Here is a 72,089-nt window from a genome sequence, read left to right as displayed (position 1 = left end):
CTTCTTTTTTCCTCACTCTATCCTTTTTTTTTTTTTTTTTTTTCCCTTAACATTAACTTTTCTTTTATATCCTAACCTTGTGTGTTCTCTTCATGCCGTGACATTTAGCATGACTTGGATAGAGTTGAGTACTATAGTCATATATGTTTAGCTGGTACTTCATTAAGCTTATTATCATATTCAGGGGTGTTAACTTTAATATTTTTTTTTACAAATAATGAAGCTAAAGGTTTCACTCCATGCACTGTGGCCTTCAGGATTCTGTTCTGCTGCCAAAACAGGGCTGTTGTGCCACCTTAAGACTCCCTCCATCATCATAACAAGCTTGCAGACCTTGTATAAGAGATAAGCATGAGCAAGTTTCTCAGCCCCCCTTTGTCCAAGGCTGGTGCTTGTCAGTGATGCTAACAAGTCTGACTGTTCTCCACAATTCTGAAGACAAGATGTTTCATGCATCTTTGACCCATTGCTGAGATTTCCGGTTTTCAAACATTAAATAAAAGAAAAATGTACAAAACTTCAGAAGCTTCCTTACTCATTTCATAACAATAACTCAGAGGAGAAAGTGTAAACAGGTAAAATATAATTGATACATCTTATCTCTGACAGCCCAGGAGCAGTGCAAAACTGAAAATAACTGAAGAATACACCAAGATAATCCAACTGAAAGTTGTATGCAAAAGTTGTATTTTTCTATATTTAATCCTTGTTTTGCCTTCTCTATGTGAAGGTATTGAGCTGGATTGAATTGAATTTTGAATTAACTTGACATTTCCTGAAAGAGGAGGAATACTTCCATCTCTTTGAATGGTGTTATAGTGTGGGAATAAAATTAATAGCTGGTAGAAGAATCTAAACTTACTGATTATAAGTGCAACAGAAAAGTGTTTTTCTTTAATCAGTTCCTTTAGTGACATTTCCAGTCCAACTGGTAGATAATACCGAGGCACTTACAAGAAGCAATCTAAATAAACTACTAGTTCTTGGTTTTCTAATAGGTCTTCGATTATTAGCTGAAACATTACTATAGTGACAATGGACATTAGATATGTTCTGGTTTTGCACCATTTTTAATAGCAATAGCTCCATTAACTCAACCGACATTTTAAGGGAGAGTAGATCAGAACTGTATATTGTAGAGAAAGAGATACTACATATGATCCCTTTTTGCTTCAGGAATATTTAATTTATGACACTAAATATGGTGCACATTTGCCTTTTTCTAAGTTCTGAACTAATGGCATTTTTTAAACAATAAACTATGATTGTAAATGAACACAGGCTGTCAATAAGTGTCCTGTTCTGGATATAGCTTCTTACTGCAGGAGTTGCATATCACTGAAAATACTTCTTATTCCATTTGCTTGGGAAATTGCACATGATAGCAGTAGTTCACCTTAGTCAACATGAGCCAAAGCAATGATGTATAACACACTGATTATTTGAGTTAATCAGGTTTATTTTGGCAAACATAAGCTAAGGAGCACTTATATGGGAGCTCCTGTAGTGGCTAGGGAATCTACACCGAAGTACCACTTACAAGCAGCTGCATGGAAATTACTGGAAGTAACCTCATCTACCAGTACTGTCATAGCATCTTGTATAGGTGGCCACAGTCTTAACTGAGACCTCCCAAAAGGAGGGTCTAAATGAGCTGTCTACCCACTACCCCATACAGTCCCTTGGCTCTTCTGCAGCAATAACCACTCACCATGCTCAGCTTCACAGTGTGGCTGACAAATCATCCCTTTCAAGCTAATGTGAGTAACATCTCTTCATGAAATCATACTCATAAGGGGTGAGCAAAACAGAAATGTTTAACAACAGGCATGTTCTAAAGAAAGTTTAATTATAGCAGTAAATCTAAGGTATGACATTTGTTTTCACTTTTATGTGCTGTAGTTTTAATAATCCATTCATTTTGCCATGATTGTTTAAAGCAGGAAAAATCCATGTAACCATTACAAGCATTATCTGTAGACAAGCCAGTAAAGCAGCTGTTACATAATATGACTGCACAATAACTACACTCTAAACAACAGCATGCTCCCTCATAAGCATGTATGTGTGAATGTGCATGTGTACTGGAGCAGTATTTGAAAACGTTAGCCTAAGTTTAGGTATCAGAGGAAGAAGACACATTTTCAAAGGTGTCCAGCTCCCATTACTTGATGATTACAAAAATCAGACTTTGAGATAATGTAATGAGCTGAGTTTGGAGTTCAGGCTCAGAGTTTTTAATGTATTTAGGGATGTAAAAAATGCAAATAAGTGGCTTGTGAATTTTTCCAGTGCACCTCAGCAATTTTGGATTAAGTTATTTCCAGCTTTCAGTAGAAAACAGTTTTGTCTGAACACAAAGATTTGAAAAAAAATTAACTATGGATCATATTCACATGTCAGACTTACATTTAAATCCCACACTTAATCAGTGGATGGAACAAGATTCCTCTGGAGCAGAATGAAGACACATTACAGGTGAAATAGGAAGTCCTGCATACCAGTTTAGTAACAGTTTTCTAATGAGAGTGTTCAGGATGCAATATCATTTTATATTTTCATCCAAGATGTAGGATTTCCTGTTCCTTTTCAAATCTATAACTCTCTGATCATGTGTGTGCCAGATTATAAGAGCCAATGCAAGAGATACATTGCCTTTGCTTCTCAAAAAAAAAAAAAAAAAAAAAAAAAAAAAGATGCTTAAGATGCTTACCCTTTTTGAGGGCTTTCAATGATCAATACATAGTCAAAGCCCGAAACTGAGAGCTAGCAAATAAGACAAATTGGGCACTAGTATTTTAATGGAATTTAAATTAATTAATGCATTTAGATTTATATATCTTTCCTTGGCACCTACCATTTATCTACACAAGTTAGAACATTTTAGCACAATTGCATTTTCAGTTGACAAGTATAAGTCATTTTTAGATATGGGTCCACCAGCTGAGATAATTTGGATGAGCTGGTCTAGAAATTTACATTAACAATCAACAGTTTTCTTCCTAACTGCTTTATTTGGAACACCAAATAGGAAAATGGGGAGGATTGGCCTTTTTTCCTATGATTTTTGGGGGCATAAATTCTGCACAATATCCTTAAGGTTTTGACCATTTTTATTAGCAAAACTGAAGAACTTGGCAAGCAAAAGCAATAAGATTTCTGTCAGCTTGGAATTTGTGTTCTCTAAAACTCTCTTCCTCCAGATGTAGCAACAACACTACAATTGTCATATCTGTTAAAAGATGGTAGTCATTTTTTAGATAGTCCTAAATTACTCACGTTGATCACTCGTGTTGGCTAGACAGGCCACATTGTTCACATATGCTTATTAATAGCTGCTGTCAAATACTGTGTCATACTGAATTTCACCTTTTTTCACTACAGACACCAAAGTGTGTAACTTAGGTTTTTTTTGGTGTTGTTTGTTTGTTTTTAGTAAAAAGCCTTTACAAATGAGTAGGCCAATTCACAAAAATTAAAGAATGGATCTGGTGATACTGACTCTCCTGGTCCTCAGTGACAGTGTAGCCAAAAGTGGGTTGAGATGCTGTCTCTATGTGAGTAAAGATAATTCATGGTGATATACATTTACATTAATTTGTTAGTGGTACATTTTGTATAAGATTTTCTCCAAACAGATACTTAGCATGCAGTATAAATATTTGAATGGAAAATGTAAGTGTTTTAACAGAAGAAAGGTCTGTTATTCATAGACCAATATTTAGCTGATACCAGGTTGCTCAGTCTGGATCAGTTCTACTGTACACAAACAAATAGAATACCCAATTTTTTGATTTTACTCAATTAAAAGAAAACTCATTTCAGTTCTCTGTGGAAAGGTACACATTATGCCAAATGTCAAGAGTTCTAGAAACTTCATTTGGATAATGTTACAATTGTCTCACAAAATGCAGAACCTAGTTCAGGAGCCAGGTCTTTGCCATTTTAAAAGTTAACCTGAGACAAGTGTCATTTATGCTGAAATGATATTTATTATGCATTTATATGAGTATAAACAATTTGTGAAAGAGAGTTGAATTTCCTTTAGTGAAGAAAATAAAAAGCTTTGCCTACACTGAGGTGGATCCATTTAAATTGACGCTCTTTACCTTTCCTTTATGAGGCATTGCCTTTAAAGGGAAACACGCACATCAGAGCCAACCCACAGAAGTAGTAACTGAAATCACAGATGGGTAAAATACCTTCAGGGTTTATAAACTCAAAACCAGCTCCTCTTCCCTCCTCTTGGCCCCATTCCCTTTTAAATGTGCAGCTTTCCTGACCAGGTAGAATGGGAATGGGTGCCAAGGTGAGTTGTATTTAGTCCTCTGCTTGTTACACTACAGGGCAATAAGAGCAACTGATCTGCTTTTGCTTTCTGCATTCAATGTTCAGTCTGAAAATGTCAGAATTATCAAATTGATGGCACCAATTTTGCATTTTGATCCAAAATCTCACAAGTACTTGATGCAGTATTTGAAAGTGTCTACTTCTCTAGTGTCTTCTTGATTAAACAATAAAAAGAGAAAAAAGTCTCTCTCTTTCTCTCTCTCTTTTTTTTAAATTTTATTTTTAATATTTATTATTATTAAAAGGAGGGGAAAAGCAGAAATAGATCTCTATCTTTCGTGGTTTGATGTTATGTCCTGTAGGAATTCTAGAGGCTCTGAAACTAACGGCAAACAACTCCAAAACTTCTCTTATTTTCTTATCTTTTCTTAATCCCATAATGTATTTGAAGGGCTTGACTCACAAGTTTTCAACATTTAAAATAAGCAATTGGGATAAATTGCTTTATAATAAATAATAATTTGGTTAAGCATTTACACTGGATGTGGAGAACAGAGAGCAAAAAGGTAAATCAAAAGACAGACGAGATGTAATACTTATCAAGAGACTGTGACAGAAATGTCTTCGGGGACTTTTTCCACTGCAGCAGCTGCAGAAAGGCTCCCTGCAATGTGACTCAAACACAAAAGCAGGATCAAGGGCAAAAAAGACATGCCCATTTTTCCCTCTGCTGAAAGATGGGGCTGGAGGAGATCTAAGACCTTTTGCTCTGCCCTGTCAAAAAGCAGACAGAGAGAACACAACTGAGACAAAGGGAGAAGAAAGTTGCACATCTTTCAGATGTTCACAGAAATGTCCCTGGAGGCCCAAGGAAGAATTGCCATATCCAGGATGCAAAGATACTCAGGAAAGTAAGACAAATTAACAAAGGGTATGAAGTTGATATGCTTAAGGAGCAATGAAATCTAGTGGAGAATTAAATTACCTCAGATTTAGAGCATTTGCCTTCTGAATTAAGAGCATCTATGTTCTGGTTGAAGAAAGATTCAGTGATATACATTAACATAACAGTTCAAGCTGATAGTTTTTAGCTTTCCTGCATGGCCCACTGAGGGAGTGTACCCTCCAGGAACTGTATGGATTCACCCAAGCTCACTCTGCTTGTCTCCCCAGACATGGAAGGTGGAAAGTATGTTGCAAAGATACTGACACTGACTGAATATGAGCCATTGTAGATCTAGATGCAGTTTAACTGTATTACCTTGGCACAATGCCTAAGTTCCCCACAGTGCCATGGCTTTTAATAATTTAGTGGTACCATTGCAAAAGGACAGTATGTGTTTCCTATTCAAAGATAAAGCGATTTTACTTCTGTCTGTCATGAACTTATCAGGAAAGGATTAGTCTGACTGACGCAATTTCTGTCTCTAAATTCATCTTTTACTGTCATACAGAGCCCTTCAACAAGTTACTATAGTCTGTCCTAGATCATGTATGATTTCTTCTTTTTCACTCCTGATGCCTCAAAAAGGACTTCCCGTCACTGGTGATTAGAAACTTAAATGTATTTTAGCTTTTCGTTTCCTATTTATTTACGTGTTTATACTTGAAAATGTTATTTATTTATTTACTTATTTGAAATAGCCCTATGCCAGGCTCAGCACGCTAAACTTGTTTCAGTTTCTCCCTTAAGATGGACTCCTCATTATCCATAGCATTCTCTTTTCTGTCTCCATTGCAGTTTAAATATATTTCTGTGGATATGAATGACTAGAACTTTGTAAAATATTCTACCCTAGCTCTTACTAATGCCTTGCATACTATAGATGGTGGCAGAACTTCACTGTATACAGTGAAAATGATGTCTTTGTTTTTTATCTTTCTATAGACATGTCACACTGGAAAACTTTCTGTCATCCTTCATTTGACCATTTTATCCTGCTTCCTATGCTCTTCTTTCACTTTCACCTGATAAAGATCATTTTTTTTTAACAAATTGTTCTGTCATCAGTTACTAAGTGGTTTCTTTTGTGCTTTGTACTCTTCAACCCCATTGACATTGCTCCAGTTTTAGAGGTTCTCATAATTTCTGTGTGATAAATTAGTCCTCAGCAATATCTTAATTTGTCAGTTAGCCAGAATCTCATGAGGACACACCTTATTCTCTCCTTAATGACAACAGTGAGTATGATCCTTTCTCAGACTGTTATGTATATACAATGCCACTGATGACAACTTCATCCTGGTAATGTAACTTGCTTTTCAATACATACTTGCTGTAACCTTCTGCTCAGTTTTTGCCTCATCTATGTTCCAGTTCCTATACTAACACCCTTCCTGAACTTGTTAAACAATAGTTTCCTATGCGGTAAAGTATAAAATGTTATACCAAAATCAACACTCATAGAAACACATTTACTCATATCTTACAAGAAAGTTATCTTGTTATTTGTAAATTATGGAAGACTAACCTACTATGTGCCTCTGATGAAGAAAACCACATTACAGTGTAGATCACTTTCCATTTGCTTCCACAGATCATCATTCTTACCATAGAAAATCTGTTCTAAGGGCTTTTGTAGAGTTAGGCTAAACTGATGAGAATGCAGCCACCTAGATCACTTAGCTTGTTCCTTTTCCCCAAACTTTTGTAATTAGACATGTTATCTCTAGTCAAAAAAAAGTTCTCTCATCATAATACCACTCACTCTCAAACTGATAGTAATTAAAAATTTCTGCTACTGAACTTGCAATTTCATATGTCCTTCTTTTGGTATTCTGAGAGAAATCTCATCTGGTCCCTTTTTCCTATCCTTTCCTTCTTCCTTGATTTCACTGCTCCTGTTTTATTTATTTATCTATTTATTTATTTATTTTCTAAACTTCAAGACACCTCTGTTAGTTTATCATGCTCTTTTTCTGCTATAATTATGTCCGTACTTTTAACACTGTATCTGATGTAATTATTTACTTAGTTAGGTCTACAGCCCATTATTAGTAGTCTTTTTCTCCTTGCTTGGAACTCTGGATTTGGGTGGCATTGACACTTAGACTTGATTAGATTCTGCTTATAGTCAAATCTATAAGATGCTTTTCCTAGTCAATCCCAGCAATTCATACCTAGTTTCTCAAAATTTCTTCCTGTAAAAAAATAATATCTATTTTTTTATGTTATATAATTCAGTGACCTGATTCAACCTGTTCAGTCTAGTATTGTCTCCTATGACCTTGTCTTCTATAAGACACTTGGTGCTTTTAAAAATTAAATTCAATATGAAGTTGTGTTAAATTATTGTGGTGGGTTGATCCTAGCCAGAAGCTAAGAACTCACCCAGTGGCTCACTTTATTCCTCAGTAGCAGGACAAGAGAGAGAATTAAAAGAGAAAAACAAAACAAAACAAAACAAAACAAAACAAAAAAAAACCCTGAAAACTTACGAGTCATACAACGACAGTTCAATAAGTGAAGTAAAACTGTAAAAGTAAAAGCAAAGTAAGAAATTCATGCACTATTCCTATCAGCAGGCAGATGTCCAGTGAATTCCTGGGATGCAGGCTCTCAACACATGCAATGGTTATTTGGGAAGACAAATGTCATAGCCATCAATTTCTACTCTTCTCTTCTCTTCTCCCTTAGCATTTATTGCTGACATAACATTACATAGCATGTAATATCTCTTATGTCTATTTGGGTCAGCTATCCTGGCTGTGCCCTCTCCCAGCCGCTTGCCCACACCAGTCTATTTGCTGGGAGGTGCAGAGTGGAAACAATAAAACGTCGATGCTCTTCAAGTACTTCTTGAAGTACAGCCAAAACACTGTTTTGTTATCAAAAATGTTTTAGACACAAACCTAAAACACAACGCTATGCAGGCTGCTATGAAAAAAAAATTTAGAACCATCCAGAACCATCACATTCATTAACAGAGAAATCAATGGTCTGTCACATTCAACATTTGTGATCCAGATTATTTTTTTTTTAGAGTTTCTGTATAACAAATCTGTCTGTTACATGATACCAGTGGCTTCTGTTTATTAATTTATTTATTTATTCATTTATTTATTAATTATGTATTCTTTAGGGATGAAGAAGAATACTGATAAGTGAAACCATAAATGCCCCAAACACCAAGGCAAATGTGAAGAATGAATATACTGAGACTTTTCAAAGCCCTCTCATTGTGTCTTGTGTACTTTTTGAATTTTATACATGTGGCATTGCCATAGTGACCTTTGCATAAGGGTTAATTTCACTCCACATCATTTTATTTACTCTTGTGGAAATTTCTGGGAGAACACTGCAACCTGTACAAGACTATTTTGTTGTACAGCAGCTTCCATCTTTGTTTCCTTAAGTAGTGTAGGTATGGTAGCATTGGACATAACTATGATCATGGTGGCTACTGGTTTTCCACTAGTATGTGCTATGGAGAATGTACTTTACAACACTGAGCAAAGAGTGGAAAGGATCTTTAAAATCTTCCATTTCCTCATCTAAATATTTAAGGTTTCAGACCAATAAGTTGTTGGCTGTATTACTTCAGTAGTAAAAAGAATAAAGATATTTATAATGGTAAACTTGCTGGTGACAGCTGTGGTAAGAAACAACTCTTCTTCATAGCTCAGAAGGACAGCGCATGCCACATCTTTTGCACCATAATTTATAACTTAATTGTTCTTTTGATTTATATTTCTATAAAGCAACATTGTTTATACTGATCCATAGAAGTTTCATCTGTGCTAGAATATTTTATCTTATTCCTCTTTGTTATATACTATGTTGCAATTATTTTATAAAGGGCATTACTCGCATCTTAAAGGTCAAGGTTATCTGTGTTGCTCTAGGTGCTCAGAATTATCAGTAAATTTCAATTTTTTTCTGTCCTGTTCAAAGCTCTGCTCATGCTCCTGAATTACAGAATCACAGAATTGAAGGGGTTGGAAGAGACCTTGAAAGATCATCAAGTCCAACCCTTCTGCCAGAATTGTGCAGGACCAGTGAAATGTGCTACAGCTTTTCAGTCTGAATCATTATTGCTATAGGTAGGGAAATGTCTTTGTGACACTATGTTAATTAATCAGGAACCTTTATGAACAGTGATTAAATTCTTTCTTTATTTTTAAATTTAAAATCCTTAAACATTTTTTTAAGATATTACAGAAAATAATGTGGATTTTTTCCATATCTTCATGGCATTTCTCGTTCTGTGTCACATGCCCTCACACATTTGTACAGACTTAGTCACGTTTCAAATATCCTTAGCAGCAATGAAACCGAATAGCAGTGATGTTTACATTGTTTTGTTTAGCTGTTCCCGTGGAAGAAATAATACTGTATAGACAGATATCAAAACAGGAAATGCAAATGGTGTAAAGGCAAATGGTACGGTGTTCTCATACATTTGTGGGAAATCAAAAAATACCAGTCTTAAGACATCTGATAGTGGGAGTTCTATGTTCTGTTGTCCTTAATTGCACTGAGTCTTAATAATGCTTATGTTCTTAATCAGATTTCTCCCACTTTAAATGACCCCACTGATTTCAACAAGACTACTTAGGGATTCGTTGCTGTTCAGTATAAAGTGGAGTACTAAAATCTGGCCCTAATTTAGTAACAATTTAATTAGATGTATGCATTTTTAATGATGGGTTATTAAATGGATCTCCTCTTCTAAGTGATAATATTCATTTCATTTCAGTCATAATATTCAGCCAGGTAATATTGGATAATACCATTCATGCTGTGGAAGTAGTGGAAAAATAAAGATCATTTGAGTAAGTTATAAATTCTCGATATATAGCATTGACCCTGCTTACCTGTAATATTTCATTTACTCACTTTGGCAATGTCTTGGCAACCAGTCAGAATCAAAATCTGAGTCTAGATAAGAAGACACTGATATTCTTACCTGCTGCCACAGAGATGGCAGGTTCTGTCCTCCTGCCTTGGTGTTTAATTAGAAATCTCCATGAAATATATTATATGAAATTCTGTTCCATATCTAAGAAAAGGAGATATTCTACATGACTTCATTACTGTGACCAGTTATTTTTTTTATCTCTGTAAGTCCTTTTAAAATTGAGAAAAACAGTTGCTAGGTAACTCTAAGTTACCATCATGGTAGTGCTGTGAATCTTTTGAGTCATTTTAGTCTTTTTTTGTTTGTTTGTTTGTTTGTTTGTTTTTTGTGGATTTTTTTTCTTTTAATTTTTAAGGAATGGATTCCAGTCTTGTAAATGTAACTTGCCACTTGAAGGTTGTCTTTGAACTTCATGCCAGCACTGTTTGGCTTACACAGGAACAATGAAAAGAAAGTATAATCCATCACAGATGACAGCCATTTGTTTTAAATCAACGGTCTTATTCTAACAATAAACCTGAATGTTGAAATAAGCAAACCCAATGATATTTGTGCTTAAAAGTGTTGAATATACCACAAAGCTACCAATTTCACCAAAATTCCAGTCTCTGGAATATAGAGTTTAAAGAGGGATGAGTATGGATGACTCAGAGAGAGAATATATTAAGGTTAAGACAAGTCTAAATATCACACTTGATCCACAGACTGTTCAGATGTTGAATTATGATGAGTATACTGTTTTGTCTCCCACCAATTATGTTATCATTTTAGACCACATAGAAATGCAATAAAGGAATAATAGACAATGTGTGTGATAAATAGCTCAACATGTTGCTTTGCATTTTGAAAAGAAATTAAAACTCCTTTAGAGCTTCCTACCTATGATTTTGTGCAGTATTTTTTTTTTTTTTTTATACTTTGCTTCTAGGGTAAACCACATGCAAATGGAACAATAAATAAAGCATCTTCTATACCACAGGAACATGTTTCAGTAAGTATTGTTGTACTGCTATAGAAAACAGCCTTGAGTGAACACTCCCTTCTTTCCTTTCCCTCCACCCTTCCACCCTTCCTTCTGACTTACCATATACCAGCTTACTCACAGCGTCACCATACATTTCCTAAACTATTCAAAATTATCACCTGTCTTTCCTTCTTTCAATCTGAGAAGTTACAAAGTGTTATGCTTAAAAAAAAAAAGGGGGGGGGGGGGGGGGGAGGGGACAGGACAGGGGGGAGAAAGAGGGGGAGGGTGTTACATTTTCCAGAAAAGCAAATTTTTCTGTTTTGGTTCTCTGAGAATTACCCACTAGTAACTTACTAGTTACTTAGTAGTACTTACTAGTTAGTTTATGTACTCCTTTATTTTGCTTTTATGTCAAAGTTTTTCCATATCCCAGAAGGCAGGAGAGTAAAGCAGATAGCATCTACTTTTGACTCAATAGCCAAACTGAAAGGCAGTGTATAAGTGGATGATCTGTATCAGCAAGTGGATGCAAGGCTTAGGGATTCTTACCAAGCCCAAGCAAGTTTAAGCTAGTTTAATTTAAATGTTGAGGGTGACAGAAGAAGGTGTTATACCAGGTTAGATTCCCTGGGACTATCTGAGTTGTGATCCGAAATTCAAAGGAAGACTTAACGGCCTTTGAAGCAGATCTTGGGTTCTCCCCTGAATCTAATCATGTAGTTAATGGCTGTCAACTCATATGCTGTTATTATTGGCTGGTAAGATGTAGCAAATTTGATTTCCAGAAGTGTTCAGTACTCATTGTCCCTGAAGAAGTCATTATCTGAGTCTCTGTATAATATATATATTATCTCTTCCAGCAGTTGTTTAACAGGGCAGGCAGCTGAGTACCACACAGCTGCTTGTTGACTCTTCCCAGGTGCAAGGGCGACAGCACTGGAAAAAAGTAAAAAACATGGGTTGAGATAAAGACAATTTAATAGGATAAAAAAGGAAGGGGAAAAAAGAAGGAGAAAGTAGAAGAACAAGAAGAAGAAGAAGGAAGAAGAAAAATAATATGAATAACAGAATTATTATAATAATAGAATATTCAAAAACAAGTGATGCATAATGAAATTGCTCACTACTTGCCATATGAAGCCCATCCAGTCTTTGATCAGGGGGTGTCCTGGCCTACTCCCCTCAGTTTTATTGCTAAGTTTTATTTTATTGCTCAGTTTTATTGCATATGGTATGGGATATGTATGGGACCCAGCTTTGTCCAGTTTGAGTCAGCTGTCCTGGTTCTGTTCTCTCACAGCTTCTTGTGCACCCCCAGCCTCCTCATGGGTACGGCAGTAGGGCAAGGACTTTTGGCAGAAGCCAAAAGTCCTTGACTCTGCGCAAGCACTGCTCTGCAAAAGCTAAAACATCAGTGTGCTATCAACATTATTTTTCTTCTAAATCCAAAACACAGCACCATACCAGCCACTATGAAGAAAATTAACCCTATCTCAGCCAAAACCAGGACTGAAGCTTAAAAATGTCATTCATTCTGTATGCTTTGTTCTACTAACACCAATAATGATCATTTACACAAATGATTTTTACTCTACATATAAGATTTATGCTCATAGTAACTAATTGAAACCTTTTCCTCTTCTCTTTTCACCTTCTCCTCTCATTGATTCTAGAACTAGGAATTTATAAGGTTGAAGATTTTTTGAACACAGGTTAAGACTAGCATGGATGAAACAGCACTGGCAACTTTCCACATTTCTATGCCGTGATATCACATCCTTGTGATAAGAAAATGGTCAAATTTCTGTTTCCATGTTACCTGTACCCTTTGCTGAGATTGTCAGCAAGGTTGCAAATTATAAACAACTCTGAAATTTTGTGACCTGCTGGCCAGGAGCTGCTGAAGCCACCAGCTCATTTCACAACATTTAAACAGTACATTACCATACCTAGCATTTTTGTCAACAAGCTGAGGGATTGATTGAATGGGTGTGTACATCCTGTATATTGGTTATTGTTAGACATAGCTCTTCATCCAGTAACAGTGTAAACACCTCTTTTGATTTGTAAGAATGTCAAGACACTTGCAGACAAATTGTTCAGTTAAGACTGTGTGTGCTTATTTCAAGTGATCCACATGTATTCTTTCAGACCTGTGTTCAATGAATAGTGACAGTCTGTGGAAAAAGGCATGACAGGAAAGGAACAGTGATAAAAAGAAGAAACGTGCTGGCCAGCTCAAAAGTGAGAAAGAAGCACTCTGAAAGCTGACATGCACTCTGCATGAAAAACATACCTACCCTTTATTGTGCCTGTGAAAATGTGAGAAGACAGAACAATTCTTGTCTACATGGAGAATATTTAGTGCTCAAGTCTTCTCACTGTACAGATAAGAGTATCAGAGTATAAGTCAGAGTAGAGCTTTCTCATATCCCTGGGTACTGAGTTTTCTTGCTACTAGTGGTATACGCACATAAAAGCCAGTCAATATGCATCAGATATATCAAAGATGAAGCAAAATAGAGTCTACCATATGGAGAGTTCTTTCTCAAACTTTATTTGCTTTGTGGCACAGTGTCAGAGGCCTGATCACTGAACAAAACTAATCATCCCTAAGGATATTTGCAATATTGACAGTTATGTCTCCTCAGTACACCCTGGGATGACTGGCAAGCACATACATTCATTCTTTTTTTTTTCTTTTTTTGGTAAGTCATCAACTCTTTCTGATTAAAGAGCCTATGTCTCACCCTAGTATTCTCTCTCTTTTCCTTTGTATTGCTGCATAAGAAGACACAAAATATTATAAAAAATATATAATTTTAAGGATATAATTTATTTAATTAATATTTAATTTATATTTCTATTTATTGTATGTATAATTTATAATAAATTATGAAAATGTGAAAATTATTATTAAATAAAAATATAAATATAATTAATGCATAAAAAGAACTTTCAAGATCTATTTTAAATGCATTTACTCTGAAAATATGCTGATCTTTCATCACTCATTTGTAAAATTTCTTGATTTTGCAATTCATATTTGAAAACATAATGCCATCTCTAGTTTCTTCCATTTTGTACTTTATTTCAATATACGCTACTCTGTGCTCTTGCAACCTTACCTTAAGTACTGTGTGTAGCTTTGGGCACCTCAGTCTAAGAAGGATACACAGTTATTAGAGTCTGAATGAGGGCCACGAAGATGGTGAAGGGTCTAGAGGGCAAGACATGAGGAACAGCTGAATTAGTTGGTTTGTTCAGCCTGAACAAAATGGGACGGGTCACTGCTTTGTGGTCTACAGCTTCCTTACAACAGGGAGTAGAGTGGGAGATGCTGGCCTCTTCTCTCAGGTGACCAGTGATAGAACCCAAGGGAAGAGCATGAAACTGCAACAGGGGAGGTTCAGATTGGATATTAGGAAAAGTTTCTTCACTGAGAAGTTGGTTAAGCACTGGAACAATCTCCCCAAGGAAGTGGTCATAGCAACAAGCCTGCTGAAGTTCAAGAAGCATTTAGATAATGCTTTTAGACATATGGTTTAATTTTTAAGTAGTCCTATGTGGAGCCACGAGTTGGACTTCATGATCTCTGTGGCTTCCTTCCAACTTGGGATATTCTATGCTTCTATAAATTGCACAGCTTCTTCTACAATGAAGGGCCATCTTCCCTGCAGTATTCATACTCTCTCACTGTTTTCTTGCTTGTTTGTTTGATTTTTGTTTGTTTGTTTGTTTTCATGTCCTGTATGTTTGCCTACAGGGATTCACCACAGACACAACATCCTTCCACAGCAAACTGAGACAACAGCATTACACTTGAAACACTAGAGGTTGCTAAAGCCTTTGTTCATTGAGTTTTCTCAACTGAAACAACATGATATATCTTACAGAATAAAAGAGTCATGGTGGGAAATTTCCTCCTACTATAGACATACCTAAACTAGCACTTGACAGTTCATTCTCTGGATTCTCTTGCATGACTATTAACAAAATGCACAAGGAAAGGTCATGTTCCAGTGAGTAAAATGCATCTATGATAAATGCAAGATTAATGCAGAATTAATGATTTAATGGTTAGGATCTATTTATTGATTGTCAAACATAAAAGGGACTAAGAGTAGTTGGCAGCCTTTTTTTAATTTTTTTTTTTTTTAAGAATACTGCTTAAAAAAAAAAGCATATGTACATTTGAAAAAATAATGAAATAATTATAGGTAAACTATCTGTGTAATGTAAGATGACATACACACGCTGTATACCTGAGATTGTGCCTCGTGTGAGACAATATACCTACAAGATACTTCTACAGGTGGCTTTTAGACTCTTATATCATAGATTTCTCATTGAGTTGAAGACTAACTCCTGTAAAAAGATAAGCTATTGAACAGTGGTTTATGTCTCCTACTCTTATATATGCAAGTCTAGCTAACAAAGGGTAACCAGTAGTTTTCTACCAGTTGTTATAAGCAAAACTCATACAATTTGTCGGGTAAGCCACTCCCTTCTTTTAGTAAGCTTTTTGCTTTAGTTGATTGCCTGACAAGGTGAGATTAATGAAGTGCTAGGTACAAGTTGTAGCTAGTAATCAATTGATGGTAATCAATTTCCACAGCTGTGTGATAATCCTAACTGGATTGATTTTTTTTATTTTTTATTTTTTATTTTCCTGGCATCCCAGCCCCTGGAGTAAAGTTATCATGCAAGGAATTCATACTATGTTTTATTGAAAAATAGATTGTCCAAAAAAGTTTGATAATGTGACACATATCTGCCTTGCCCCTCAAAATAAAAGAATAAATAGAAAGACACCCAGATGAGTTATTTGTAGTAACTGCATTGCTTCATAGGCTTAATTTATAAATAATGAACATTTGGGGCTGCCAATCTGTGAATACTTTTGGAGGACCTGCTTTGTCCAATCTCTCTTCCTGACAAGAATTTCTGTGAGGGAAGCAGGGATTGTATAATGAACTCGCTCTGACATCTGGTCTGGGGGAAGCTGGCAGGCCTTTTCTCTTCCCAGCAATTCTAGTGGTTTCCACTGCACTCCAAATTCTCCAAAAATATTTTTGTTTTGGGAAGGGAAAGCAAACCCAGAGAAGAGATCCTGAGGATGGTAGGAAAAACTGGCCCCTGACTTCCAGAAGGATACACATGCCAGGAATGGCAGGGCCAGCTGTTTTGACAAGGCTCCCACTGTGGCAAGCAGAATGTCCCTTGTGATGACATCAGATTGGAAAGTTGCCCAGCTTGCATGAGCCTGTAACATAGCTTTTGAGCTGAGTTATATTTAGAGAGGGAGAGTAGTAGATGAGACATATGGTGCCTAATTCTCTTTCAGCCTCAAGTCTAGTCATGTACATGAACAGATTTCCATTGATTTCAATGGCTAAGCCATTTCAGCACCAGTAACATGACTGACTCTACAATTGTAATGTAACTGAAATTCAGCCTAAGGAAAAAAGCAGTTTTGTTCTGTGTGCAGCTGATGCTTTAGAAATAACAAGGGAGAGCTGTCTTAGCTTTAGCCTTCCTACAAGGGCCTGTTAACACATTGTAAGCCTTTTCTGCTTGACTTACTAAGGCATCACTGAACTTCAACAAAATTTGTTTTATAAATAAACTCTGTTTGTTACTATGGCTGGAAAAACAGAGTTGAGTCTCTGATCAAAGATGAAAACAAAGTCTTTTTGTCATTATTTGCACTTTAAGCCTTCATTGTCAGAGAAAAAAATAGTTGAAAGTATCTTGGTGTGAGCCCAACTCACTGTCTTACAAGAGCTACGGTAAAGCGGTGCAAAATTATTTAAAGTGCAAATGAAAATCAGTTTGTGCCCATTCCTGGGCCATTATGAGAAACAGACTTGCTTTGCAATGCTAGTGATCTTTGTATAGTCATAAAAACAGAGATTTATTTGCTTCTTATCTTAATTAGTGACTACAGATGCCAGCTATACTGAATGAGCATTCTGCACCTTCATAAGTTTTCTTCTTTTATCTGAGTTGCTGAGTTTGAAAGCTGCCCAGCTATTGAAACTCCACTTGAAGTGCCTAAGATCAGAAAAGAGCCCAGAGCAGCAAAGTGATATAATACTGTTTTATGCTAAAATAAATACATTTCTGAAGTTTACTGATTACTCCATATAGAGCAGACTTGACATTTAGTGTAACATTTGCCTCAACAGTACAGAAGCAGGCAGAGAGATGCCCTGCAGGGGCAGCTGAGGAATTCCAGACAGGAGAATCCAGGCACAGCTATGCCTACTCCTACCACCTGCGCTCCCCACCTTCTCCACAGAAAACGTGTCAGCACAGAGCAGAGCAGAAGGAGCAGCCTCAGGCTTCTTTGAAATACACAGAGGGCTAAGCAGTCCCTGGCTGGCCCATGATCACAGAAATGGACTTAAGCTGCTTAAAGCCACCTTTCTCACTGATGCTTTTCAGCTGTGCAGAGGGCAAAATAGGTTCAATTGGAGAAGACACCCTTAAACACAGTTTGGGATTCATTCTGACTCTTTATGTCATAATGTATCTTCTGTGACCTGGCTAACAAGGAAAGCCAGTGGTCTGCAACATCTTAATAAGTCCCTTGCTTCAGATATTCAGAAGAAAACATTGGATTAGGGTCAGTTCATGCCTCCTTGATTTGGAATACACCTAGTATGGGCTACATACATTAGAAACAGTGACAATATGTTTTCATTAAGTGTACCTACAACAAAGTGGTCTGGTTTATCTTGCAGTTCCCCACACTCACGTTTTAAATACTGAAGCCTTGATGTGAACACTACAATTCAGTGATGGAGGACCAGTGCCTTTGAGACAAGATATTAGTTTTCTCAGCATTGATTCTGAGGCTATGGCATAGAATGACAAATTCACTTTAAGTCCTTTGGGAGAGTTCTAGCTGCAAAGCATTTCCAGCAGTAGCTGCAAGGAAAATGTAATAATGTTAGCAATTCAAGATAGTTTCATGAACTTTAATCACTTTAATACTGGTAAGTGGCTATGGTGAATTATTGGTGAGGAAATTTTGAGACATCTTTATATTGAATTCAGTCTACAAAACAGAAAATGCAATATGGAGTGACAGCCATGTTTTGAAGTTACTTAAAAATTGCTACCTGGAGTCGAGCAGAATTTATTTCTGGATGAGTATGTTATTTCAGTATTACCCTGTAGGTAATACTGTGGGTATCCATCTCAGTATTTTCAGGATGGTCTAGCCTTTTTACTCGTACTGCTCTGTAATGTACTGACATGGGACAATATACTTTCTGCTTCCTCTGGTAAGTTATTGACCTCGTATCTTTCTTTCCCTGTATGCAGATCTCCACAATATCTAACAAATTGTTTCATCTATGTTAAACTACAGTATAGCCTCACTGATCAGTCACAGGTGGCAATAATGTGATTTATTTGTCATTTTCTTCAGGAGCTCTTTGTCATGGTCTCAGGTGGTCTGCACAGAGGATCAGATTCTTAAGAAAGCATCCATGCAGCGGTCCTTGTGAAAGTGAAGACAAGAAATAATCCCATCAGACTCATTACTGAGCACAGAGAAAATAGTATCTGAGATTGAGATCAGCTCTATAGGAAATGCAGTCAGTGCCCCCTGTCTCCCTGGAAACCTGGCTGCGGCCTGAATTAGGAGACTTCAGGAACCAGGTTGATTCCTGGGTAGTATCTGGTGCTGTGTTTTGTGTAATGACATTACACCCCTCCTGAGAAAGTGGAAAGCATGAGGACAGTGGTTAGACCACTGCACGTGAGGTGGGCAAAATTAGATAGTGGGTGTAGGACAATTTTCTGGGAACAGATAGTTCTTGAACCACCAGAAAATGCTCCCAGTTTGTGGATCTGTGCGTCCCAAACTTACCTTGAAAGGTTGACATACGCAGCCTACCTCATCACCCCAGGAGACCTCTCTTCAGTTATCTCTGTACTCAGGTATCTGATGTATCTTTCAACTCATACTTAAGCCTGATGTTGGCAATTTTCAGAATGTAGATGCTAGAATAGATAATAAATCAGGCATTTCCTACTCCAAAGAAGTTTAAATGAAAATAACAATGGCCTTTATACATCTTCATGGCAGCTTCCAGACAATGGGTAAGTATAAATCATATTTCTAAACTCAGCTGTTGTATACATGATGAAAGAACTGAGCATGAGGTATGGAATTAGCACCCCATTTATATTGCATTACCCAAGCCCATGATTCCACTCCATCAGCAAATATCATGTGCAATAAAAATGTCAGAACATACTTGGTTGGGAGTTTCTTGTTTTGAAGGGGAAATGTCACTGGCTGGAAATACACTGGATTGGTTTCTCACTACCCAGTGGAATATTAGTCTTCAAAGAACAATCATCTGTAGTTGGTCAACTTGCTATCCAAAGGAGTGTGTATACTCATCTTGTCATCTCATCATGTGCCTCCTCCTCCTCCTGACACATTGTAAATTCTTATTCCTGTGGCACAGTGATGGCTTCCAGTAACCTTTCAAAAACAGAAAGCCATCTTCCTTTGGGATTATTTTGTGAAAGCAGCAAGTTTAATATTCTTGTGCATAACATATGTAATAAATGAACTAAAGTGGACACAATGCACTCTAGGGTATGGTGTATTAGTGCCTTGATGAATGCTAGTTTGCACAGGGATTTGGCAAAGGTATGACTGGAGGTTCATATGAAATGTGTGTCAAACCTGCACTACCACAGGAGGCAGAAACACTTTATTAAATATCCAATATTAAAGATCATGGATCAAAGTATCATTGTCAGTTCTTCTTTGGAATAATGCAAATCCTTGGGAAGTCAACTAAATATAATACAGATGTCTTCATGTTGCAAGCCATACAAAAGAAAAAAAAAAAAAGCTTTAAATGTCTTATGTTTTTTAAAAAGAATGAATGTGAGTTCATATATGCAGCAGAAATATAGATAAACCAGCATGCATAAGCATGTCTTCACATGTTTATTGTTGACAGCAGAGAGATCTTAAAGATACTGTGCTGAAGAATATGCAGTCTCTACAGTATATTTGATAGTCAGACTTGTGCCACTGGTGCTCACCTGGTGTATAAATGACATTGTTTTGAAGGCTTTCCCTCTCTTCTGACAAATAGGCATTTTAAACTTCTACATTTGTGGCAAAAGTATTTTTAGTGTTCTTGATATGTAATTAAATGAGCCAGATTGTTAAGCATGCTAGGACAGTATTGTGCTAGGGCAGTAAATCTAAACAGAGAGTATTTTGGCAAGGTAATTATATGCATAATAGGCAAGTATTATAAGTATTTGTTTTGAAGGAGTATTTTATTCAAAACCATGTAATAGCTGAATGGGTCAATTTTATTCAAAACTATGTAGTAGCTAACTGGTTAGATTTTAATCTAACATTCTAAATTCACTCTTCTCAGGAGGCAAAATTATGACATTTACCTATAGATAAAAGGGAGAACCATGAAAAGAAAAGCATTGGAAGTTGGAAACTTGCCAGATGTTCAGGTGGCAATGGACAATGCCTTCAAGGCTTACTTGGTACTACACCAAATAAAATACTCAAACACTACCAACCCTGCTTCCCAGCAGTCCTCCTTTTCATCAGTAGTCTCTCCTACTTGTTCCTATACTATCTTGCTCTCTCTGTTCTTCTACTTAAGGACTGGCAACAGCAGCACAGGAGTTAGGCAAGAAGTGACTGCTAGGATGTGACATGGATATGGTCAAAAGAATCTCCATAAGCCCCCTAAGTGGACCACAAGAGGCTTGTTTTGACAATTTTTTCCTGAACTTTCCAGGGATCCTACCAACACAGTTTAGGTACTCCCAAATGCTTTAAATAAAATTAACTTGCATGAATAAAAATAGCATATCTCTGTGCCAGGTAGTGAATCTATTTTCAATGAAGAACAGCTGCTCAGAAAAGCTCCTCACTGCTTTCATAGTTGGGCTCCTCAGGATGTAGGTATTCTTCATCTGGATAGGTGGAATGCTCTGATGGGTAAGGAGCTGCATCTGCAGGAGTGTGGACATCACACAGAGAGAGGTGATCCTCCCACTCTACTCAGCTCTGGTGAGACCACACCTGAAATACTGTGTCCAGTTCTGGGCTCCCCAGTATAAGAGGGTTGTAGAACTTCTAGAGAGACTCCAGTGTAGAACCACAAAGATGATTAAGGGATTGGAGCAACTGCCTTATGAGGAAAGACTAAGTAAGCTGGGCCTGTTTAGCCTAAAGAAGAGGAGAATGAGAGGGGATCTTATCAACCTCTATAAATATCTGAGGTGACAATGTAAAGAGGATGGGGCCAAAGTCTTCTCCGTGATAGCCAGTGACAAGACAAGGGGTAATGGGTATAAATTGAAGGACAGGACCATATGAGGAAGAACTCCTTTACAGTTCGGATGACAGAGTACTGGAACAAGCTGCCCAGAGAGGTTGTAGAGTCTCATTCTCTGGAGATATTCAAAATCTGCCTGGATGCAATCCCATGTAACGTGTTCTAGGTGACCCTGCTTGAGCAGGGGGGTTGGACTAGATGATCTCTGGAGGTCCCTTCCAACCTCAACCATTCTGAGATTCTGTGAGCTGCTCCTTTTGAATAAGTTAACAGAAGTTGAAATACAGAAAATTAGTGCGTGCATTGTAGTTAATTGACATTTTCTATGCAATTCAAAGCAATGCAGGCCTCCAAAAATGCTTTAAAGGGATCCTTAGAAAACCTTTGTGGTCTTCACACTACTGAACACATCAGAAAACACTACAATAACATTAGATCAATGTGGATACCTCGATTCAAGTTAGACTATGTGTTTATGTGGATACCTCGATTCAAGTTAGATGTATTTCAATGTTTCCTTTTTAATAGGCATTCCTCGTGTGTCAATGAAGTAACATGCCCAAATTCAGGACTATACTCTGAAGTAAAATTCTACACTTAGCAAAAAAAAATAAATAAAAATACACAATTTCCACTATATACCTTCATGCCAAGGCAAGTTTTGGAGGCTATAATAGGCTGTAATAAGCACTCCCACAAACTGCTATACCTGCAGCCAAGGAACATTCAAAAGGTGCGACATTCTTTTTCTCTTCTGGAAAACATCAGAGAACATCAAGGAAATTACTTTCAATCTGATCCTATTTATTTTAGTAGTCTACTGATTTAAAATCATCAGGAGAGAGAGCACAGATGATCTTCACCAAACAGATAACCATATCTCCATTATGAGGAGCAAAGTCCACAAATCAGCACAATGCGGGTGATGTGGAGCAGAGAGGATACACAGCTGAGGTGTGGATGCTGAAAGCTGGAATGCTGCACAAAGCAGGTGGGCCATTGGGAGCTTTCAGGTAAGTGGAAGGGAGGGACTAATGGAATATTTTTTGGGAGGATTTTTGTTATTTTCTTGTTTGTTGTGGCTGCCTTACCCCTTCCCCCCTCCCCCATCCAGGAACTAACTGGACACCACGGAGCAAGATACAAGTTTTTCAGAGTGTGAAGGGTGAAAAAAGAGCAGATAAAGAACAGGTTCCTGACTCAGGTAGAAATGTTTTGGCACCCTGGAGAAGACACGGAAGAAAAGTAAACAAAAGGCAGAGCCGTGCAAACCCTTGGAACTGAAACAAGCATGTAGATCATCTTAGATGCCCCAGGTAAGTGAAAACTAGTTCAAGTTCTTAATGCAATAGTACCTTGTTCACATTACGCATGCTGGCACTGTTTCAGTATCTTCCCCAAGTAGATGCTGTGCCCTTTTGCCTTTGGGAAGCCAATTAATGTCTAAAGAGTGAATATAAATGAAAATGACTGCTCAAAAATCCCTTAGAATTACAAGACTGTGATCATTATTAACTAAGCTAGTGTCATTGGGTGTGGCAGCTAGGGGACAAAGTTTTTCGTTTTGGTCTTTTTGATTTATATGACAAAAGGAGAATATTTCTACAAAATTATTTTCTGTAGTTCACGGCAACAGAATGATTTTGAAAAATACACAAGTGAAGCTACAAATTTGTTAAATATTGTCTTTAAGCAGTTTTAATGTCCTTCATGAGATGAACTTTTTTGGTCTTTGGCTATCTCAATGATGGGTTCTTCAAATTGCCCATGCCAGGATCCTTCAGTAAAATGTCATTTATATAAAGGGTCTATGGACCACATATTCAAAACTTGTGGTCCAAGCACTTTCCATCAGGGATTATAAAGGCTTTGACGTTTTGTATTTCAGAAAAAGGCATAATTTTATAATAATAATTATAAACAGTCTTTCAAGGACACAGGTGTGTAAATCACATCCCAGTATTAAATTTTGTTATATCATTTTTGCCAGAATGGAATGTAGTCATTGGTAAAATGTGTCAACCCTAAATAAAAGACTTGTTGTACAAAAGACTATTTTACTCTCTTCTTCTTATCTTCCTATACACCTTTCAAGGTTTCTGAATTACATAGTCAGAACTACAAATTTTCAAAATCTGCACAATGACAATTTTTATTTTTATTTTTTTGCCAAAGTTTTCAAAGACTTTTTTCCTGTTACTGCACAGAGCAGGTAGGTCACGAGCCCAATTACATGCATCAGCTGAGAAGTGGAAGGGACTTGTCAGAAAAAAAAGGGTAAGTAATTCTGATAGAGACTCGAGAGATGGAAACTGTAGACTGGAGGATATATACAAAAAGGATGGCAAGAGGCTTTTTGTTGTGTATTCTAATCCTCCAGGGAAATCAAAGTAATTATAGCCTATATAACAACACAAAACAATGCAATGCTATGAGAACAGATCAGTTCACAGATAAATACAGGAAATATGAAGGTGGAATTAATAGAGGCAATTTTTTCAGTATGCCACAGAGCGTAATGCATGGGGGAGACAGGCTTCTGTTTCTAGACATAAACCTGTGGATGTATAGGTAGGTTAGGAAAGATATTCCACAGAAGATCTAGATTATCTTTGTGACAGGCATTAAACAAATGTGATTTTTACTAAAATGAAAGTCTCTTGGTTTCCAAATTGTTGGACATTAAAAAGTAAATATAAGCTGAAAAAGATGGTGAAGGAATGCCATCTTTTGATAACTAAAATAACCTGAAGTTGAGCAGAGGATCAAAATATGGTAATGGAGCTTCCTCAGAGACCTAGGAAAGTCAAATTTATTAAATTTTCCCTGAAATTCAAAAACATAAAGAAGCATAGCAAGTAATAGCAGACCATCACACAGGAAGAATATTGTAATAAAATATCTGGGATTTTACACACCGAAGTTAAGTTGCTTGTGCATGTAAGTCAATGTTTAGTTTGTTTTACTTGCATAATCATGTCCAAAAATTAAATTTGTTAGTACTCAGGAAGCCTGTGTTTGTTGTTGTTGTGTGTTTTGCTTTACCATTAGAAATTGGTGGAATGATAACATCTTGAAGTCAGTGCAAATTAAAGAACTGAGCAAAAACTTAAAAACTTACTGCAATTATGGAAATCACCTTGGTGACCCAGAAAAGCAGAAGTCAGATCCACATTAGTTTTTAATATAACATTCAGTTATGCTGTCTAGCAATATCTCCTTTTGTAAGGAACAGCTTCAGTAAAGTAATGAGGTTGAACAAGCCAACAGTAAACTTCAGAACAAAGTCTGTTGGGAAAGATCCCCTTTTTCTGTAGTTGTCTTTGACCCTTTTTACTCCTCTCTGAAAGTATACTTTCTGCTAATCATTGCCAGTTATTAAACAGTGCTGAGTTCTGCAAGCACATCTGAATTAAAATTTCTTTGTTCGGCAGGCAGTTTCAAAGCTAACCATGCCATCATGTTTAACGAAATGCTTCTTTCCTTAGGGAGGGTTTAAAATTAACATCTACTCTCACTCACTAAAAAGTACACATACACAATTGGTATGTCCCTCTTTATAGAAGAAGTCAAACTTGGATTTTCCTTTAAGGAAACATGAGCATTTTCTGAGTTCCAGTTTGAATATTGTAAAATGGCAATTAGGAAAAAAAAAAAAAAAAAGGTTTCTTGCGGTCCAACTTTCCAGACCAAGCATAAAACCAAAAGACTTTCCTCTTTTTAAAAGGAGGACAAATTTCATGTGATAACATGGTAGTATTATTGATGTTATTACTTACTGTGAAAGAGATTTACATGTTCATGGGCTTGTGCATAGATCTTTATTAATCACACAAACACAAAGGGTTTTGTTGTTGTTGTTGTTTTAAATATCAATATTTGTTTTAACAGAGATAAATGCTTGAGTGCAATAGTAGTAGCCTCCTACCTCTCTGGGGGACAACTCTTCTGGGGACAGTATGTGGGTTAGTGACAACATCTGCAATGTAACACTTGTGTCCTGGTTTCAGTTAGAACAGAATTAATTTTATTTCTAGTAGCTGGTGGAATGCTGTGTTTTGGCTTAGGATGGGAAGAGTGCTGATAACACCCCGATGTTTTAATTGTTGCAGAGCAGTGCTTATACTAAACCAGGGACATCTCAGCTTCTTGCTCTGTCCTGCCAACCGGCAGGCTGGGGGTGCAGTAAGAGCTGGGAGGGGACAGACCCAGGACAGGTGACCCAAACTAGCCAAAGGGGTATTCCATACCATCTGACGTCGTGCTAAACAATATATAGGGGTGGCTAGCCGGGGGGAGGGGGCCAGACTGCTCGGGGTTAGGCTGGGCATCGGTCAGCGGGTGGTGAGCAATTGCATTGTGCATCACTTGTTTGTATATATTATTAGTAGTAGTACTATTATCATCATTGTATTATTATTATTGTTATTGTTATTATTATTTTCCTGTCTTATTAAACTGTCTTTATCTCAACTCACGGGCTTCACTTTCCATTTCTCTCCCCTGTCCCAGAGAGGGAGGGGGGAGGGTGAGCGAAAGGCTGCGTGGTGTTTAGCTGCCGGCCGGGTTAAACCACGACAACTTGTTTGAGAGATCCATAAGATAAAAATGTGAAATTGGAATCCCACTGAAATTAAAATCAGAGTTTCTGTGGCCTGAAATTTGGGTTTACAATTTCTCCTCATTCTCTGGGGAAGGTGAAGAAAAAGAATGGCAGAAAAGTCTAGGATGAGCTAAAATACTCTGTGTTTCAAGCAGGAGTGCTGCAGAAAGTTAAAAAGGTAAATACTGTAGATGGATCCAGATAACTTGTTTGCCACAGGTATTATTTCTAGATACATTAGCAAAGAGATCATTGCAAGCTCTAATTTATCAAATGACAGATTTATCATTTAAAATTGGGTTTTTATTTTAGTGCCAGACATCTGCCCTCATTGTTCTTGTGCTGCTCAGAGCAATGCAGAAGTGCAGAACAGAAGTGTTCTAAAGCGTTAATGGTCTAAGTAGCTGATATGGGTAGAAGGTAAGAGAAAAGATTATAATATATAAACCAAGTAAATAATGTCAAAACTTAAACAGAATTTAAAAGCAAAGTTATAAGCAACATTAAAGGCATGACAAAGCAATGGACCAGGAACTAAGGAGAATTATAAATCTGAAGCAAGGTAAAGCTGAGCAATTAATCACATCTGCCTTTGTAATCAGCCAGCCATCATAGGCTGAACATATCAGAGCTATAGAAAAATTATCTAAATACTTAGAAAGCTCTGTATGTTTTTTCATCTAAAGTCTGGCTGGCTCTTCACTGTAGGCCCTCAATGAGCTTTCATAGCATGGGAAGAAAGGCATTGAAAATTACTCAGTATGAACAAGGAAAAGTGAGAGAAGATTCACTGACCAAGTCACAAAGGAAAAGGGGGACTGGGAGAATGAAGAACTGCCAACTGTAGGAGAGGATCAGGTGTGAGACCATCTAAGGAACCTAAAGGTGGACAAGTCCATGGGAGCTGATGTAATGTATCTGAAAGTACTGAGGGAACTGGCAGATAAAATTGTTAAGCCACTATGTATCATATACATAGTGAATATACATGAAGTTCCTGGTGACTGGAAATAGGGAAACATAACCCCCCTTTTAAAAAAGGAAAAAAGGTAGACATGGAGGACTACAGGCCAGTCAGTCTCATCTCTGTACCAGGCAAGATCAGAGAGCAGATCCTCTTTGAAACTATGCAAAGGCACCTGAAGATCAGAGAGTTGATTTGTGACAGACAACATGATCTCAGTAAGGGCAAATTGTGCCTGACCAATGTGGTGGGCTACTGCAACAGGGTTACAGCATTGGTGGATAAAGGAAGAACACCTGATGTCATCTGCTGCCTTGGACTTGTGTCTTGTACAACTTCTTTTTCTCAAAATTAGAGAGATATGGATTGGATGGATGTACTACTCAGTGGTAAGGAATTGGCTGGATGGCAACTCAAAGAGCTGCGGTCAATGGCTCAATGTCTAGGTGATCAGTGATGAGTGGTGTTACTCAGGGGTCAATATTGAGACCGGCACTGTTTAATCTTTGTGGCTGACATCGACAGTAGGATTGAGAGCACCCTCAGTAAGTTTGCCAATGAAACCAAGCTGTGTGGTCATCCTGCTGGAGGGAAAGAATGCCATCTGGAAGGACCTTGACAGGCTTGAGAGACTGGCCTGTGCAAACCTCATGAAGTTCAACAAAGCCAAATGCAAGGTCCTGCATCTGGGCTGGGGCAATCCAAAACACAAATACAGAGAGCAGCCCTGAGGAGAAGGACTTGAGGATTTTGGTTGATGAGAAGCTCACAATGTGCTGGCAATGTGGGCTTGCAACCCAGAAAGCCAACTGTATCCTGGTCTGCATCAAAAGAAACATGGTCAGCAGGTCGAGGGAGGTGATTCTCCACCTCTACTCTGCTCTCATGATATCTCACCTGGAGCAATGTGTTCAGCTCTGGGGTCCCCAGCGCATGAAGGACATGGACATGTTTGAACAAGTCCAGAGGAGGGCCACAAAGATGAGGCTGGAGCACCTCACTTGAAGAGGAGCACCTTCTCCTATGAAGACAGGCTCAGAGAGCAGGAGTTGTTCAGCCTGGAGAAGAGAAGGCTACAGGAAGATCATACAGCAGCCTTCCAGTACCTAAACAGGGCCTACAAAAAAGCAGGAGAGGATTTTTTTTTTTTTTTTTGTCAGTGACTGTAGTGATAGAACAAGGAATAATGGTTTATACTAAACAAATGGTATGTTGGGATTGGATATTAGAAATAAATTCTTTACTCAGAGGGTGATGAGGCAATGGAACAAGTACCCCAGAGAATCTGTGGATGCATCATCCCTGAAAATGTTTAAGGCCAGGTTGGACGGGACTTTGAACATCCTTGTCAAGTGGAAGGCGTCATTGCCATTGGCAGTAGGGTTGGAACTGGATGGTCTTTAAGGTTTCTTCCAACCTGAACCATGATTCTATGATTCTATGATTCTATGATTTGTTGAATCAGCGTGCATATCAAGTTTTTCACAACTACCTATACTCACATAAGGTGACAAATTATAAAATTTTTATTCTTTTCTGCAAACTTTTAGAAAAAGAACAATTGCTGTTTAATAGGAAAAATAACTGAGTATGTTGTTACTTCCTTTTGAGTTTCTTTGCAATAATTGTAACATTAAGTTAGTACTCTGCAGTTTTAAATGGGAAGATGTAAACTATACCATAGAGCACAGAATAAAGATGGGGAGGAGGAAAAATGGATACTGAAATTCTGCAAGAAACAAAACAGTAATGACAACATTACAGCCATTGAAACATTCACTGTTTGTTTCTTTCAAGTGTAGGATTGATGCAGTATTTATTATAAAATAAATACAAATCCTTCATATGAAGATACACACATAAAAACCTATAAAGATAGAAGATGTAATCTGGTTAGAGTTAGGCTGCAAGTTTCATGAGAAAGGAACCGTTTCTCTCTAGATATTCCTGCAGAGCACTTCTGGTTTGCTATCAAGGCAATTATGTTCTGTGCTATAGAAAGAACAGGTGAGTCCTTCTGGAGTTACTGGAGTCCTTCAGTAACATCACATAAAGCCAGGAAAAGCCCAGTTCTTACAGAAGAATGTGGTTCTTCACACAGCAGAAAGGCCTGTGTAAGGCTGGAGACTGGAAGGTTCTCCAGATACCCAGATAACACCTGGTCTTGCTGCTAAAGACTGAGGCAAAGAAGGCATTAACTATCTTAAATAAACCTTTTCCTCGTCTGTTTTACTGAGTTTCCCCCCATACCTAATAAAGGATAGAAATTCTCCTTAGTCCTCCTTTACTTGTTTGCCTACTTATAAAAACTTTTTTTTTTTTTTTTGTATTGTCTTTGACAGCAATAGCCAGATTGAGCTCCAGTTGGGCTTTTGCCCTTCTAACTTTGTCCCTGCACAGCCTCATGACAGCTTTGTAGTCCTCCGGAGTGACCCACCTCTTCTTCCAAAAGTTGTAAACCCTCTTTTTCTTCCTGAACTCTAGCCACATCTCTCTGTTCAGCCAGGCCAGTCTTACATACTGGCTCATATTCTATCATGTGGGAATGGCCTGTTCCTGTGCCTTTAGAATTTCTTTCTTGAAGATTGTATGGCCTTCCTGGACTCCTTTGCCCTTCAGGACTGTCTCCCAGGGGACTCCACCAATAAATCTCTGTAACAGGATGGTGTCTGCCCTCCGGAAGTCCAGGGTAGAAGTTCTGCTAACCTTCCTCCTTATTTTCCAAGAATTAAAAACTCTATTAATTCATGATCTCTATGCCCAAGCCAACTGCCAACCTTTACATCACGCACAAGTCCTTTTCTGTTAACAAGCAAAAGATCCAGCCAGGCACAGTTCCTGGACTGCATACTCACCAGCTGTGTCAGGAATTTATCTTCCACACAGTCTAGAAACCGCCTAGACTCTTTTCTCTCCATTGTGTTGTATTTCCTTCAGACATCTAGTAAGTTCAAGTACCCCATGAGAATAAGGGCTAGTGGATGAGGGGATCAAGTGCATCCTCAGTAAGTTTGCAGACGACACCAAGTTACATGCGTGTGTCGATCTGCTCGAGGGTAGGAAGGCTCTGCAGGAGGATCTGGATGGACTGGACCGATGGGCTGAGGCCAACTGTATGAAGTTCAACAAGGCCAAGTGCCGGGTCCTGCACCTGGGACACAACAACCCCAAGCGGAGCTACAGGCTGGGAGATGAGTGGCTGAAAAGCTGCCTGGCAGAGAAGGACCTGGGAGTATTGGTTGATAGTTGGCTGAATATGAGCCAGCAGTGTGCTCAGGTGGCCAAGACAGCCAACAGCATCCTGGCTTGTATAAGAAACTGTGTGGCCAGCAGGGCTCGAGAAGTGATTGTCCCCCTGTACTCAGCTCTGGTGAGGCCGCACCTTGAGTACTGTGTTCGGTTTTGCACCCCTTGCTACAAGAAGGACATTATGGTGTTTGAGAGAGTCCAGAGAAGGGCAACAAAGCTGGTAAGGGGTCTGGAGGACAAGTCTTATGAGTAGCTGCTGAGGGAGCTGGGGTTGTTCAGTCTGGAGGAGAGGAGGCTCAGGGGCAACTGTATCGCTCTCTATAGGTACATTAAAGGAGGCTGTAGCAAGGTCTATTCTCCCACGTGCCTGGTGTCAGGATGAGGGGGAATGGGCTAAAGTTGTGCCAGGGGAGGTTTAGGTTGGATATTAGGAAGAACTTCTTTACTGAGAGGGTTGTTAGGTATCGAAATAGGCTGCCCAGGGAAGTGGTTCAGTCACCATCCCTGGAGGTCTTTAAAAGACGTTTAGATGTAGAGCTTAGTGATATGGTTTAGAGGAGGACTTGACAGTGTTAGGTCAGAGGTTGGACTAGATGATCTTGGACGTCTCTTCCAACCTAGATGATTCTGTGATTCTCTAATTCTGTGATTGCGAGACTCTTCCCAGCCATTTGCAGAACATTTCATCCACCTCTTCAGCCTGTTTAGCCAGCCAACCGGAACATCTACCTGATTGGCATTCCCCGTAATTCTTACACATAAAAATTCAACCCTGCCATCACCATTATTAATCTCAAGACAGTCCAAACACTCCCTAGCATACAGGGCTTCCCCACTGCCTCTCCTTCCTAGCCTATCCCTTCTGAGGAGTTTGTATCCCTCCATTGCAGCGCTCCATTCATGCAAGCCATCCCACTGTATTTCAGTGATGACAACTATGTTGTAGTTTTCCTGCTGCACAATTGCTTCCAGCTCCTCCTCTTTTGCCTATACTGCATACACCAGTGTAGATGGACTTCAGTTGGACTAGTGATCCTGCCACCTTTTATGACCATTCCCAGACACTCTGGTGATTTCTAACCCACCAGTGTCCTTTGTGCCTTTGGTGCCACCTGGATCTCCATCCTGTACCTCAACAGGGGCAGCAGGCTGGTGAACCTTGTTAGCAATGGTCCTTTAACCATTCTCATACCACCTCCAGGCTTGTCTCTGTTAAGCCTAGTTTTATCCTTCCCCTTTAAAATCTAGTTTAAAGACCTATCAATGAGCCCTGCTAACTCCTGAGCAATGATCCTTTTCTCCCTTAGAGACAAGTGAACCCCACAGGGGGTTAACACAGCAGGCACTGTGTCTTGTAAAATGACCCATGATCAAAACAAAACAACAACAACAAAAAAAACAAACTCCAAAGTTCTGCTGGTGACACCATGCTCGGAGCTAGATATTGATTTCGAGGCTCTTACTCTACCTCGCCTTGTCAATCCTTCCAACTGGAGGGATAAAGGAAAACTGTTCCCCAGTATTGTTCAAATCAACATACAGAGCTTCATACCTATTGTTCATGGGCACCTGGGAAGGTGGGGAAGTCCCCGAGAGGACATACCTACTGCACAGGAATTTGTTGCCATTGCTCCTTATCCTCTAGGTTGGTTCTTTCAGCCATGTGGAGAGAGGATAGAGAAAACCCTCTACTGAACATCCCTGCTGGGCCCGTCTTAGAGAAGGTACCTTCTGACTCCAGTAGTCTATCTGCATCTTGGACTCCCAGATACTTCTCATGAGGACTGCCAGATCCTGGCAGCTCCCTTGGGTGCCTTGAGGGACCTCAATTCATGAAAACCCTCGTACACCATGATCCCCTGCTCCACTGCAAAACGGGTCTGCACCAGAGCCAATCTACTCTTTGCATTGTAGCCATGGCTCTGTGGTTGTCTCTGGTGCCTGTCTGTGTTGATTCACACAGGGACCTTAACAGGCTTGAGAGGTGGGCTCATGCGAGACTCATGAAGTTCAACAAGGCCAAGTCCAAGGCTATGCACCTGGTCAGGGCAATCCCAAAGCTGGGTAACGAGTGGATAGAGAGCAGTGCTGTGGAGAAGGACTTGTGTGTACTGATGGATGAAAAGGTTGACATGAGTCTGCAACGTGTGCTTGCAGCACATACAGCCAACCATATTCTGGGCTACATCAAAAGATGAGTAGCCAGCAGGTCAAAGGAGATGATTCTCTCCCTGGACTCCATTCTCATGACATTCCACCTGAAGTACTGTATTCAGGTCTGTGGCCCCCAGGAAAAAAAAATAAATACATAGACTTCATAGAGTAGGCCCAGAGGAGTGTCACAAAAGTTATCAGAGGGCTGGAGCACCTCATTTATGAAGAAAAGCTGAGAGAGCTGAGGTTATTCAGCCTGGCAAAGAGAAGACTAAGGGGACACCTCGTTAAAGCCTTTCAGTATATAAAAGGGGCCTACAGAAAAGATAGGGAGAGACTCTTTATCAGGGAATGTAATGACAGGACAAGGGGTAATGGTTTTAAACTAATAAAGGGTAGATTTAAATTAGACATAAGGAAGAAAGGAAACATAAGCAGATTGTAGCACTGTAATGAAATGCAGTAGAGGGCCTTGGGAGAAACAAACAAAACCCACCAGGCCAGCAGTGCCGTGAGCACCCTTAATGTTGCTGAATGGCCCTGTGACCAGTCTGAGGGCAATCAGACTTCCATCTGCAAACAGGGAGATGTTTCAGCTGTAATTTAGAAGGCTCAGGAACTGCAAACAGTGAGTCACCAGAAATTATTATTCCGGAGAAATAATTTGCTTTGTGTTTGCATGGAAATGCTTGCAGAAAGGCTGCTGTTGCTTTGTAATGAAAACCTAAGCCTGAAAGCTGCTATGAAGGGCAGTGAGCTGGAACTGTGCACTGGAGTCTGAACCACGGCTGTAAGTTGTCAGAATGGCCTGAACTAGTTTTCCTCTTCAAGACAGATGCAGCACTCCAGCTGTAGTTCTGACATCCTGACCTTTTTCTGAACATTTTTTTCCTGGGAGTATGAGTTCAGAGGGATAAAAAATCAGCATGAGATGTTGGAAATTGCTATTTTAAGTAGTAGGATTTATTTTAAAAGAAAATAGCCTTTCTTTTCATTTTCTCTCCTCCCTCCATTATTTAACAACGTTTACTCAAAATCAAGTAGCAGACTATAGTAGTTTGTGTTATAAAAATGGCATAGTTCTATTCAATCTTGTAACTGTATGGATGAATCTTCAAGTGGTACAAAATGGCAGAAATTGTTTCAAAGAACACTTGAATTTATGCTTCAGAATACACATGCAGAGAAGAAACTTGAATTAAATCTTTCAATACAAAGTGGGTCATATTTTCTCTTTCTGTATGACTTTGACTATTAAAAGGGCTTGACAGCCATAGATGATTATTTGTAAAAGAAAAAAAGGAAAAGGAAAAGGAAAAGGAAAAGGAAAAGGAAAAGGAAAAGGAAAAGGAAAAGGAAAAGGAAAAGGAAAAGGAAAAGGAAAAGGAAAAGGAAAAGGAAAAGGAAAAGGAAAAGGAAAAGGAAAAGGAAAAGGAAAAGGAAAAGGAAAAGGAAAAGGAAAAATAAAACAACTTTTTCTCCTGAGAAAAGTGCCCAGCTGCTCTCACTTTAAACAGCTTCTGAAGAGTAACAAAAAATCAGGCTGACGGGGCAGGAAATGTGAAAAGATAAGAGTAAAAATTCAAAATTTCTGGAGCTCAATGGAAATATAAAGATCTCACACCAGATATATCTCAGTTATTCTACATTTTTTATCATGTAACCAATTAACCATCATGTAACCTGGTCACAAACCATTAGACCACAGCTACACCAAGAATTGCCAGAGGTTTTTGGAAGAAATGTGTGACCTGATGCATAGCAGGGGGCTACATCTGACCCATACGGTCCTTTACAATATGCTTGCAACATCAATCATAATCCTACGGTACAGTACCCTTTCAAGTTTTGTTTCAATTCAAAAATAAAAAGTGTTCATATATATACATATGAATATATATATATATATATATATATATATATGCATGCATGTATCTATGTATGTTTTCAGAGATATTTGGGAGTCGCTATAAAGGAAGCACTGGATGTTTGTTTATCAAACTATTTTGACCAGGGGCCTGGAAGTCTGAGCTGGAAAGTTTGCAGCTTGTGACCAGAGCTGCATGTGCTATCTAGGCATCCTTGATTCCTTTCTATAGTGCCCCGACGAAACTCGCAGTACCCAGACATGTTTTCACTACTGTTTTCTGTTTTGCTAGTGTGTGGCTTTCCTAGAGAAGTTACTTACTGCTTGCTGTTGATCTTTGGAGTCAGAATGTGCAACTCAAGCAACGTCACAGGTCTTATCTCACTTGTACTCCCCCTAAACTGAAGCTAAGAAGAAGGGCTAGTGCAGCCTGTAGCAGAAGGGAGCTTCTCAAGAATCTGCCGATTGTGCCAATCTATGCAGTTCACTTGTAAGTCTTCAGTGAGTGAGATTGATAGTTGTCTCTTCTTGAGGATAAGTGGGCAAAACTGATTCCTAGGAGAAAGTGCACTTTATCACTACATCTACGCTCCCGCAGTTTGTACGCTTGTGACAGGGCTTGTTGTTTATCTGTCAGATTTAAAAAGGCAGTTGACTTTTTATCTGCTGTTGTTAATCAGCTTCAGTTTCTGATAGAATTTAGAAAGCATTCTTGTCAAATCACTGATATGTTGAAAAATATATACTGAAGACATGGCATTCAGGAAAAAATGTATGAGATACAGGAGATCATTTATTAAAAATAGTTATGCATGGTTATGGAAATTCAGAAGGAATTTTTATAGTTTATACCATAGCTGTTTTTTTATATAGAAAATATTTGGCTTCAAAGGCTGCCGTCAGATACTTTAAGCCTTATATTTAGTGCCATTTTGTCACTGCTTCAGTAGGAAGCTTTAATTTCCTCACAAATGTAGATAAGACTGCAGGTATGTTTCTACACTGATTCAAATTTAGTTTCTTCATATCAGAAACCTGTAGGATATATTTTGACTAGTAGCTAATAACGTAAATTCATATTTATTTTTCTGAGTATTGGTTAGACCTTAACTTAACTTCTGGGGGTCATTTTGGTTCACCTTTGGGAAGGCAGAATAGCTTTGAAGAAACTTTTGTGGGGTTCTTTATACAGAGCCACTGGTAATAAATTTTCAAAAGAGTATGGTAATGGACATAAAGCACTGCTGCCTCTACTAACCTTATGGCTGGTTCCTAAGTTGAATAGCCAGAAAACGGTTGAGCTGTAAGGGTGTCTCAGTCCTAGAAAGTGTATTTAAAAAGGACTTCAGTACAGCTTACCCTGCACTTGTGACATGAGTTTGTACAGGAACAGGGGAGTAAGTAAGAAAGAATTAATGGAGAATGGAGTCTGGGAGTAAAATGGAGTCATGTGTTAAGACATGCTAAATGAAGGAGGATGAAAGACAGCCATGTTCAGTAACTGGATGAAACAACTCTGAGAAGATATGTGGTTATTACTGTCATTCTTCTAACATTTTTTCCTAGCTGCTTCCTTACCACTCTTCTCCAAAAAACAGACCTCTATGCCCAGTGTCAGCAAGGAGGCTTGAAACAGGTATTATAACTTCAGAAAAGAACACTGCAAATCAAAGTACCTGAGAATTGTAGGGGTAACAACTTCTGCTTACTCTTTTGCAGCACTGAGTCTACCTGAATATCATAAGCAGGATGTAACAAGAAGAATGTAACAAGCAGGATACCAGGCTTACAGCATGGTTACCTCTGTCACTTCTCTGCCACCCTACACTCTGGACTGTCTTTACTGTTAATGTGTTTGGTCTGATGCTTGACAAAAGAGAGGAGAGGCAGGATAAGTGGGGTGCTCTTCAATCCTTCCTTTGGGATATTTTATGCTTTGCAAAAGATAAGCTAAGGTGTCTTGGGTCAGTGAGGTGTCTGGAGGAGTCTACAACTCTTTATGTACTTTAGAAAAAGAAGATATTTAATGAAATACGTGAGAAATCCTTGGACTTGGGACTGCAATTTGAGATTCCCTCTTCCCAGGTGAGAACTGATAACCACATAATTTGTGTCTTGCCCACTACATGCAGTGGATCCTGAGTTGCCTTTCCAGCTCTGTCTTCAGTATTTCTTACTGGCTAGCCATCAGTGGCTCAAAGTGCTGATTTCTCCCAGCAGTCTCCTAGTTAGTTTTGGACCTCATTCTGAGACATCTAATTTTGCTGCTGCAGTACTGCAGACAGACTTAATGCAGGCTTCTGAACTTTGATTTGAGGGGCTCAAGTGCCTACCTCTAATCACCCTTTAAACTCTAGGCTTATAACTGTGATATGACTACTGGAAACTGAAATAAATGCATGCACTTGGAAGCAGACCATCCCCAAGTTTCACTGGTACCCTGAGGAAAGTTAATATTTATTTGGTCAGTAAACTCAAAATGCGATGAATTTTCAAAACAAATATACAGTACATGGTGTAAGGCCAAAGGCTGTTCTGATCCCAAGGTATTATTAAAGTTTCAACATTTTGGCCTCTACCAGTTTCTTCCATGCAATTCTTAGAACTATTACTCAGACAGTCCATGTTAACTGGCAGGTGCCCAAGGGCAATATATAAAGAACATATTTCACTGCAGTTTCTTAACTGGATAATTGATGGATAAGAGCTAGTATAAAATGAACACCAGCTTGTCCTCAAGCCCTCTTTCTAGGCTTGAACTTTTAATATTGGTGCAAAAGCAAAACCCTAAAGTACTTTCATTATTCCTATATCTCTGATAAGTGTTTTAACAATTTCTTCTTCTTCTTCTTCTTCTTCTTCTTCTTCTTCTTCTTCTTCTTCTTCTTCTTCTTCTTCTTCTTCTTCTTCTTCTTCTTCTTCTCCTTCTTCTTCTCCTTCTTCTTCTTCTTCTTCTTCTTCTTCTTCTTCTTCTTCTTCTTCTTCTTCTTCTTCTTCTTCTTCTTCTTCTTCTTCTTCTTCTTCTTCTTCTTCTTCTTCTTCTTCTTCTTCTTCTTCTTCTTCTTCTTCTTCTTCTTCTTCTTCTTCTTCTTCTTCCTATTATTATATTTGGAAACTGCTAAACTTTAAGAAAACCAGAAACATTTATATAGCCTTAATTTAAGACCTGAAGTGGATTACTGGAGGTTCGGGTTCTGAATCAGTTAGCTTCTGTGTACTGTTTCTATTGTGTAAAGAGAAAAAATGCATCACCTGCTCCATACTGCCCAATTGCAACAAGGAAAGATTTTTTGCACTGGCATATGTGGAGAAAGCTCTGTGGCCCTAAATTCTATCATGGCAAAGCTCTCACTTACTTCACCTTATAAGTACGTAGTATAATTTTTTTGGATTGGTTCATTCCTGAAAACTGTCTCCTCAAATATGACTTCAAAAAACATTTCTGAATGTTTTGAGTTGCAGGAAACAGGAAGCTTTTACCATTCCTTTCCTTTTCAGTAGGATAACACCTGCTCAAGGTCCTATGCAAGTTATTCGCAAGCCTTTTTGTTTGCCATCTTTAAAGGAATGAATTTCAGCCATGAGTTTTCAAAAATCATGTTAACTCTTTCTAGAAGTGTAATATAAACTGTGTTTCAAAGCTGGGTTTTCAACTGAGTACTACTAGAGCTGAAAGAAAATGAGTGAAAGAAGAAGAGTAACTAAGTCATATCATCTGTTTCCCCATTTTTGATGAAATTAAAAGAAATGAAGCACAATTTCCTGATCAGTGCTGTTGCCTTCAAGCAAAAGACAAAGGCTCTGAACTTTCCACCCTGTCCACTGTATTCCAATATGTGTACTGGATTGTGTCAGAAAAGGATGGCCAACTGTAAGTACTGAAAAATAGTGACTCAGCCTCTTTCCTCATAATCATGGGGTTTCTGTGGAAAAAAAAAAAAAAAAAAAAGTTTAACTTTGCCTTCTCTTTTATTCATGTTGACCTTTTGAATGACACATTTTTCAGTTAATCTCTTTATCCACGATGACAAGATATGTACTTGTTTTTAAATAAAAACTGACATTCTCACATAATAGGATGAGTTCAAGAAATGAGGTTTAAGAAAAATATATATGACAAAATTTTATCACTACAGTGGGCAATGCAGTTAAACTATGCACAGTATTTACTGGTTTGATTTTCTTAAATACAGCCTCTCATGTCATAATTACAACAATTTCTAATTATTTTGTTTTACTAGCACAAATATGTAGTGATCCCAGTAAACCTTGTTCAAGAAACCCTTTCACTCCATCTATAAAGATGATTTAGTATCTGGTAGATAGAAAGCCAATACTCAGAGGTGCTTCTTCTTTTTTCCTCACTGGATGATGCCAAGATTTGGCTGAGAGGTAAGGGTTCCAATTTTCTTTTGAAAATCCTCACCTTGTTCTGAAAATCTGCATTTCCTTCCTGGTATTTGCATAACGAGCAAAACTCTTGGCAACCAACCAACTTAACTTCTGGCCATGTAACAGTCAGACTGAATGGGAGCCCTGAAAGCATGTTATCTTCTCATGAGGGTAGAAAGCCTAAATTTCCTGAGAAAATCTTCATTTAATGTAGTGTATAACCCAAATAATTACTCTTTCCATAAGAAAAAGGTCCCCCTCTCCCACACTACTTCGTTCAAGCTGGAGAAAATCCAACCAAACACCATCCAACCCTCTATGTGGCTTGGGGGAGGGGGGCAGAAAGCCTCCAATTGACAAATATTGTATCTGGTAGGGTAATTTAATCACTCCATGGATAAATATCACTTCATTTTCTACTGCTGATACATAAGGTCCCAGATATTACCTGAATATTTATGTATAAAAACTGAAACATTTAAGCGATGTAGGTGAATACTACAGACATTAGAAAAATCCAGGTTTAGGTTACCTGTGCAACCTAAATTCTGCCCAAATTATTTTTTGTATTATGATATCCTCTTTAAGTAAAGAAGGTTGTAAATTCTAACCAAAACTTCACAAAAAATCGTATGGGATTGTGTGGTGGTTTTTCTTAGAATGCTGATAACTGAAAGCAACATAGTACTCTGCTTATTATTATGTGAGTTAAATAAGCCTTGAAAATCTGTTAGGAATGTTCTTCCTATAGTATTCTGAACCTCTGTTTACAAAACAGGACTCTGCAGATGATGGTAGGAGTTTTGAGATAGCTGTCCGTCTCTGAGCCTTACTACTTTGTCATGCTTGGTGGTATATGCATCCTTCCTAATTTTTTATACAGCTATCCTAGTACTTCAGAAATTGTAGTATGTGTCAACCTTCCATCTTTTCGTATTCTCCCTTAGTACTTTCTTTACTATGCCAACAGCATATGCATATAAATAAACTGAGATGTTAATGGAAGAGCTTTAATGCTAAGGATATGGAACTGTCAGTACACAGATATTCTTACATACTCTGGGCACATGCTTCAATAACATATTTGTTATTTCTTCTTAAGATACTGAGTATTATACAAAAGTCTTGAGAATTAGGATATTGTCACTGGTCAATGGGCACAGCAGAGAAAACAGGAAGGCTCTTGTGTTTGTACTATACTTAGAGCCAAGAGCTAGTTTCCGTACTAATGACAGGAAATGTTGAGCAATAAGATTCTTGCTCCAAAAACGACATTGAAAATTAGATGTTGTAATGCTCCCTTTAAATTATAGGGTGAAGGATATAGACAAACAGCAAGTGAAGTAGTGAATAGTGAGTTACCCTTAAATGAACGAATAGTCTCATTTAGGAATATAGAAAAGTAACTACATTTTTCCAAGTGAAGCCCTACAAATACTTCTGCATTCTCTATTCCAAAGCAATATTGCATACCCGTATTCTCTGGTAAATATCAGTAAAGGATGATCAAATTTAGCATACTTAGCTTTACCTAAAATTTTTCAAGGTTCAATGAGCCAGTATTTGGCCAGGCTGTTAGCACACTTACATTGTTTAGAAAACTAGAATCACCTGTACAGTGTACTTTACAAAAAGTACTAGAGTTAGTGTAAGGTAGAATTTTTGGCCCAGCTATATTAGGGAATGTTTTAATTATGAACGAAGGGCCAGGTCCTGTGATTTCCCACTGGAAATAGGAGGAGGTGGGAATGCTACTGAATCAGAGGGGAAAGGATTCATGAAAGTCTGTTGGGAAACAAAACAAAACAAAACAAGTTAACAAATACACTTTCATGCATAATGCAGCCTTTGGACTATTACCCACTCCTCTTCTTTCAAGTGGGTACCAATGATGTAGCTACAGGAAGCCTGAGGTTTATCAAAAAAAGATTTCAGGGCAACCCTGGAGAAAAGATTCAAGGAACATGCTATTAACAGCCATAGTCAACATGGGTTCATGAAGTAAAAGTCCTGTCTATGTAATACATCTCCTTCTATGACAAGGCCATCCACTTGGTGGATGAAGGGAAGGTGGTGGATGTGGTCTTTATGGATTTTAGTAAGGTCTTTGATACTGCCCCTCACAGCACCCTTCTGGACAAATTATCCAACTGTGAGATAAAACAGGTTTGTGCTATTCTGAACAAAGAACTGTCTCAACAGTGGAGCTCAAAGAACTGCAGTGAGTGGGGCTACATCTGTTTGGGAGATGGTCACTAGGTCGCTACTGGTGTTTCCCAGGACTCAGTTCCTATTTTTTTTTTTTTTCTGTCTATTTTTATCAATGATCTGAATGCATCCTTAGCAACTTTGCTGATGATACTAAACTGGGAGGTGCTGTTGACTACCTGGAGGGATGAGAGGCCTTGCAGTTATGTATATCTACAGATAGCTAGATAGACAGACAGACAGACAGACAGATAGATAGATAGATAGATAGATAGATGGATAGGAACATTGGGCAATCAGCAACAGCATGAATTTAAATACCAGTTAAATACAAAATTCTGCACCTAGGGCAGAATAATGCCACAAATGGATACAGACTGGCAGATGAGTACCTAGAGAGCAGTTGATCAGAAAGGGATCTGGGGGTACTGGTTGACAGCTGGCTCAACATGAGTTAGCAGTGTGCCCTGGCAAGATAAAAGTAAGGGGTAAGGGCAAACTGCATTTTGGGGTGCATTAAACACAGTATAGCCAGCCAGTCAAAAGAGATTATTCCCCCACTGTATTTAGCACTGGCACAGCCTCACCTTGAATGCTATGTACAGTTCTGGTATCCACAGTATAAAAAAAGATGCTAAGATATTTTAAAGGATCCAGAAGAGGGCAAAAAAGCTGATAAAAGGGTTGGAAGGCATACCCTATGCAGAGAGCCTGAGGACGTCTGGTTTGTGTAGCATGGAGAAAAAAAGTTTAAGAGGTGATATCATTGCTCTCTACTATTTCCGGAGGAGGGGAAGTGGAGAGAGAGTGCCCATCTTCTCCGTGGTTACCAATTAGAGGATCTATGGGAATGTCACAATGCTGTGCCGGGGAGGTTCAGACTGAATGTATGGATTTATTTATTTATTTTTTTAACACGAGTGGTCAGACACTAGAACAGACATCCTCATGAGGTGGTTGATGCCAATAGCCTGTCAGCGTTCAAGAGGCATTTGGACAATGACCTTAATAATGTGCTTTAACTTTTGGTTAGCCCTGAAGTGTTCGGGCAGTTTGAGTAGATGATCTTTGAAGATCCCTTCTAACTGAACTAGTCCAGTCTAGTCCAGTCCAGTCACAGAAGAGATAAAGACACTTACAGGAAGTGATATATGTCATCTGAAAGTAGACAACTAAAATAGATCAAATAAAGCTTTTTCCAGTATATCTAATTTTCTGTCTAACTAGTTGTGGTGGTTTTACTCAGGTGGGCAGCAAAGCTCCACCACAACCGCTCTCTCACTCCCCCTCTCCTCAAAGAGGAAGGGGGAGAAAATACAACACAGAGAACTCGAGGTTTGAGATGAGAAAGGTTTAATTAAAGGGAAAGGGAATGGGGAGGAAAAAAGAAACAAAAGAAACAATCAGTCCGCGCGGAAGCACAGAGAGGGAAAAAAAAATATTCTCTACTTCCCATCGATGAGCGATGTTCGGCCACGTCCTGGGAAGCAGGGCCTCAAAACGCGTAGTGGTTGTTCAGGAGGAACAGCCCCCTCCCCCACATGAGCCCCCCTTTTTATTGCTGAGTGTGACATCAGGTGTTATGGAATATCCCTTTGGTGGGTTTAGGTCAGCTGCCCCAGCAATGTCCCCTCCCCATCACTTGCCCACCCCCAGCCTGCTGGTTCTTGGGGGCTTGGAAGGAGTCCTGATGCTGTGCCAGCACTACGCAGCAATAGACACAACACTGGAGTGATATCAGTGCTGTTCCAGCTATAAGTGCAGAGCACAGCACTGTGTGGGCTGCTGCAGGGAAAAGGTGACTCCAGCTCAGACAGACCCAACACACTAGTGGCTATTGAATATGCCATACTCAGACATATAAAATCATGTGAGGATCCTACCCAAAGACCAAAGTAAACAGTAGAAGACTGTAACAATGCTCTTGCATTAAACTCTACCTCATTTTCATTAAAAAAAAAAAAAAAAAAAGTAGTACTATGATAATAGTACTACTACTAATAATGTATACGAAACAAGTGATGCACAATACAATTGCTCACCAGCTGCTGAACAATGCCGAGCTTATCTCTGAGCAGCCAGTCCCCCCACCCCAGCCAGCCACCCCTATATATTTGTTCAGCATGGTGTCAGATGGTATGGAATACCTCTTTGGCCAGTTTGGGTCAGCTGTCCTGGGTCTGTCCCCTCCCAGATCCTGCTGTACCCCCAGACTGCCCACTGGCAGGACAGAGCGAGAAGCTGGAAAGTTCTTAGCTTAGTGTAAGCATTGCTTTGCAACAATTAAAACATTGATGTATTATCAACATTCTTCTCACCCTAATCCAAAACATTGCACTCTACCAGCTATTAGGAGGAAAATTAACTCTATCCTAGCTGAAACCAGGACAATATGTTACTTACAACTTTCAAGTGCAACTAAATTTCTCTTTCCAAATACAATTCACTTAAATATTGAATATGTAATTCACATTTGTAGTCCACTCCACAGACAATTATCATGAAATCTATTAAAGCATAGTGCAAAATTTCTCAGCATAAGAAAACCTCCTATTTTAGATTTGAGTCACAAAGCGTAATATAGATTGTGAAGTGGGAAAGAATATTGTCTCAGCACACTGTGACTTTTGGTGTGGTAAGAAGATGGGAGCCAAGATGATACTAAGAAAAGAGAAGCATTTATCTGGCTTTAAAAATGAAAACACACATTTGGTTGAAACAGTGCAAGGAATGTTGCAAGGAGTCCCACCGATATGACAAATAACAAAGATGTATTAATCACATTAACATCTCCATATTTCTTCTGAGAGTGAATGGTAAAGCGATCAACTTTTCTCTGCATTTTTTATCCTTCTATGAAAAAAAAATAATAAATAAAAGTTCCCTTTGGGGTAAAACAAGCAACACTGTGTGCAATATTCAGTATATGGGTACACCATTGTCCTTCCTTTTTGTTACTAATAAAGCATAACCATTTTTATTACATCATGGTCTCTTTCCTGAGCAATACTAAGGAACTATATTAATAGAATAAATAATTAGGATTATGATCCTATTTTACATTCATCACCATCAGATTGTACCTAACATTTCCTTGCCTGGTTATTCATTACTGTAAAATACTTGATCAGTTTGTTTGACAAGTCTGAATAATCTGCATTACTTGAAACCTTTGTCACCTTGCCATTTCAAATAATGCATGAATAATCACAGTATCCATGTCCCAACAGTGATTTCTGAGGGATATCACTTATAACTTTCACTTTAAAAACAGACTTTTCTAACCCTACCCTGTTAATCCTTATTTTCTGCTGCTGTTAATACACAACAGGATACTATTCTGTGGCAATTCATTTCCTAGTAACTACCTTTAGCAAAGGACCTTTTCAAAAGCTCTTAGAAATGTAAGTATCCCAATGGCACCTTTCCACGTGCCATTGACTCTTTATAAAATAACACAACAGAGTGAATCATAGAATCATAAAATATCTCAAGTTGGAAGGGACCCACAAGGATCATTGAGTTCAACTCCTGGCACCATACAGGTCTACCCAAAAATTCAGACCATATGACTAACAGCGTAGTCCAAAAGCTTCTTAAATCCTGACAGGTTTTTGCTCTGACTACATCCCTGGGGAATCTGTTCCAGCGTGCAACCACCCTCTCAGTGAAGAACCTTTTCCTGATATCCAGCCTGAACCTCCCCTGTTGCAGCTTAACTCCTTTCCCTCAGGTCTTATCACTGGTCACTAAAGAGAATAGATTGGCACCTTCCCCTCCACTCCCCCTCATGAGGTGACCAATGAGGTCTCCCCTCAGCCTCCTCTTTACCAGGCTGAATAGACTAAATGACCTCAGCCATTCCTTGTACGTCTTCCCCTCTAGGCCCTTCATCATCTTAGTAGCCCTGCAGTAGTTTCACATCCTTTTTATACTGTGGTGCCCAGAACTGCACACAGTACGAGAGGTGAGGCTGGACCAGTGCAGAGTAGAGCAGGACAATCACTTCCCTTGACCAACTAGCAATGTTGTGCTTAATACACCCCAGGATACAGTGGGCCCTCCTGGCTTCAAAGGCACACCACTGGCTCACATTCAGCTTGCTATTGACAAAACCCCCCAGATACTGCTCTGTGGGACTGCTGTCCAGTGTCTCATCACCCAGTCTGTACTTATAGCCAGCATTGCCTGTGGCAGGTGCAGGACCTGGCACTTGCTCTTGTTAAACTTCATGTGGTTGGTGATTGCCCAGCTCTCCAATCTGTCCAGATCTCTCTGCAAGGCCTTTCCATCCTCAACAGAGTCAACAACTCCTCCAAGTTTGGAATCATCAACAAATTTACTAAAAACACACATCCTACATCCTACATCCAAATTGTTTATAAAAACTTTGAAAAGAACTGGCTCTAAAATGGAGCCCTGTGGGACCCCAATGGTGACTTGCCAGCCTGATGCAGCCTCATTTACCATAACCCTTTGAGCCCTATCCATCATCAAATTATTCACCCATCATATGACGTTTTTGTCTAGCTGTATGCTGGATATTTTGTCCAGTGGAATCCTATGGGAAAATTTACTGAAATCCAAAAAGATTACATCATCTGTTTTTCCTTGATCAACTAGATGGGTGATCTTATCATAAAAGGAGATAAAATTTTTTAAACAGCACCTCCTCCTTGTGAACCAATGTTGGCTGGGACCAATGACTGCATTGTCCCCCAGGTGTGCTTCAATAACTCCCAGGATAATCTCCATAATTTTACCAGGCACTGAGTTGTGACTGAGAGGCCTGTAGTTACAAGGGTCTTCTTTCTTGCCCTTCTTGAAAATTGGCACAACATTTGCCAGCTTCCAGTTAACTGGGACCTTTCCAGATTCCCAAGGCCGTTGAAAAAAAATTGAGAGATTATAATGATGTCAGCCAGTTGAGTACCCTGGGATGAATCCCATTCAGCCCCATGGATGTGTATTGATCCAGGTGGAGCAGCACTGTTTGTGTTTTCTTGGAAAATATTTTGTTAAACTGTTAGCCAGGCCTTGCTCTCTTACCATTCTTATTAAAATTTAAAGGAAATTTATTTTTGTCCTGTTATTTTGTGGAAACAAAGCAAGTTTGATCACCTGTTTTGCCTTCCAAAATTAAAAAAAAAAAAAAAAAAAAAAAGGATTTTCAAACATAGTCAATTTTTAAATCAAATTAGAATGGTAAAAGTGGAAATCTTGATAACAATGAAACTCCTATTTTTACTGGACTGGTGGTAGAAGAGAGCAAGGCTGGTTATTATGTAACTGTGGGCCTGCAAAAAGGCACAAGGGAAAATCTTATAACTAATACAAACGTAGGTCAGTCTCATATACTAGGCACTATACCTAATTGAAAGAAACATTGAAAGAGGAGGAAACATTACTCAGGAAAGAGGGAGGGGAAGGAAGGTGAGGGGAGGAGAGGGGAGAGAAGGGGAGGGGAGTGGAGGGGAGTGGAGGGGAGAGGAGAGGAGAGGAGAGGAGAGGAGAGGAGAGGAGAGGAGAGGAGAGGAGAGGAGAGGAGAGGAGAGGAGAGGAGAGGAGAGGAGAGGAGAGGAGAGGAGAGGAGAGGAGAGGAGAGGAGAGGAGAGGAGAGGAGAGGAGAGGAGAGGAGAGGAGAGGAGAGGAGAGGAGAGGAGAGGAGAGGAGAGGAGAGAGAAATACCTATGGAAGTGTCTACTAATTATTTTTAAATGTTTTTTTCTCCTTTCATTTGGTCATAAAATAATTGTAATCCAAAGCCTCTGCACTAGACTTTTCACCTTTTTTCTTGCTATTATTGCCAATACTTTTTTTCCTTTGAAGATCTAACCTCCAGTGCCAGTCATAGCCTGTTAAGGCTATGTTACATCCTCTTGATCACTTTCCAGCAACAAAATCCTATATAAATATATGTCTTTAAGATTCAAATTTCATTTGTAGATTTGAGTGAAAGAAAATTGGGAAAGAATGGAATTCAAATATTTCTGTGTTTCCTCAGCTTGACATAATCCTTGTTATCTGGTGATTTACATTTCAAAGTTTTGGATCCTGTTTTATAGTGTTTATAGAAGTTAATTTCATTTGGGTTTATTTTAAACTTTTTAAAGTTTTCATAGATGAATGTTTAGTTCTAGATTTTCCTAAAAGAAAAGTTAAAGGACCTTTCTGTATTTCACGAAAGTTTGAATCAGTTACTCTGGATCAGTATTCAAATTAATTTCTCAACAATTAGTTTGCCTTGAAGACAATTTCATAATAAAGTGGGGTAAACAACTTGTTTAAGTATATAAAAATCAAAAAATGTTGTGCAAGAGTTACTCATTCCGAAGTGTTCTTTTGACAGAGAGATACAGACCTGTATGTGTACCCACACATACAGAAAGACATGTGTAAACAAGGATGAACACAAACATATGCAGTCGCTCAAAGAACAAAAGAATAGAAATAGAGAAGTCCCTTTCATCTTATTTACTATTAATGTATTTTTGCTCCAGATTTCCCTAGTTTCATAAGTTTTCCTTAACTTTCCTACAATGACATTTGGTTTGTCATTAAGGCTATAAAGCCTTATATCAAGGCTATAAAATCATAATAAATGAGAACTGTCATCTTTTCAATGTCTTTTCACAGTGTTTTTCCCCTGTGTCATATACATTATCATCCACAGGAACTGCAATTCCAGAAATAAAGCTCTCTCAACTCAGACTACTAATGTGGATGAACAATTTCCTAGAATTATATTAAAATGTTGAGGGTGACAATAAATGTGCGTAACTATTTTGTCCTTGTTGACAATAAAAAGAAAAGGTAGATATCCTCAGCAGAGAACTGAGTATTGCCATATTTGTTAAGAAGCACCTCTTGTAAAACCATTCATACCATACAGAGAGCACTGAATGTTAAGCTGTATTAATCAAACAGGTCAATTTCTGATGTCCATGGAAGACAGTATTTGAAAACAGATAGCGTATATTGTGTAGCTATTTTCTACAAAATATGTATGTTCCAAAAAACACTCAATAAAAAACTGTTTACAAAAGAGAATGAGAGATGGAAGTTTTCCTCAGTCAGTTGTATTAATTTGGGGACACTCTAAAGGAGACACCAAGACTTTATTCTATTTTATCTGAGTGATACTAAAGGTTTTTAGTAAGAGTCACTCAATTTAACACAAAAATTTATCCTGCTTCCCTGATACTTTTTTTTTCTAATTATTATTATTTTATTTTTATTACAGTAATAGAGAGAGTCAGTTTTAGCTCTTTTTAGCCTCCCAGATAACAGCAAAAGATCTTGCTAATTTAGAAATCATGTTGCTCTTCTATATAACTTCTGTAGCTGAGCTATGGTTCAAAATGATGCATATATAATGGTTTAAGAGTAGACTAGTAAACTCAAGAGAAAAGATTGACACCAGATCTGGTCACATATTTATATGACTATTTTACAGCATATTAATGGTATGCAGAGGAATATGACCTTTAAATCTGCTATCCAAAATCAAAAGGAAGAAAAAGAAATGGTCTAGCTTATTGTAAGATATACTCTTAATTTAAACAAAAATGTTTTCAGTGCAAACAGTAGAAGAAACTTACATGCAATATCTTTTGATTTTTCTTGCTCTTCATGAAAAGCAAATGTGAATGGTTATTATGTGGCTGTGGTTCACATTGACACAAGCATTTTTTCTGGCTCTCAGATGGACACATGTTGAGAGTTGTTGCATTTTTTCTTACATATGTACCAGTTAATTCTTCAGTGAATGCTGCTCATACATCTACAACTTAATCAGGGAGTGTGATTCTCTGTGTAACTCTGTGTAACTGTGTAAATACTGAAGGTATTTCAGCCTTCTGCATCAAGACACATTTTGTCAACAACACTTGATTAGGGTTTCTGGCTTCTACTTTCAGAAACCAAAATCTGAATGAAAAAACATAAATCAACATATCACTCTTTTTTTTTTTTTTCTTTTTTCTTTTTTTTTTTTTTTTAATCATCAGTTTGTTCTGTTCTTGCAAAAAAACAGCCATAAGCTCAATTTCATTACTTTCAATGTGATAATTGCTCACAGTATTTTTCACAGGTTATATTCTCTGCATTACCTTCCAATAAAATTAAGTGCTCTGCCAGTCTGGTTACATATACCTCAGTGACCTATTGATTTCTAATGTGCTGGTCCTGGGTTTGAGATTGTCAGATTGAGAAAAACAGCAACTGTTAAGATTGGTATTTTATGTTTCTAATGAATCATTTCAGGAGACAGGTGGTATTTATAGAAGAAAAAAAATCAGGAGAGTCATAGGAAGAATGCATGAAAGATTTTATATCTCCTCTGTACCTTTTGAAGTCAGTAACTCAGAGATATAGCAAAGTATTCCACTCCCATTGCACTCATTACTCAAATGAATTGGTTAAATATACCTGTCCATGTTTCCACTTTCCCATTGCAAGTTCCTTTGTAATAAGTTTTCAGTTTAGCTGGGCATTTACTGTCTTCACACAGTTTAGACTGGTTTCCTGAGTGAGTCTTTACTACCACTTGTTACTCCAAATGGACAACTACATTCAGCATATTCCACTGAAAAAGAGCTGGTTTTGTAATATCAGTACAGTGCTAATGATGATTTGCAGGACGTATCCAAAGTTATCTTTGGTTTTGCAGAAGTAGATTGTCATGTTTCTGAAATAAGGCAAGAGCATTTCTTATTCAGACATCACAGTTGGTCTTTTAATTCTAAGAAGCCCAAATAAACTGCTATTGTAAAAGGAAGAAACAAACCAAGAAACGAAACACAAGAAAACAATCCCAAAAGCTTAGATATAGAGGTACATTGGAATACATACTGATGGGAAACAAGTAAAATTTGTTGAAAACATTTTATTTTCTGAAACCAAATAATAAGCACAAAAAAAAAAGAAAGGAAAAACAAAACTCTAGCAACAAGTCTAATGAGCAAAACAAGACAAAGACAACATTACCTACTTCTCTTTCTCTGATAGTTCTATAGTTTTTTAACATCACTTGCAACATTCTCTTCAGATAATCGATATAATAATTGTGTTCTCTTTTTGTTTGCATTCTTTTTTCCAGAAAAATCAGTTCAGATAATATCCATTTCTATCCTGTGTGCTAGGAAGAGTCCTCCTGCAAAACAATATCAAGTTTTACAGACATTGTGTTAAAATTAACTTTTGAGTATTTGTGATAAAGGATATCAAGGAAGGAAACTATATCTATTGCATGTATATTTTCTGCTCAACTCCTGCTCTTGTCCACGGTAGAATATTTATCACCTTAGATCTTCAGGGAAGAATTCATTCCAGAACTGTATTTGACATAAAGTTTCATTAAGGCTTCAGTTTTGATTGGCAAAGCTTATGCTAAAATATATCTTAAATGACAAGAACAGTAAGAAAACTCATTGATAAGAAAAGGAAGGATTAATACTAAACAAGACAATACCTAGTATGAATAATCTGAGTCATCCTTTCAAAAGTGTGTATGGTAGAACAAAATAGATTAATCTGTTAGTAATGCATTGCATTTACAGGACAACAGTGCTTAGGAGATACTGACACACAATTAATTCCCTGAGATATAATGAACACTGCATCTGCATCATGTCTTAGGTAATTTCTGCAAAGCCATAACGACATATTTCATAACTGAACACTGATATTTGAACTAAAGAGGTGGAGCACAAAGCTAGGTGCAGATAGGTTGCATTTCATTAAAAAATCTAAGCTTTGTGTTTTGTAAAACTCTATGAAGATCTGAATATCTTTTTTTTCTGTTTCTCCTTGTATCTACTCATTTGGTATTCATAAAGAAATTTAATGTCTGAACAGTCCTGAAATAACATACATGCCAATAAATGTGCATGTAATGGAAAAATGTCCAGATATTTCAATTGGTTAAATGTAATGTAAATAATAATTTTACTTTCTAAAAAGTCACTTAGTCTTTCCTCAACCTTAACAGTCCAGGGAAGTTCATAATAAGGAGAGTAACAGGGATTAGAAAAGAAAAAAAAAAATAAATAAACAGCTTCCACTTAACTTTCTGTATAGGCATCTCATAAACATTTATTTGTCATCACTGTTCCTTACCTACTACAAGATAATTGGGCTTCTATCTTAAAGACAGTTCAGAAGAAACACTAAGCTAATTCATCTTATCCACAGCTGCAATTCTCTGTTTAATCATCATTTCAATAACACTACAATAAATCTTTGTGTGTTGGAAACTAAGACAGACAGGATAGATTTAGTTTTGTTTTATGAACCACTGACTTCCAGAAACCTTGGGTTTGCTCTGCCTTGGACTCCATCTTGTTACATACTCTTAAATTCATTCCTGGCAATACACAATGCTTCTTTACCTTTCCTTGTAAAATTATTTTCCTTTAGTTAGTTATAATCTGTTCACATTTAAATAAAATTGGAAATTTCGTTTTATTAAGATACACAGAAAAAATAAGGCATACATGTTTGATATAATTCATCATGTTTACTCTTATTTCACCATTAGATTTCCTTGAATGCTTATTTCTAGATTTACTGCTGAGTCCCTGTATAGTATAGACATGATTTTGAAAAAAGGCCTGTTAGGCATCTTATTCAATTTTCATCAGAATATGAGTGTTGAAGGTACATGTATTACAAACTTTCCTTTCAGTTTGTTAAGTTGACACACACACACAAAAAAAGACAGATTGTTTTAAAGAAAATCAATAATTTGTACTTATTGGTTTTTGTCCTATTTTGTTTTTGTTTCTTTGTTTTGAAAAGATAAGCAAGCACTGCTTAATATTTCTATATTTCTACTTCAAAAAATTCTAGTTAATTACCTTATTCATTACCTTATTTTTTTTTTTTTTTTTTTTTTTTTTTTTCCCACTTAGGAAAATATTTCCTATTATCAATCACTTTAGAGTGCTAATTCCAAAATTAACACTAATGTGTTGATTGGCCCAAACATCTTATTCAATTAAAAACTGAAAAGAATGCCACTTTGTAGGAAGGCAAAAGAACATCTTAAAGTACTGCTATGAATCAAGTAACCTTTGTAAGGAATCAAGTGACCATCTATGTATTGTCCATATTGAAGCAATGACTGGCAACACAATGCCACAAATCTCTCACCAAAGATAAACTGTCTTTGAATCATTTCACCAGTCTCTTGAGTATGTATGTAAATGATTTTCCTCATTATTTGTCCCCATCTTCTTGTTTCCCCGTTGTAGGAGGAATAAACCACATTGTTTAATATGGAAAGAATAAAGTGAACTCCTGCTTTCAGTTGTTAATATACATATGCCATTCTGTTTTCTTGCCGTAAACCAAAGTATTTCTCCTCTTTTTTCCTTAAAGCTCCTGTGCCTAAATGCAGCTTTCAGTATTTGAGGGCATGCACCACCAGTAATTTGGCCAACTGGGAACAAATTTCCCCCACTTTGTTTGTGAAGTTGAAGCTGAGTTGAAGGTGAGTGGGGCCTACAAGTAAAGGTTCATTAGGCAACATTGTGGGTATCAGAAGCAGTGGTTCTAGGGGCAGCTTTGGGGTGGCAGGTATGTAACTGGAGCAAAGTAACTGTTACATATGTTTTGAGGTATATGGTTAGAGAGAAAAGTGTAAAGTCTATGTTACAATTTATGCCACTCCCTTACATGGTTAAAGTATCCCAGGCACCAGGCCACATTTGAAATCTGTAGCCAAGTACAGTGTCAGTCAGAGCTTGAGTAGAAGCCAGGAACAGCTGCGTATTTTGGACTTTGGTGAAAGCTCTGAAGCCAATGCACCTATCCTGCCACACAACAGAACAATAACAGGAAAAAAAAAACCAACTCTATCCATATGTGAGTTAAATATTGAAATGGAACATTTAATGAACTTGCATCAACCATTAAAACTGAGAATTTACATAATGTGTCAACCTGAGTTAATAATTTGCCTGTTGACCAATGTATTTAAATTTTCAGCTCAACTCCAAATCCATTGAGGTTGATGCAAAGGCTACTTTGCACTTGGCTTTAATCAGGACTTAAGTAACAACATAATAATTGGACAGGAATATCTACAATTAAACTAAGTGATAAGTTATTTTATTAATTATTTTTCTTGTCCCTTCGCCTCCCCTCCCCCCCCCCCAATGTGCTGAACTACTTTAAAATGTACTTACTGAAGTTTACTATATGGATATAAAAGTTTCTTTGTTGTTGCATATCTAAAAAAAAATTAAGTAATTTTTAACAAAACATTCTTTTATTAGGTTGTGAATTAATAATTATGAGCCAGTGACACAAGTAACAGTTCTCTAATTTGGTTGCCTTCAAACAAACAAACAAACATTTCCCAGCTGTATATGAAAAATAATGTAAACATGAACACAGCACTTGGAACATTAGATTCAGCTCTTCTGACTTCTTACTATAATAGTACTAGAACTATAGTTCTTCTTACCATAAATATATATACAATATTACAGACTCAAAACCACAAAAAAAAAAAAAAGTTGCTGTCTTAGAAAAATTATGATCTAGTTCAGATCTTAAAAATTTTGACTGATAAGATTTTAAAAATATCTATGCTCTGTTACTATTTTAAGATAAATGTAACTTCATCTCCATTTTCACTCATGCTTATTTAAGAAGAGCAATGGATGTTTCTTTTGTTTGGGGTTTAATAGTATGTGGGCTTAAATACTACAGTAGCACTTTAAAATGTGTGAAGTTAGAAAAGAGTGCAGATTATATAAGAAGGAAAAAAAAAAAAAGAAAAAAAAAGAAAAAAAAAAAAAACACGAAAAGAGCATTTAAACTTCAGTAATATTTTTCCTGATAAAGAAGAAATTTGATAAAGGAAAAGGTACAAGAATTAATCATCTGTATTTGATAGAACCCATGTGAGAAAGAGACTGTACATTTAAGAAAATACATATATGATGAAGGGTAACTCTCTACATAAAGAGCCCAGAATGGGCAGAATTAAGGACATTCTAAGCCTATACAAAAGAACTAGAAGGCAACACAAGTAACAGGAAGGCTGTACAAAGATTTGAAAACAAAGATGAAGAAATTGAGTAGGATATCAAAAAAGATCAAAACCCATTGCAATTACTTTAGTAGAGAACTGACACATTTGAAAACAGTTGTCATGCAAGTGTTGCTGATTCAGCCTTTCCCAAGTCTCAGTCTTAAGGATATTACTATAGACACGTTTAATTCACTAAAATAAGTAATCATATTGCTGACACTGTTTTAGTAAAGATGTTACTTTATCTATTACTAAACTACTATTTAGTAATAAAGAAAATGTTCTCAAATGCATATTCCAAAAAACAACCCAGTCTAAAGTCTTGCAGCTTTCTGCCTACATAATTTATACCAGGTCCATAAGTAATTGAATGAGAATGGCTCACACACTGGAATCCTCAGGTCAACTGAGCAACATCACTGAGTGTCTATACAAGGTCGTCAGAAGAACAATAGCTAGGAGTGGAGCAAAGTAGCCATCCTGCTTAGTCAGTCTGCAGAGCATTCTACTTTGGACATGTTTATGAAAACACTGTCTACTGAGATGAAGACACAATCTAGTGAGAACTAGAAGACCTTCTGAATGACCACGTTTTGGCCTTTTTATGTAAGATTTATTGCATAAGATTAAACCCTGTTAAATTACCTACAGAAAGGAACAGTAGATGTACCATGTACATCAAAAAAAAGACTAAGAAAGGAATGTTAAAAATGGAGAGGGGAACTTAGTGTTAAAAACACACCAAAGTACAAAAGCATAAAAGACAGTTAAATCCTTTTATGTGGAAATTCTAGTTTGATACAGAAGCCAAAATCAAGTCCAGTCAATCAATCAATCTCATTTTACAGAGTTGTTTTTTTTTTTTTTTTATTTTCTTTAATCCACAAAGAATTTAAAGCCTCAAGTTTTACCAGCATCTGAATGAGAAAGACAGATCTTGTCAATGTGGAAAAATATTAGAGATAGATGAAACAGTTAAGATAACATAAGGGTCAGCCCAAACCTTCATTGCAAAAACAGACTGAGATTTTATGAAATTTGAATGCATTTAGTTAATTTATTTTTTTCTTTACTTTCATGCATATCTGCACTAATTTCTTAGCCTGAGGCCATAATAGAGAGGGAAAAAATACTGTGACTAAGACAATATTAATAATATTTCCAGTAGGAATGGAAGAAGACCATATGAGCAGTTTTACAAGTTGCTTTTTTTTTTTTTCCCATCATGGAATTTCCAGTACTGATATTTTTAAGCAATGGCTAGTTTAGCTAAGTTGAAAATAAAATCTAATAAAACATTCAATATTTTGGAAGGATGAATTTACTCTCCTCAACCTTTCTTTTTAGCTTTTATTGTCTTTTTAAACTTTTTAGCTTCATAGCAGATGAATAACCAATAGGAAAAAAAGAGGGAAGGGAGAATGGGAGGGTGGAGGGGGAGGGAAAGGAAGGGCAAAGGGAAGGGCAAAGGAAAGAGCAAAGGAAAGAAAGAGAAAGAGAGAAAGAAAAAAGAGAGAAAGAAAAAAAGAGAAAGGAAGGAAGGAAGGAAGGAAGGAAGGAAGGAAGGAAGGAAGGAAGGAAGGAAGGAAGGAAGGAAGGAAGGAAGGAAGGAAGGAAGGAAGGAAGGAAGGAAATTTCACATTCCTTTGTTTTGGCCAGGACATTCCTTGGAAACATAACTGAGGAAACTTTGTAATTTCTGTGATTTTGGCATGTATAATAATACACTTTGGGTGCATTATAAAGGAAAGTTAAAGGTGTGCACTTTGCTGAGGTCAATATTCTCTGTTTAGCTGTTCAAACTGCAATGTGATTTTTCATAGATTACACTGTATTAAAAGTCAAATAGAAGCAGCTATAGACTTTGAATTATGCTTGTGTTTATACCCCTATCAGAGAGAAGTGGAAATGCACATCATACAAGACATATAATTCATGGGAAAGAAGATAGTTTTGTGACTAAGACACAGGGTTAAGGGCTAGGAGCCTTGGGTACAATTCCCAGTTCTGCCACAAATGTCCTTGTGACCTTGAGTAAGCCACTTAACCTCTCTGAGCTTCATCTTTAAATAATGTTTCTTTTTCTCACAGGGTTGTTTTCAGGCCAAATAAATTTTTAGCTGTCAGGCATTTTGCCATTCCTGTACAGAAGGCACTATAAAATACAGTTTATTCCATTTGTGCTTGGATGAAGAGGGTGAAAAGAACAGGAAATTCTGTGAAAGTGATTAAAAACAACAAAGAAACAACTCCCCAAAATGGTACCAGCAGCTATTCTCCTACCATTTGACCTGTTGTTTCCCTTCACCTGTTTCACTTACCTTTAGCAAAGGCTGTCAAAGAATTTTTAGTCTCCAGAGAAATACAGAAGCAATTGCTGTCTTTCAGAACATCTGCCCTATCACATGTTTCAGTGGCCTTGATGGATATCATGTTTCATCACTTGATCCTTTGGCTGTGGTCCAGTGTTAGGCCACTGAATTCTACACCATCACCTGCAGCTTCTCCCAAACCATATCCCTGCCTTTCCATGAGGAGCACTGTCAGAGACAAGCCAGCTACTCAGGTGCAGACCTGACACATGCAAATTGGGAAAATCCTGAGCCATAATTGCTGAGGAAGTTTTGGTGTCATGAAGCCATCACCTTGCACACATAGAAGACTCCTGCAAATCAGCATCTATTAGGCCTGTGCCTTACCTACAGCACCATGCAGTCTCTCTTTGCACAGCAGGTAAAGAACACTCATCTAGCAGGTGAGCTGTGTGTGTCTTGCTGCAGCGGAGAGGCCATGATACTGAACTGCAAGAAATGCTGACTCACTACTCAGAGGAGTTTCACTAGGAGGCACACTTCCTTGTCACACAAACTTCAGACCCTCCTTGTAATGTGACTGCAGCCAAAATGGCCCCAATCTTTGGTATGCATGACCAAAATGCCAGAAACCTTATCCTCCATAAAATGGTGAGGCAAGTGAAAGTTGAATCAGCAGATCAGATGATGTCTGTTTGGATTGGTTTGTGTGGGGTTGGGTTGTGCTTATCATTGTCAGAAACAAGTATCCAAAACACAGTTCTTTTTAAGTGGAACAGTCACCATCTAAAGCTCAAGTACAGTTTACTTGGTAGCCCAGGATTTACAGAATACAAAATTTGAGCCAACTCTTCACCTTGCAGGGTAGACACAACTTCATTATATTGACGTAGAAATTATTTCAAATTTCAATGGAAGGGTAAAGACAAAAGCATAACCATTTTTAGATAAGACTTCTCACAAATTAAAACAAAACAAAACAAAAAGAGACAGAGAGAGAGAAAGAAAGAAAAAATTGAGGAAATGAGAGGAAAAAACTTACTTTGAAATATAAGCCTTACTTAGATAATACTTCATATGTGACTGAAGCAAAGCTCTTGGACTTCCTTCAAAGAGAGATTCACAGTTTACCCCTGTAATGTGACAATGAACGCTCACACCCTTTAATTCTTGCAGTTCAGAAAGATGACATTGAGCACTTACACTGTAGCCTTAATGTAAATTTCAGGTAGTATAGTGTATAATCTGCAGGTAGTATAGTGTATAATCATTTTAGGGAGGTTGTGTTAGGGAAATGATACAGGTACTGATGGGAAAGACTGATAAATGTTTAGACCAAAAATCCCTTAGAACTTCCTATGAGATGGTACATTACAGATCAGTGTTTTCTTCATCATTTCTCTAGTTTGTGTTAGGAGGCAAGTAGTATCTTTTTATAAAGACATGATTTCTAGTCATCACAGAATCAAAGTATTGTAGGGAAGGGACCTCAAGAGATCATCAGGTCCAACCCCCTGCCAAAGCAGGTTCCCTAGAGAAGGTTGCCCAGGTAGGTGTTTAGATGAGTCTTGAATATCTCCAGAGAAGGAGACTCTCCAGCCTCCCTGGCAGCCTGTTCCAGTGCTCCATCACCCTCACCATGAATAAGTTCTTTCACAGGTTGGTGTGGAACTTCCTGTGATCCCTTTTGTGGCCATTGCCTTTTTTTTTTTTTTTTTTTTTTTTTAATGCATGTGAAGAAAGATTTTCTTAGAGCATTCTGCACTTGTAGTGCTGTCTCCTGTTCACTTAACTGTTAAGTGCAAAGCTTCTTTTTAAAACAATTACATTCCTGAGTATGAGAAATACTACAAGAGGATTACCTTAGCTAGTCACTGTAATTACTGTAATTGGTGTGCATTGCTACTTCCTAATAATAGTTTAATAAGCTTTAGTTTCTGGGAAGCATACTTAGCAAATAAATTTTTGTCAATGTAGATTTATTAATGTAAAAACTAAAGACAAGGAAATCATAAAAATATATTAATATATACCAGAGCAATATATAGCATAACATAAATGTTGTATGGTATCTGATTATTGTCAGGAAACAAACTCTCTCATTTATTTTAGCTTCTGAAATGCTTAATTATAGGTACTTTATTTTGGCTTAAAATTCATGTGAAGACTCATTATTGATTTTATATTTGCAGGACAAGAGTTCGGAGAAGAACAATCATCATTTTAATCCCATGGTAACCAATCCAAAAAGGCCATCTGGCAACATTTTCCTTAGTGTTTTCAATCAGATAACCAGACATGAATTTTCTAAGCTTGCCTTCCTGGTTACAGACACAAAATACACACACAAAGGCCCCCCTGCATGCTAAAAGGTATTTGCATTTACAATACATGTATTTAAGCATGGAAAATGGCATAAAAATAGAACTAAATACAAGATAAGGAAAGGATTGTGCTAGACAGGAAAGGACTGAAAAAGAGATAGGCTGAGTGGATAGCATGCAATTCTTTTCTTTCCTGCCTCACATTTGTACCTCTTTTATCCCAAATGAAGAAAGTGGTGATGTCAGATTACCAGACTTGTAAAATGAAATTAGTGAGCAAGCCTGCATTACTGAGGTGTCCAAATTTTTCTCTCATTAAGAACTGAAGCAGAAACACAGTGGTTCTGTCCTCACAGCAGTTCCATTTATTGTCAGACTGCATTAAGTGCAGCCACCTCAAATGACACTTCATGTCAGCTGTGAAAGCTCTGTGCTGTTAATACTTGGTTATAAGGACCTAAACAAAGAATGAGTTGACATAATTGTACTGCCAATAGTAAATACTGATAATCTTTAAATTAGAGTATTTTTATTTGTGTGAGTTGCTGGTCTGACAGCATCATAAGAGGCAGCTGTCCAGATACTGTACAGAATAAAGTTGTCTTCTTAGCATATAATCAGTTCTGAAACCCAAATCTAGACAGATACTCATAACTGCTACACGGGAAACCTGTGTTGTGCTCAGCAGTAGGAAATTTCAAGATAAGTAGGACCTTTGTGGAAAAAGAGGATAGATATGTACATTTTCAGTAACAAGCTGTATTTCAGACACGAATTACCTTCATAGGAAGGAAGGGAAAAAGGGCTATGCAATGACTTCAGATCCTATAGATCTGCCTGTGGGCTGATTCAATCTTTGGTTTGTTGGTGAAGGAAATTTGGGCGAGTTTCTTTTGTTTCTTTGGACTCTATCCTAATGTTTACCAGCTGCTCTCAATTATATGTTCCATCCAAATTCCAATAGATTTCTATCCTGTCAGCCTTTTCATTTCTGCCATGACACGTGCTAAAATCTTCTGAGTCATATCAACATATGGTTCTTCAAATGAAATGAATTACACTCTAAACCTGCCCAACTCACTTGTTCTGTTTTCCTTTTGAAAACCAAAGAAAATATTTGAATTACTTATTTATCTTGCTTGAGATAGAAACTTATTGAAACACAAATAAGATATTACCTGTAAATGCTTTACTATAGAAATTTCAACTTTGTTTCCTTGTTCTGTAATTTCTGACAGCTTAAAACATTCAATTAAAAACACTTTAAAGCTACTATATTTATAATTTCAAGGAAGAAGATAAGGTTATCAATAGCAATTTTTCAAAGAGTTTCAACAATCAACATTGGAGAGGGACATAAATATTCACACTATTTATTGCAGTTTCCAAAGAAAGTTGCAGACAGTAAAGTTTTAATGAACACAAAAGGCTCAAAAACAAAAATATTTTTAATATATACTGACTATATATATATATATGTTGGTATACTCCTCTTTCATTGCATAATTCTTAAAAGGAGGGAAGTTACTTCAGGCTAAGCAATATCAGGATCTGAACACCATTTAGTAACATAGCCCCATTCCAGACAACAGGATACATATTTTCAGAAACAAACACATCAAATGTGCATCCTCCCTCATTTGACTTGCACAGAAAATTACTTCACTGATTTTAAAATCATCAAGTTTGCTGGTGTAGCAAGGTATACACAGCCAGACCACAATGATACAATATGCAAACAAAACTGTAAATCAGGAATTGACCTCTTAGGACTATTCCACTACACAAAAGTATTGTAATATAGGTAAAAATGTAAACACACACACACACAAACAAACAAACAAACAAAAACTGAATGCACATTCTCATTGATAATGGTCCTAGACAAGTGTTGTATGTTATTATTATTATTTATTTATTTATTTAAATAATAAGAAATACCGGTATTTTAAATTCTGGAGGAAATTAATCCTGACAATATAAATATTCAGAAAACCCAAGAACTGGATAGAGTCTAAAATAATACCTGGGGAGTTTACATTTCATTTGTTTGAATGCTAGATTTGGAAGAAAATGAGATAGAAAAACGGCACTCCAGACTACAGATGAGGATCATTTCCCTTTGAAAAATACATAACTACGTGGAAATGGAATGAGTGTTAAAATAGAAAATCTACAAAGACTAAGACTATCTGTGGTGACACAACAGGAGCAATGTTTTCCATCGAGGAAGTGGTGGAAGCAGCCTGAATGCAGACCTATGCAGACAGGCCAAAGCAGTTAACCATACTTTTAAATTCAATAATATACTGAGACTGAAAAAGAAAAAAATAGAAAAAAAAAAGGGGGGGTGGGGATTGGGGTGTGAATGAAAAACAGCCTGGAGAAAAAGTATGTAAAAATCAGATCTTCAGCTTCTGTGAATCTGCCAGATCTATGAAGTCAGTAAGATCTTCCATCTTTCACCAGCTGAGGATATGACACTTAATGAACTGACTAGAATCCAGGTGTTCCAGTGATTAAATTTGCAGTTGAAAATTTTAAGAATGACAAGAGTGGTAAAAAATAAATTCCCCTTCTTTCACTTTTTTGCTGTTCATGAAACATTCTGACTGGCATATGATTTAAAGCATTTTTAAAGATCTCTGATGACTTTGCATTTCTCTGAAAGAGAGATTAAAATAAAACTGCAATATAAATCCCTCAGGTTGTATGACATCCCATATATATTAAATATACATTGTGTTTATGATGTTGGCAGAGTATAAATATTTCCTTACAAATTTTTTTAGTTGACCACTCAAGTTTGGGGGATTTCTGTTCATAATGCCTGTCTTCTTCTAATGTAATTGGGATTATGTAGGAAAAAGCTGGCCTAAAACACAGTCAATGGTAACTTCACCATGGACTTTAATAACCTTGGATCGAACTCTGATAGTTATTTTTTAGGGAACCAGTTTAGATACTGTGAATAAGCAGAGTCTTCACTAATCAAAATAAATACAGGACTGAATCACTTTGTGTTTGTTTGTTTTGTTTGTACAATACTTTGTATAATCCCCAGTAAAAAAATGAGGCTACCCAATATTGTACTGAAATTTTCCCTGGCTGCGATTTTCCTCTCTCATCATATTATATATTTTATGTGAGTTTTAAGTCCCTTGATCCACTTCTTTTCATCCCCCCTTTCAGTGAATTTCCAGAACTATTCATTCAGTAAATAATGAAGTGTTGGGCCTTGTCAGTGTGGCATACTAACCTCATCAGAGTCTGAAAGGGATTAGATTTTTACAATCCTGTTGATTTACAGCTCTGTTTTATGACATAGGATGGCAAGATTGCCTCAGAAAGAGACCTCCCATATTTGGTGATTTATTCAGCAAGCCTAGTTTTGCATATTTAAGTTGTCCAGCATGAGAATGGGATTATGCAGTTTCTTAATGTTAAGCAGCATTATGCTCTGAGTTGCAAGAACCAACCTACTAAAATCAAAAACAGTAAAAACCTCCTTGCATCTAAGGGAGACCAACTAAAGGTATAAGAATTGTAACTACTCTGTGCTTCATTTTTGTCAAAGAAGATGCTATCACAGAAAACTCACACCTACCATGACTACAGAAGCATTGCTTTATGAAAACATATCAGTGAGAAATGCTGTGGAAAGAATGCTTATATACATCTAAGTCAATAAGTTAGAGGCTGAGGCACACCAGGATAAAACTGCTGTCCCAGAACACTCATTACTTGATTGTTTCATGGGTGTGTTTTTTTGTTTTTTTGTTTGTTTGTTTGTTTGGTTGGTTGGTTGGTTGGTTGGTTTGTGTTTTTTTTTTTCAAATTCTCAGTTAAAATTTATTGAAGGAATCATATGTCAAACAAGACAGAAACCTGTATGTCAAGCAGGATAGAATCCTGTTCTTATATGAAGCTGCAAGGATGTTGTTATCCATACATACTCCAGTACATTGCACATTGAAATATTAAGCATTAACTGACAAATTTTGAAGCTGTTTCACTTGGCCATCTTGTTATTTTTTTCAAATTTTTTTTTTTTGGCCTTTGTTAAAGCAAAACTTTCTGTTTCTGTTACCCCCAAGAGATACAAAAACAAACACAAACAACAAAACAAAACAAAAACAACAACAAAATTAGCTGAGAAGTCTTATAAGAAAATTTACTGGCCTTCTAATAATTTCTGTCCAGTAAAATGGATAAGACAAAAAGAAAGTCCATAAAGCAACAAGAGACAGAGGGGCAGTGTAATTTAGGGAAGTACTTTGTTTGGTTACCACTTTTAAAGAAGTTCTGGGACTTAAATAACCTTTAAGTAATTTTTTAACTGCTGGGGCATTTTAGCACTTTACGGGATTAGGTCTCTAGACTTTTATTTTATGTTCACTAATGGTCAATACTGGGTCCAGTCCTGTCTAACATCTTTGTTAATGACCTGGATAAGGAGGCAGAGGGTAACCTCAGCAAATTTGACCTGGACAAGCTGGAGAAATAGACTGACAGGAACCTCATGAAGTTCAACAAGGAGAAGTGCAAAGTCCTGTACCTGGGAAGGAACAACCCCAGGCACCAGGACATGTTGGAGGCCACGCAGATGGAAAGCAGCCTGACAGAAAGGACCCGGGAGTCTTAGTGGACACCAAGTTGTATACAAGTCAGCAACATGCCTTTTCTACAAAGAACAATAAAGATATCCTGGGCTGCATTAGGAGGAGTATTTCCATCGGGTTGCAGGAGGTGATCCTTCTCTTCTGCTCACCGGTGATGAGGCTATACAGAATCACAGAATCACAGAATTTCTAGGTTGGAAGAGACCTCAAGATCATTGAGTCCAACCTCTGACCTAACACTAACAGTCCCCACTAAACCATATCCCTAAGCTCTACATCTAAACGTCTTTCAAAGACTTCCAGGGATGATGACTCCACCACTTCCCTGGGCAGCCTGTTCCAATGCCTCACAACCCTCTCAGTAAAGAAGTTCTTCCTAACATCCAACCTAAAACTCCCCTGGTGCAACTTTAGCCCATTCCCCCTCGTCCTGTCACCAGGCACGTGGGAGAACAGACCAACCCCCACCTCGCTACAGCCTCCTTTAAGGTATCTGTAGAAAGCAATAAGGTCGCCCCTGAGTCTCCTTTTCTCCAGGCTGAACAAGCCCAGCTCCCTCAGCCGCTCCTCATAGGACTTGTTCTCCAGGCCCCTCACCAGCTTCGTCACCCTTCTCTGGACCCGCTCAAGCACCTCAATGTCGTTCTTGTAGCGAGGGGCAATACCTGGAGTAATGTGTCCTATTCTGGGTTCCCCAGTACAAGAGAGATATGTACATTCTGGAGAGAGTTCCAATGAAAGGCTAAAAAGGTGATGAAGGGACTGGATCACCTCTCCAGTGAGGAAAGGCTGAAAGAGCTGGGACTATTTAGTCTAGAGAAAACAATGCTGAGAGGAGAACTCATTGTTCTTGATAACTACCTGAAAGGAGGTTGCATAGAAGAGGATGCTGGTCTCTTTTCTCAAGTGACAAGTGAGAGTAAATGTTCTCAAGTTGCACCACAGGAGGTTTAGTCTGGATATAAAGAAGAATTTTTTTCATGGAATAGGTGGTTAAGCATTGGGACAGGCTGCCCAGGGACATGATGGAGTCACCATCCCTGGAGGTATTAGAGATTTAGGGGCATGGTTTTGCAGCGGACATGTAGTGTTAAGTGGATGGACAGTCTTAATGATTTAAAGGTCTTTTCTAAGCTAAATGATGACATGATTCTATGATTAGGGAACACTTTTTCACTGTGAGGGTGACCAGGCACTGACAAGTTGCCCAGAGATGTTGTGGGGTCTCCCTTCTTGGAGATATTCAAAAGCTCTCTAGACATGTTACTGGGCAAATGATTCTAGGTGATCCTTCTAAAGAATACAACAGATTGCTAAAGCAATATTTGTTGGACCAGATGATCTCAACAAGTCTTTTCCAACCTCAACCATTCTGTGCTTCTGTGATCCTGTGATTTTAAAATTGCTTAGTCACCTACTGGACTGTGTCTGACATTCTTACTGTCTTATTTATAGGCTAACAGAAATTTTGCTTCCAGCATTCATTGGATCTTTAAGGAACTGTGTTTCTTGTTGCCATCAGAATTGCATAAACTACAACTATAATACCCTTTAACATGTGTTCTTGAGGCTAAGAGGATACATACTGGCATATGCTTTTTATTTGCTAAGGATCTCCATTTAGAGTGGATTTTAAGAAACTATTGTTAATACTATATTATGAGATATTTAAATATAGGAATCACAAAATCACAGAATGTCAGAATAGCTGAGGTTGGAAAAGAGCTCTGGAGATCACCTAGTCTAACACCCCTGACAAGCAGGGTCACCTAAAGGACATTGCACAGGCTCTCATCCATGTAGGGTTTGCACATTTCCAGAGAAGGAGAATTAATAGCCTCATTGGACAACCTGTTCTAGTGCTCTGTCACCCTTACAGTAAAGAAATGTTTTCTCATCATAGAATCATCATAGAATCATTAAGGTTGGAAAAAACATTCATGATTATCTGGTCCAACCGTCACCCTAGTACCAAAATAACCTATTATACCATGTCCCTAAGCAACACTTCCAACCTTTCTTTAAATACCCCCAGGGACAGTGACTCCACCACCTCCCTGGGCAACCTGTTCCAATGCCTGACTGCTCTTTCTGAGAAGAAAGTCTCCTCATTTCCAACCTGAACCTCCCCTGGCGTAACTTGAGGCCATTCCCTGTGGTCCTATCACAAGTTATCAGTGAGAAGAGGCTGACCCTCAGCTCTCCACAACTTCCCTTCAGGAAATTATAGAGAGTAATAAAGTCTCCCCTGAGACTTCTTTTCTTCAGACTAAACAACCCCAGTTCCCTTAGCCACTCGTCATACCCTTCACCAGCTTTGTAGCTCTTCTCTGGACATGTTCCAGGGCCTCGATGTCTTTCTTGTGATGAGGGGCCTAAAAATTAACACAGTAATTGGGGTGTGGCCTCACCAGAACGGAGTGCAGGGGGATGATCCCTGGTCCTGCTAGCTAAACTATTCCTGATATAAGCCAGGATGCTGTTGGCCTTCTTGGCCACCTGGGCACAATGCTGGCTCATGTTCACATGAGCATTGGCCAATAACCCCAGATCTTTTTCCTCTGCACGGCTTTGGTGTCACTCTGCCTCAAGCCTGTAGCATTGCATGGGGTTGCTTTGGCCAAAGTGCAGGACAAGGCACTTAGCTATGTTGAACCTAATCCTATTGGCCTCTGCCCATTAACCCATCCTGTCCAGGTCCCTCTGCAGGGCCTTCCTACCCTCTGGCAGATTGACACTTTCCCCCAGCTTGGTGTTGTCTGCAGGCTTACTGAAGGTGCATTCAATTCCCTCATCCAAATCATCAATAAAGATATGAAAGAGGATGGGCCCCAACACCAACCCCTAAGGAACACTATTTGTGACCAGTTGCCAGCTGGATTTCACTCCATTCACCACCACTTGCTGGGCCCAGTTGTCCAGCCAGTTTTTAACCCAGAAAAGAGCGTACCCATCCAAGCCATGGGCTGCCATCTTCTCCAGGAGAATACTATGGGAGACCATGTCAAAGGACTTGCTGAAGTCTAGGTCAACTAAGTCAACAGCCTCTTCCTCATCCACCAGGCAGGTTACCTGGTCATAGAAGGTCATAGAAGTTGGTCAGGCAGGACTTGCCTTTCATGAACCCATCCTGACTGGGCCTGATCCCCTGATTGTCCCTCATATGATACATGATTACATTCAAGATGACCTGTTCCATCACCTTTCTTGGTACCCCGGTCAGGCTGAGAGGTCTGTAGTTCCCCAGGTCCTCCTTACCACCCTTCTTATACACGGGCATCACATTAGAAAGTCTCCAGTCATTCGGGACCTCTCCAGATGACCAAGACTTGTGATTGCTGATGGAAAGCGGCCCAGCAATCACATCTTCCAACTCCCTCAGCACCCTTGGGTGGATCCCATCTGGCCCAATGGAGTTGTGACAGTCTAGGTGGAGTAGCAGGACTCTAACTGTTTCCACCTGAACTGTGGGGGTTTCTTCTGCCCCTTGTCCCAGACTTCCAGGTGGGGAGGCTGAGTACCCTGAGGATAAGTGGTCTGGCTAGTAAAGACAGATGCAAAAAAAACATTAAGAACCTCAGCCTTTTCCTTATCCTCAGTAGTCATGTGTCCCCCCTGCATCCAGTAAAGGATGAAGATTCTACTTGTCCCTTCTCTTAAATAATATATTAAATATATTTATAAAAACGTTTTGGTTATCCTTAACCATAGCAGCCAGGTTGAGTTCATACTGGGCCTTAGCCTTCCTGATCTTTTCTCTGTATATGCTGGCAGCTTCATTGTACTCTCCCCCAGTTATCTGCCTCTTCTTCCACTGGACGTAAACTCCCTTTTTCTTCTGGACACTCAGCAAAATTTTCCTGTTCAACCACGTCGATCTTCTTCCCTGCTGGCTCATCTTATTGCACATGGGAACAACCTGCTCCTGCACCTTTAAGACTTTTTTCTTGCGGAGTGTCCAGACTTCCTGGACCCCTCTTCCCTTCAGGACTGACTGCCAAGGGAGCCTTCCTACCAATGTCCTGAACAATTCAAAGTCAGCCCTCCAGAAGTCCAAGGTAGTGGTTTTACTGACCCCCTTTCCTGACCTTACCCAGGATAGTGAACTCTACCATTTCATGGTCACTCTGTCCAAGAAAACTCCCTACCACCATATCTCCCATCAGTCCTTCTCTGTTTGTGAACAACAGGTCTAGTGGGGCACCCCTTCTGGTACACTCACTAGCCAGCTGTCAGGAAGCCGTCTTCCACACATTCCAGGAACCTCCTAGACTGCTTCCTCAGGGTTGTATTGTATTTCCAGCACGTCTGGGAAGTTAAAGTCTCACTTGAGAACAAAAGCTGGTGATTGAGGGAGTTCCGCCAGCTGGTTATAGAATGCCTCATCCATCTCTTCATCCTGGTTTGGCGGTCTATAACAAACTCCCACCAACATGTCCATCTTGTTGGCCAACCCCCTGTAGTGGTTTAACCCGGATGGCAGCTAAGCACCATTCAGGTGTTTGCTCTCCCTCTCTCCTTCCCTCCCCCCTGGGACGGGGGAGAGAAATGAGGGGAAAAAAAAATTAAAAGGAATGCTTGTGGATTGAAATAGAGACAGTTTGTTAGGATAGAAAAGAAAGGATAATAATAATAACCATACTACTACTACTAATAATAATGTGTACAAAACAAATGATGTACAATTCAATTGCTCACTACCCACTGACTGATGACCTGCCTATCCATGAGCAGCCAGTCCTCCCACTCCAGCCAGCCACCCCATATTAATTGCTCAGCATGACATCATTGGTGAATATATATATATATATATATATATATATATAAATTAATTGTCATTTTATATTTCTAATACAAGACATTGTGTAGCAAAAATAAGGCAAATGTCCATTTGTTATTGACTGACAGGGGGACAAACAAGAATTTTGTCACTGTCTTTTGGGGATTTTTTGCAAGTTCAACAGTTGATTTTATCAGTGCTTGAATGAAGTACTGTTATGTATACCAGTATGACTATAAGTCATTGTAAATAATATTCAAGCTTTACAGTCAGGTGTTTACTCTTCAAAATATTTGAATGTATTAAAAATCCCATGAGGTTAAACAGGAAGTGTTCCACCCTTTACAGTCACAAGTTTGATACCTGATTGTTATATTAATAAGGATTTTGCTTCTAAGATCAAGATGTGTCAGCAGAAAGAAGTAATCACCTTGTTCAGTTCTAGGTCTGAAATATCTGAACAAATGTGGCTTTGATAAAGGTAAAAAAACAAAGAAATCTGCTTACATAATGACTTGGAAAATCATTGAGCAGGAAAGGAAGACCCCAGAGTATAGGGCTATGTTGCTGACAAACAACATAGGCAATTTTCAGTTGCCTTAATGATACCTAAACGTCTTGTCATCCATTTCATACTTCTCAACATAGTGTTAGAGTATCTATATATGTGAGAATTAAAGAATCTTTGCCATTGTAATCTTCCCATTTACTCGTTTTCCCTCTCTTAGATTATGACAATATTTTTGAGAAGTATTCCACTCTACCCACTTGCTTTTCATTTTTGCTTGCTATATTCTCTACAATAGAAATGTTAACATTACTGTGATCTTTGACATAATTTCACAAGATAGATGGGCATTTATTTTGCCATCTTAGGTGACAGGAGGAATTTAGCAACAATGATATCTAAAGCAAAAGATATGCATAAGTGCGGCATACACTGAAAACGCTAAAAAAATGGTCTGGTCTCACTTTGTAAACAAGCAGTGGCAGAGAGAAGATGTTTTCTAAAACTTATTTATAAAATTGAATCATACTGATTCCTTAGGTGCTCCATGATCTACACTGCAAACAATCTGTTTTATTTCACATCTATTTTGTCTGACTGATTGGTGCAATAACCTTTAATTATGATTCATGTGGCACTGATAAAAAAAAAAAAAAGTTCATTAATTCTAATCCAGCCCATCATAGTGATGAACAGTTAGTACAATGTATTACTGAGATACTCATTTTGTCTAGACAACCTTCCTGCAGAGAAATATTTTTTAAAATAGTTGAGTCTTTCGTGAACACTTTTCCAATGAAACAATATGAATCTGTGTCCTAACAACTTCACAAGCTTAGAATGCTTGCCTGTAAAAATGATTGCTTGGATAACAACTTAGAAAAACTTTCTTCTTGGCTTCTACCTGTCATTATAGGATAGTCTTAAATTTTCTTGTGGAAGAGTATAAAGGCATAAGAATAAACAAAAATTAACAATCAAAACAAACAAAAATACCCCACAAAATTACTTTGCTCTTATATGGAAATCCCATGCTTATTAATTATAATATCACTAGTAGACTCATAAATAAATAAATAAATAATCTGCACAGGTATGAGCAGAGCCACATGGCCAGTTTCTAGTTAATACTTTCATTTTAAATTTTGATTCAAACACAAAGATATAAAAGCATTATTTTTTGTTTCTTTGCTTTTGTTTGGTTTGGTTTTGTTTTGTTTAAATCAAAATGAACCTCCAGGAGGACCTAGGTCCTCTCTCTACATAATACAAAGTATAGAAATTTTAAAAAAAATTGTTTGCTTTATATAGTATATGCCTATTAACATACTATCCCTGAACAGGAATAGGGGCAAGGAGTTGGCATTTTAAATTTGTTATTAGGTTCAGAGAGGATTTTCTCTGAAGAGAGAAGCTGTGTATTCCTGCATCACATTTTTCTTGGCATTAGTCCCCTAGAAAAAATTAATTAGTCTAAATGAAAAAACATTTGTAGAGGACACAGTGATTTGCAATATGAAGTGATTCACAAAAAGTTGTTCATAGTGCTAAACCAAAGCTCCAAGAGGCTCCACAAGGTCTTGGATGTTCTATTAAATGAGACATCAACAAAGTAGAAAATTCTTTATCGTCTAATTGTGCTCAGGGCTTTTATCTATATTCCACAATATGTGAATTAGGTTTGAAAACACTGGTCTGCTTTCTACTACATATACTACAATGTATATACTACAAAATATTTGTAGTATATCGCCATTTGCCGAGGCGATCAGCTCCGGGGCAGACGCGTTCTGCAGCAGAGTGGGGGATCGGGCCAGGCAGGGCTAATTTTTCTGGCATCGAGCCTACTTGAGGGAGCCGCCAGGACCCGGCAGCCCTCGTGAGGGAGGCTGACGAGGCGAAGGCGGAGCCAGCAGCGCCCCCTCCCCAGCCGTTCAAAAGCTGCCCCTAGGGAGCGTGAGCGACCAGGAGCGCGGCGACCAGGGCGGGCAAACAGGGCGTGGCGCGTAAGAAGGGAGCGGCGCGGCAGTTCGCGCAGGCAGGGCAGAGCGCTCCCCCTGCCCACACGAACACCTCCTTAACAACAGCCGTTAGCTAGGTGATAATGGTCTCCACCAGGCACGGTGCGCTCTCCAGGAAGTCGGTACACACCCAGACCGACTACCCGTTAAAAAATGCCGCAGTTCAGGTCACCGGATGCAGGGAGTGTCTGAGCCTGCTGCTGCCATCGGCGGGAGGCAGAGAAACTGTGTGCGTGAGGTGTGAGCAGGTGGATGACCTGGTCCGCATGGTGGCGGAGCTCAAGGAGGAGGTGGACAGGTTGAGGGCCATCAGGGAGTGTGAGCGAGAGATAGACTTGTTGAGTAACTCCCTGCAGGGCCTCAAGGGGAGGTACCAAGGTGAGACTCCTCAAATGGGGGTGGACCCCCTGCCCTGTAGCCGTCGGGCAGAGGGAGGGGATCTGGGAGTTCAGGAGGAATGGAAACAGGTCCCTGCTCGACATCGCCCTCCCCTTCCGGCCCCGCATTCCCAGGTGCCCTTACACAACAGGTTTGAGGCCCTGGAGCTTGACAGACCAGTAGCTGAGGAAGAGGTAGCAAGTGTTCCCAGGAGGATGCCTAGGGCGAGGAGGTCGACTCCACGCCTCAGGACTGCCTCCATCAAGAAAGACAGGAAGGTTATTGTTGTTGGAGACTCTATTCTTAGGGGAACAGAGGGCCCTATTTGTCGGCCTGACCCTACCCGTAGGGAAGTCTGCTGTCTCCCTGGGGCCAGGGTCAGGGACATTGCCAGGAAGCTTCCCAACCTGGTACGCCCCTCTGATTATTACCCTCTTTTGATAGTCCAGGCGGGCAGTGACAACATTGAAGAGAGAAGCCTGAAGGCTATCAAAAGAGACTTTAGGGGGTTGGGTCGGTTAGTGGATGGAGCGGGAGTGCAGGTGGTGTTTTCGTCCATCCCTACGGTGGCAGGGAGGGGTTCAGAGAGGACACGGAAAGCCCACCTGTTAAACACGTGGCTCCGGGGCTGGTGCCAACGCAGAAATCTTGGGTTTTTTGATCATGGGGCACTTTACTCAGCACCTGGCCTGATGGCCGCAGATGGGTCCATATCTTTTAGGGGAAAAAGGATCCTGGGCCAGGAGCTGGCAGGGCTCATTAAGGGGGCTTTAAACTAGGTAGGAAGGGGGATGGGGCTGAAGCTAGGATTGTTGGGGCTGTGCAGGGGGGAACAATGGCAAGGCCGGAGGATAAGGCAATGACCCAGCTGAAGTGCATCTACACCAATGCACGCAGCATGGGTAACAAACAGGAGGAGCTGGAAGCCATCGTGCAGCAGGCAGGCTACGACTTGCCATCACGGAGACGTGGTGGGACCAGTCTCATGATTGGAGTACTGCAATGCCTGGCTATAAGCTCTTTAGAAGGGACAGGCAGCACAGAAGGGGTGGTGGTGTGGCTCTCTATATTAGAGAGTCTTTCGAGGTTGTAGAACTCGAGGCTGGGAATGACAAGGTCGAGTCCCTTTGGGTTAGGATCGGCAGGGACAACAAGGCTAGTGTCCTGGTCAGGGTCTGCTATAGACCGC

This window comes from Aythya ferina (genome assembly GCF_964211825.1).
Source record: "Aythya ferina genome assembly, chromosome: 2".
Taxonomy (NCBI): domain Eukaryota; kingdom Metazoa; phylum Chordata; class Aves; order Anseriformes; family Anatidae; genus Aythya; species Aythya ferina.
This window is presented reverse-complemented; position numbering follows the sequence as displayed.